This window comes from Eutrema salsugineum, unplaced genomic scaffold, assembly GCF_000478725.1.
Source record: "Eutrema salsugineum unplaced genomic scaffold, Eutsalg1_0 scaffold_14, whole genome shotgun sequence".
Classification (NCBI taxonomy): Eukaryota; Viridiplantae; Streptophyta; class Magnoliopsida; order Brassicales; family Brassicaceae; genus Eutrema; species Eutrema salsugineum.
Window position 1 is genome coordinate 3,647,036 of NW_006256877.1, and position 68,038 is coordinate 3,715,073.

A 68,038-nucleotide genomic window follows, 5' to 3' on the forward strand; every position below is an offset into this window, starting at 1 on the left:
AACTATTACAATCACATTTGGCCAATCCGCAAAGTGGTCTGAGAATCATCTGTGACCGGCTCGTTATGATCGATTTGGGAAAAAATAACTCCTCTTACTCGGGCTCCTTTTGCAAGACTATCCGCCCGGACATTTACACTCCTCGGAATATGGGATAAAGTGAACTCTGAGTAGCTCTCGCGAAGGGTACGAAAGGAATCCAGTTCTGTCATAAAAGACGGTCAATCCGCTGGGAATTCAAACATGCTCACAAGGTCCGAACAATCGGTCTGGAAATGCACAGAGAACATCTGTTTATCTCTCAAGGATGACATAGCCCATAAGAGACAATCCATCTTGGCCTGAAGAGCCGAGAGGCTTCTACGACATCCCTGTAGTCCAAAAATTTCATTCTCTCTACCATCCTCAAAACTCCAGCCAAGGCCACTAATCTGTATGTGGTTTGTCTAGGATGCATCAATCCGGCATATAGGGATATGTGGTTCCTCAGGTGGCGATATCAGGGGTGGAGGGGAAGACAACGCCTCAACCTGAGCGACATCGTCCTCATCAGGTTGGTTTGCTATTCTCCAGCATTCTGCTTCCACCTTTGCGTGGGTCAAGGTATCTTGCGGGGAAATTTCTTTTCCGTTGAATATTTTCTCGTTCCTTGCCTTCCAAATAAACCATAGGATCCAAGGATATACATCCTTTTGGGGACCTGTCATGCCTATATCTTTTGTTTTCCAAAAGAGAAAGCTTATATTTTGATAAATAGAGGTACTCGGGAAGAGACCCGGAAGGGACGAGAAGTCCGATAACGCGCAGACTTGTAAGGCCGGGGGACATAAAAACATTAGGTAGTTTATGGATTCCTCAGGATCCCCACATCGGGGGCAGCGTTTGTCGGAACCCATATGATGGTAGGTGAGATTCTGGCATGTAGCGATACACCCTGATAAATATTGCCACATAAAGTGTTTCATCTTTCCAGGTGTATGAACTTTCCAAACATGTCGTTGTAGGGCCGTGATGCTCGGTTCTCTTCTCGTTCTATCTTCGTTTTTCTAATTAGGTCATATCCAGTCTTAACTGAGTAAAGTCCAGATTTAGAATGATTCCATGCATATCCATCTAAGGTACGAATACGGCTAGGTCTCAACCCGAGGATAAGGGAGACCTCCTCAGGATGGAAAATTATCTAAGCAAGGGAACGTCCCATTGCTTGGTGTCTTGGCGGATGAAGGAGTATACCAGAATTCCCGGGTCCCGGAATCTGATATGCGGGGCAGCTCTAGGCGGCCGAGCTCTGAGATCTGGAATCCACGGTTCGCTCCAAACTCTCGTATTTAGGCCCGATCCAATCGTGTTCCTCAATCCCATCTTTAGAAACGGTTTTGCGGCCATTATACTCCACCACTCATAGGATGGGGAGTAGACTTTCCAGTCCTCAAGAGGATCAGATCGTCTGAAGTATCTGCCCCTTAAGACGAGGGCCAAGAGGGATGAAGGATATTGGATAAGGCGCTATAGCTGCTTAGCTAGAAGGGCTAAGTTAAAGTCTTGTAAGTCTCAAAATCCAAGGCTTCCCATATCTTGGAGAAAGCAAATCTTGTCTCAGGCAATCCAATGTATCATGTTACTGTCCTGCTTTGAGCTCCACCAGAAGTTGGCAATGGCACTCCGCAATTTTTTCGTCACTCCTTGGGGCAATAGGAAACATGACATGACGTACGTAAGAACGACTTGTGCAACGGATTTTATTTGAATTTCTTTTCCACCTTTGGAAAGAAGTCTTGCAGACCAATTATTGACCCGGTTACTTAAACGATCGTGAACATAAGAATACTTTCTTCTTTGATCCACAGATTTGCTCTGGGAGACCCAAATACATTCCCATACCCCCTCTGATGATATTCCTATGGAATTTTTGATACCTTGCTTTAAATGCGGGGCTACTCTATTCCCGAACATGATGGATGATTTGCCCAAATTAAGTTGTTGTCCCGAAGCCGATCCATGTGTATTAATAATCCTGAAAATCTTGGCTCCCTGCTGGATTTCCGCTCTACAGAAGAAAAGACTATCGTCAGCAAAAAAAAGATGTGAAACCGGTGGACTCGGTTGGGCTACCTTCAGCCCAGAAATGCGATTTTTCTCCTCTGCTCCATTGAGTAGTGAGATAAGAGCTTCAGTACACAGGATAAAGAAGAAGGGAGAAAGAGGATTTCCTTGCTGCAGTCCTCTCGATGGGATGATCTTTCCTTTCGGTTCTCCATTAATAAGGACTTGGTATGAGACCGAGGAGATACAGAACATCAGGAGTCTGATCCATCTCTCAGAGAATCCTAGCTTGATCATTAGGGCTTCAAGGAAGCTCCATTCTACCCATCGTATGCTTTACTCATGTCTGTCTTGATGGCCATGAAATTTTCTCTACAAACGGTGTTGGTACGGAGGGCATGAAAATTTTCTTGTGCCAGCAGAATGTTGTCTGTAATAAGACGTCTAGCCATGAAGGCCGATGGAGTTTCCGAAAATAGATTTGGCAAAGTCTTCTTTAGTCTTTTACACAGAAGCTTAGAGATAATTTTATAGCAAACGTTACACAGACTAATCGGGCGAAATTTCGTCATTGCTCTGGGCTATTCTTTTTTGGGGATAAGACATATGTTAGTCTGATTAAGTCTAGGATCAAAAGATCCCGAAGCAAAAAACCTTTGACCAATTTAACTATATCATGGCGGAAATCTTGCCAGAATTTTTGATAAAATTTACTTGTCATCCCATCAGGTCTGGGGGCTTTGTCCGGGTTAATATCAAATAGGGCTTCCCCAATCTCTGCTTCTGAAGGGTCCATTAGCAGGAGCTGATTAGAGGTATTTGTAACTTTCTCGGTAATAAACCGGAGTGCATTTCCTGGATCTGTAGGCTGTGACGAAGTGAATAGGTTTTGAAAATATTTGGAGGCCACCCGTTCAATACCTCTCATATTTTCCACTAAGTTCCCATTATTATCCTTTAAGGAAATGATACGGTTCCGGCTTCTCCTTTGTTTGGTAAGAGCATGAAAATTTTTTTTTTTTCGTGTTCTTATCGCCATCCTTGTGCCATCGCTTCCGACTCTTTTGTTGCCAGTAGAAGAAAAACGCTGAGCAGAGTTTCCTCTTGATCTCTTCTATTTCTTCTGTCGTGGTGTTCTCATCATCTTGTGCGAAATCTAGTTGATTCTTTAAGTCTTCGATTATCTTCTCCGAATTAGTGGAGAGAGATTTCTTCCAAATGGAGATACTCTTACGACAGTTTGCAATTTTTTATGGAAATCTCGACGAGAGATTCCATCTGAAATCTATATAAAAAACATAAACAATTAAGCCGAGTTAAATAACAATTACTTACATTTAGTTATACTTAATAAGAAAATCAAATAGAAACCCAAACTTTCCATAAATTATAAATATGAAATGTACAATATTTGTACTTTTTGTTGGGACATAGCCAACAAATTACGATAAATTTGAGTATTCAAAAAATAATTTTGTGAATAAAAAAGGAGGGGGAGGGGCTGTGTGAAGAGCATTCTAACTTTTGGGAATGTATGTCTATTAAACTATGAGTTGAAGGATATACTTTTCCTATGTAAAATAGTATGAAATCTACTATATTTTTACTTTTTACTCTTTGGAACAAAGACAGTAAAATACGATAATTTCAACATCTCTCTCTAAATAATTGTTCATTTAATTTCATTTTTTTGGAAGATTTGTGGATCTCGCTTTGTGGAAATGCAAATCCTTCTTCATGAATTTGACCTTCTGACATGATTGAGTGCTAAGAATTCAGGAATTGAGAGAAACTAGCTCGCTAAAACAATTGGAAGTAGCTATCGACAGTTTTCTTATGCTGAGATCTGAGGTGAGTAGTTATTAATCTGAAAGATAGGATTGAACAGTTTTAAAATGTTTTCTATGGTTAAATGCAAATTCATTTTGAGTTTCTGACATTAGTTTGTGATTGTACAATCCAGGAAATGAGAAAAACTGGTTGGACTAAACTATGTGGATAAATTCTTTCAAAGTTGATGCTTAGAGACTTGGACAGAAAATCTTTGGTCTGAGATATATGGTAATAACAATATACTTTATGCTGAGTTTGATTGTTGATGGCTACTCTTGCAATAAGTATCTTCACTTGTGAATTGTGATTGAAACAATATGCCAACTATGTTGTAGATAAAAGTGATGAAATCTTTAAGAATTTTTGGCTCTCTGCTTTGTAGCCTAAAATAAGTTTTTAAAAAAACAAAATCCAGTGTTGTTTTCTATAAACGAAAACAACTAAAATAGAAACAGAAACTACAAAATACAAAAAACATAAACTATAATCTATAATATGTTTTTTTTTATTTAAGAAAATTGTTTATCAGGTTAGTAGAAAATGATTTTAATTTTGTGTTACATATTTTTACGGGTAATTTCATTTTGTTTTCTATATTTTATTTTTATTTTATTTTTACGGGTTATAAAAAAATAATTATAAATCTGCATATATATGCGGATATAAATGCTTACTATTAATCTACCATTTTCTTATTCACATGTATTTGAGCTGAATACAAGTCCATCTTTTTTGGTAATGCTTTTGCCTTTAATCACTTTTTACTTGAAAACTTAGTGATAGCATTCGTTTTACTGACAGTGAGAATTGGACATAAGAGATTTCAAGAACATAGAAGAAGAAGGAAATGCCAAAATTGAAAATCCTGATCCTAGTTGATCGTCTTAGAACCCTACCTTCTGCTCCAAATTTGTCTACTTTCTGAGCCAGGCAGGTCGACAAGAATTAGTTTTCACTTTATTAACATGCTGAAATCTTTACATAAGCTCCAGAGCTCCACCATTAAGCATCACAATTTTATGACTAACTGTGAAAAAGAGCTTTACCTCTTATCTTTAACTGAACCCTGCTGGATTATGAACAAGCAAGCGCAGTGGCTTCTACTGCTAGACATTTTATCTCTGGCGTTCATTGTTAAACTGAAAACAATCTTCAAGATGACTCTCAATCAGTTATAGCTTTTTGGTCAGCTTGTTGTAGCATATTCATAATCTCATAATCTAAAATGGCAAGAGTTGTACAGGTTGCTACTAAAATATTGATGTTCTCGAAAAGAAAGGACGTTACATTCCAATCTTTAGATTACATACGAGGAGAAGGAGGAGGGTGTGCCAGTTTGTGTCAACATTACTACTACAAACAACTACAAATATTACAAGGCCAAACTCTGCTTCATCACTTCCATTTTGGTGAGAAGCCTTCCCATCTCTTCCTCCATTCTCATCCTCATTTCATAGAACTCTCTCTCCCCTCTCTCCATTGCCTCCAGCTCCTCGTGCATCCTCCTCCTTCTCTCCTTTGTCTCGTCCACACTCAGCTTCCCAATTCTCCTCTTGTACTCCTCTTCTATCTTCTCATTCTTCGCTACTGCTATACGTTTCAGCCCATCTGCCTCTCTTCTTGCATCATCTGCCCGCCCTTGGAACATCTCTGCCTCTGCTTGTTTCATTCTCACGATGCTTTCTAGTTCTTCGAAACGAGGTTCTTTTGGAGATGATCCTCTTATCATTCCCGTCTCAAATCCACATATTTCTCTTTGTCTCTCTCTGTGGAACACACCAACTACACTTGCTGACCTTTTGAGCTGATGGTCTGGTTTATCTGAGCACACCGACCTCAGCCACGCTGTGTCTTGACTAGGGCTTCCCCTATCATGTCTGGGTTTTGGCTGTTCGTATCTGAACGGTGCACAAGTTTCACCAGGAGTTGAGGAGGAATCACAGTCTACCATCACCAAGCAAAGTATTGAACTAGTAATGATCAGCAATGACCATTTTTTACAATAGCTATATAAAAAGAAAAAAAAAAAAACAGGTATGGTTCACAATTCAAACAATTATGCGCACCTGAAATGAAACCCAATATCCGATTGCAAGCTTCAGGATGGCCTATCGATTTACTCTTCAACCTTGCCAGGATCGCATCAGCAGTTTGTCTCAGCTGTTTCCCTTTAAAGTCTTTGCTAGATGAAAATATCTTACTGACATATTCCAGTTCCTTACAGAAACGCTCGAATTTCCATTCTCTGGCAAAATTCAGAAACACTTCTTTGACAAAGCCAAACATCTCCGAGGGATGGTCACAAGCGACACAGTGAAATTGCATTTCAGTCATTCTTGGAGCACCAGAAGCATTGATCCCATTCCGGACGTAAGATTCTCGTATCGCACAATCCGTGTGGCACCAGTGAAGACACACATCACACCCAACCCAGCTACATGTGTTTGATGCCATATCAAAATTTGAGCACACAAGACACATGCAGGCACTACAAAATCCATCATTCCTTGAACAAACCCTGCAATCGCATTCATCCACAGGCACAAGAACCCTACAAGAAAGATTTTTGCATCTCATGTTCATGTATATCTCAGCTAGATGGGTAGAAGAGATGTTGCTGTTGTCCAGCTGAAGGAAATCAGAACATCCAGTTTTTAGTGCGACCAAGATCTCCAACTGAGCACGATGAGATTTTGTAAGCAATTCCAGTGTTATATCAGTCCTGTGCTGCAGAGAATCTTGAAAAGCACTAAGTTTTACATTTTTATCCATGTTCAGCATTATCTGACGTATGTTTTCCTTCAGGCTAGTGATGTATCCAGAGGGCATCTCATGAAATCTCTTGGTCATCACATCCATAGAATCAGAGAGAATGTATTTTATGACCGTCTCAACAGAATCATCCCCACTAGCTTCCTGACCACTTATCCAAGAGATGCTACCACCGAAAAAATCCTTCGCTTTCTTCTTCTCAACATGAAACTTTGAATCATTTTCAAGAGAGCTCGTTCTTGGACATGCTGATTTAACATCAATACTTTTCTGGAAACTCAATTGTTTTTCAAGCCTAATTGCTGCTTTAGAGCCCCCATCGGTCAATTTAAGCTGCTCTTCATCACCCTGACCCATACTTAAAACACCTTTCATTGCTTGAGGGTGAACTGAACCATTTCCATTTTCCATCAGCCTTTGATAGACTGTATTCTCGTTGTACCTTGAATTGTTATGAGACAGAGCCTGCCAATCTATACCCTGAAATATAGGCCGACTATGAACTGACTGCTCATTATCTCCAATATTTTGATTCAATGAACAGCTTGGATTATGATTAATCGAACGGGAACCTGAAAAGGACATAGACATGGTGAAGCTGTCAGAATTGGTACAAAACGTGCCAGTCAAAGAGCGAACACTTCCAGAACGAGCTGGTGAACCCAGAGGCTGACTAGTATCCTGGCCACCAATTGGCAACAATACATCTGGTAGGCTAAGTGATAGATCCAGTGGCTCCAACAACAACTTCTCATCCTTTGGCTTATTGACACCCGGCTGCTCAGTTTTATTTGTTTTACTAACCAGAGAACTAGAAAACAGTTCAAACCCTCTAATACTTGATTCTCCGAAGTTATCATCTTCATCTTTATCCCTGTCAGTAAGATCCTCAGATTTTCCTTCAGACAAGACAACATTTTCATGTAACTTAGCAGATGGGACATCCAAATGTTTGCCCTTATCCTCGCATTTGTGGATGGAACTATCTGATATAATGCTAATGTATTTAGCAGGCAATTTATTTCCTAGAGCATTTTCCTCAAAAAATACAGGGGCTTCAACTTCTGCTTTGTTGGCATCACCATCAGTACCCTTAACTCGCTTAAGCTCTTCTGACTGAAACCGTTCAGGAACAGCTGGAAAAAGACTTTCTCCCAACTTCACTTCATGGTTCACCTTGTATTCCTCTCCCTTGTCGCCTTTATCATCGACCATATCTGTAATCGCATTGACAACAGAAGTGTTCCTGTCATCTCTAAGCTCGTGTTCATTAGCCACAATTGTATCATTCACGTTGTTTTGAGAAGTAGGCATGCTCTCAATCACATGCTCAGACACTTTTTCTCCCTTTTCAACTCTTTTTCTATCCATCATATTCTCAGCCGTTTTCGTTTCCCTATCACCACCAACATGTCTGACTTCCTTGTTAACTTCAATTTCAGCTTTTTTTAATTTATCATTAAACTCACCGTTTCTTTTAGTGTCTTGGAAACTACTATCAATTTTTTCGTTCTTCTTGTCTTCACAGTCATGTGTTGTATGAGCAGCCTCAGATGCGGCCTCTAGTTGGGGCTCAGGCTCAAGCTCTCCTTCCTCCATCTCGCTGCTACTGCTTCTACTGCTCTTACCCTGCACTTCGTCCTCGCTATTCTTCACAACATTTCCAACACTCTTCGACTGCTCACTCCCGGAATCTTTGGACCAAGTGGGAGAAGCCAAAGATTTGGATCTGGACTTGGAATTTCTCGAATCCATTTTCAATTTCGATTGCTCGTTACCAGAGCCTCTGGACCAAGTAGGGGACTTGACACTCCTTTCCCTCTCTCCATCCCTTAATCTCAAAGAAAGCCCTCCCCTTTCTCTGTCTCGATCATCCCTGCCAAATTCATTCCCTGAACCACCAAACCTCCTCCATGAAGAAACGCTAGCTTCCCTTTTAGGCCTCTCCCTCTCGGAACGGAATCCTTTTGGAAAATCCCTCCTTGAGAAACAAGCACTCTCAGATCGATGGAGCCTTTCCTCCCTGTACCGGACATCAGGCTCTTTCCTTCGATTATTATTAAAGTCACGACTGGATTGCCTACGGGAAAAACCCCTGGAGAAACTAGCATCGTCACCGGATAAAAAAGGCTGGCGGTCACGGTCATATCTGGTAGGGGATATGGGTCCTCTGCGATTGGAGGACTTGTGGAAGAAACCTCGATGGGAGGAAGAGGCGGGACGGTTGGAGTTTAGAGGTTCTCCATCAATATTCTTATCATTGTAGGAATCAAGGTCATCGCTGCTGGATCTTGGTCGTTTCATCTTTTAAAATTGCGATTTAGAATACGCTGCGATATGAAATCGTAAGAATCCAGCGAAGAGAGCAAGCTACTTTTTTTTTTTTGAAAATTGGGAAATAAAGAGGTAATCGGATAAAACGTACAAGAGGAGAAAGGAATAAGAGAGTACCTGGAGATACCCAAAGTAAAATAACGAGTTTGGTAATCAGAAACCACGAAAATTCGAAACTAAACCATCGAATTATCAAAAATCTTATTTAGGTAGTGGGGCCATGGCGGATGTAAAAATTTCAGGCATTGACCAGATTTTCTTTATTTTCTGCTATTTCCTTTTTAACATCTTTTTTGCTATATAGTGCTATTTATTATTTCAATTTTTTTTTTGTAGTGCTGTGATTTACTTAATAGTACTAATAGTACCTGTGTTCAAAAAATCGCCAGTTAGACGATTAATCAGCCGATTAGGCGACTAGGCACGGATCGAGGGCAAGCCGCCGCAATTTTAGGCTAGGTGGTCGGCGTTCAGCTTAGTCGATTATCCACCTTATACCGATACTTTTAAAATTTCGGTGAGACTTATTTAAATCGGAAACTTATTAATACTATTGGAGCCCAATAACTGGCCCAACTGAAGTGGACCGCGCTCTTAATATGGATTGACTAGAATAAGAATCCTTGGGAGATGAGGACTCTTATTTATAGTGCAGCTTCCCCTTCTCAATTATCCAAGTTTGTCGATGTGGGACAACACAAAAGACCTACTTCTAAAAAAAATGAAATCTATTAAAGCACGACGCTGGTAAAGCATCATTGCAATGGTTGCAGGTCCAAGGAACCAGATAGTATACAGAATCTCTCTTATCATGAAGAAATATAGTTCTCCTACTCTTGCCTCTACTATCAGCAATCTCACACCACCTTTCACATTCACCCTAGCCGTTATCTTCAGGTTCCACCTCTATCTCTTTCGATTCTGTTTTGCGAGATTGGTCGGGAGCCTGGACAATGAAAATACGCGATGGTTCCAAATTAACTAATCATACATAATCTCATTCCTTTTGCTTTTGTGGAATGAATAATAACTAATTATAACGAATATAGGTTTTGCGTATATTTGTTATCGGCAGTGTCATTGGATCAATGATATTGTGCTTTGGATTCTACACTGTGATTTGGGGAAAAGCAAGAGAGGATGTAACCAAAAGTGTAGCTGGTTCCGAGCAGTCACCTTTGCTACTTACACACATCATAGAAGATGAAGCCTTTTCACTAAGATAAGATTGATGCAAGTTAAATCCTTGTATTATTAATTTATAAATATGACTCCTTTAGAAGATGGTCTTTGTTTATGTGTATCTGTTTGAGGTTAATTAAGAATGATATATATTTGACTCTATAATAAATATTTGTTTTTCATTTTTCTATCACCTGGGCAATGCGTTCACTTTCCTTGCTTAGGTTTAAAGTATTGGTCAAGTTGGAATATTTATATAAAATAAATAATATATTAGCAAGTTGGAGTATTTATCTAAATAAAACAATGTATTAGCAAACGTGGTGGGATTAACCACTATGATTACCTATGAACTCACTTTGACTTCTGAGAGATTTTGAAAAGTCTAGACATCAGGTCCTATGGCAAGAGGAGCAGAAGAAGAGACAGAGGCATGGAGATTCTTTTGCAGAGATGCTGTGCCATTTGCTGTGATGGTCGCAGTGGAGTGTGTCGCGGTTGGATCTAACACACTTTTCAAGGCTGCGACCTTGAGAGGATTGAGCTTCTATGTCTTTGTCTTCTACTCTTATGCTGTTGCTACACTTGTCCTTCTTCCACTTTCCCTCATCTTTGGAAGGTACTTGATTTCCTTCAACTAGTCTTGCCTTGTATATACTTTTCAAAGGATATGAAGTTATTTTACATTGTGCAGGTCAAAAAGATTACCGTCAGCCAAATCTCCTGTCTTCTTCAAGATTTTCTTACTTACGCTTGTCGGGTAATTATATACTCTTAGAGTTATGGTCTTATAAGCATTTCTGTTTCTTAAACTTGGATGAAACAGGTTGATGTCGTCAATATCTGGCTGTAAAGGAATAGAATTTAGTTCTCCTACTCTTTCCTCTGCTATTGGCACCCTCACGCCAGCTTTTACCTTCATGCTCGCCGTTATCTTCAGGTTACAACTCTTTCTCTTTTTGACTCTGTTTCGGTAAAGTAATCTAGACAGCTGAATTAACTCTGTAAAATCTCTCAAGCTTTTTGCCTTTGTGGACTGACCAAGATAAGTTTTTAACATCCTAACATTTACTTCTTCTGGTCAGTGAGTAAGTAGTTTACACACGAAAACAGTTCGGTACTAATCAAAAACTAAAACACATGGAAAAGATCACAGCCACTTGTACAAGCACAACCTTGTGGTTGAATGGTTTTGAGGTTTGTTTGTTATTATCATCTAATCATTTAACTCTAATCAGTTCTTACTTCCTTGGGTGACTTGTGAAGGATGGAACAAGTAGTGTTAAGGAGCTTTACGAGTCAGGCCAAAATCATTGGCACCATAGTATCTATATCTGGTGCTCTGGTTGTTGTGTTATATAAAGGCCCAAAAGTTCTTGCTGCTGCATCTTTTACATCTTCATCATCTACCATTTCGCTTGACCATCATTTGACTTCGTTTGATTCAAGTTGGATAATCGGAGGGCTTTTGCTTGCTTCACAGTATTTTCTTATATCAGTCTGGTATATTCTTCAGGTATGAGAAAAGACTTTGGATTTGTCGTTGACACATATAACTCTTGCTAAATTTTGCAGCTCTATATGATTTCAGACTCAGGTCATGGAGGTATACCCTGAAGAAATAACAGTAGTATTCTTGTACAACTTATGCGCAACACTAATCTACTTACCAGTATGTCTATTTGCCGAAAAAGACTGGACATATTTTCTGCTTAAACCGGATGTCTCCCTTGCTGCAGTCTTGTACTCGGTGAGAATCAAATCTTATATGTTGCTCTTCAAGCATCAAGAAGTGACTATCTTTTAAGCTCAGAAATCAACATTCTTTTTCAGGGAGGCTTACTTTCATCATTTGGCATAGTTATACACACATGGGGTCTGCATCTGAAGGGTCCAGTCTATATATCCTTGTTCAAGCCATTGTCTATTGTCATTGCAGTTATCATGGGTGCTATGTTCCTCGGCGATACATTTTACCTTGGGAGGTATTATATCTTTTACAGTCTTCTTTAATAGTACATTCAGATGATTTTATCTATACTGTCTCTTCACTGAGATCCAATCATAACACCAAAATTAGTTTCATGTATCTATCCATGCAATCTAACTCATCACAAGTCACTCTTAGCCTCCTCATATAGTTTCTTCATGTATATAAATCATGGTAACTTGGTAAGCCTTTGGAGACAATATTAACCGATATAAATCTCGCATATATGTGTTGTGAGCAGTGTCATCGGATCAGTGATCTTGAGCTTAGGATTCTACACTGTGATTTGGGGCAAAGCAAGAGAGGCTTCATCCAAAACTGTGGCTGGTTCTGAGCAGTCACCTTTGTTGCTTACACACAACATAGAAGATGAAGCTGATCATTGATACGTGACTGATGCAAGTGGACTACTTCTATATTTTTCATTTGTAAATATGGTGCCATTAAGAGATGGCCCCCATTGATGTTTATGTATACTATTTTTCTGTTTCTGTGTCTTGTATTATTTCAAGAGTTAAATAAGAATGTTTTTATTGAGCAATTGGCAAAGTGACTAATATTTCGAAATTACCTTCCCTATGCTTGCTTCTAAGCTCATTTTGTCTTGAGAGAATTTCTCAGAGTCTAGACATCAGATCTATGTCAAGACAAGTTAAGGAAGAGACAAGCAAAGGACGAGACAAGCGTGGATGCTTTGCAGATTCGCTGCAATGGCTACTAGTCCTTCTTCCACTTTCCCTCATCTTTAGAAGGTACTTAGAAGCTTATCTACTCTTTTCCCACTATGAATTCACAAAGTCTTATGAATATGTAAGAAATATTGTCATTGTATTTGTGGCCTTGCTTATGAATGCTCAAATGGAAGTTGGGAAATTCTTCAGCTAGAGGATTAAGTGCTATGTCTTCTTTGAAGAGAAGAGGAAAAAGCTCCTTGTAGTGGGACCCTTCATCATAAATATTTTAGTTGTATGGTGTTAAGTATTAGTCAAGTTGGTAATATTTATCTAAATAAAATAATTTATCATTTAGAAAACGTGGTGGGGATTAATAACTATGATTTGCTTATGAAGTGACATTGACTTCTGAGATTTTGTGAAAGTCTAAACATCAGATCTATGACAAGAGGAGCAGGTGAAAAGACAGTGGCATGGAGATACTTTTACAGAGATGTTGTGCCGTTCATAGCAATGGTCGCGGTGGAGTGTGTCACTGTTGGATCTAACACACTGTTCAAGGCTGCGACCTTAAGAGGACTGAGCTTTTATGTCTTTGTCTTCTACACTTATGTTTTTGCTACACTTGTTCTTCTTCCACTTTCCCTCATTTTTGGAAGGTACTTGATCTCCTAAACTACTCTTTATTACCAGTATAAACTTTTCAAGAATGTGATCATATTTTACATGTGCAGGTCAAGAAGATTACCTTCAGCCAAATCTCCTGTCTTCTTCAAGATTTTCTTGCTTGCGCTTCTCGGGTAAATTATATACCTCTACAGTTATGGCCTTATGAGCATTTCCGTTTTTTTTTTTCTTAACTTGGAGGGAACAGGTTCATGTCACTGATAGCTGGCTCCAAAGGAATAGAATATAGTTCTCCTACTCTTGCCTCTGCTATCAGCAACCTCACGCCAGCTTTCACATTCACGCTCGCCATTGTCTTCAGGTTCTCATTCGATTCTGTTTTCGGAAAGTAATCTAGCAAGATTCCACACTATGCTGGGGTGATTCCCACACTTGTAAACCGTATCTAATCTCAAGTCTTTTGCTCTTTTGGAATGAACAAGATTTGATTTTGTGGTCCACACTCTTTATTTTTTTCTGGTCAGTGAGTATATATCGGTAACTGTTCGGTTCCAATCAAAACCAAAGCACACGGAAAAGGTCACAGCCACTAGTACAAGCACAACCTTGTGGTTGAATAAACGAATGTTGCACCTTCATTTCCTCTTAGAGAAATTGAATGGATTTGAGGTTTTTATGTTACTATCATTTATTCATTTAACTATAACTGATTCTGCCTCATTTGGTGACTTGTAAAGGATGGAGAAAGTAGTGTTAAGGAGCTCTGCGACTCAGGCTAAAATCATTGGCACCATAGTATCTATATCAGGTGCTCTGGTTATTGTTCTTTATAAAGGCCCAAAAGTTCTACCTGCTGCCTCTTCATCATCTACCATATCGCTTTACCAGCATTTGACTTTCTCTGAGTCAAGTTGGATAATTGGAGGCATATTAGTTGCTGCACAGTATTTGCTTGTTTCAATCTGGTTGGTTCTTCAGGTACATAACAGTTCATGAAAAAAAAAAAGACTTTTGGATTTGTAGGTGACACATAAAACTCTTGCTAAATTCGGTAGCTCATAAACAATTTCAGACTCGGATCATGGAAGTATACCCTGAAGAAATAAATGTGATATTCTTATATAACTTATTTGCAATGCTAATCTCAGCACCTGTATGTCTATTTGCGGAAAAAGACTTGACTTCTTTTCTGCTTAAACCGGATATCTCCCTCGCTGCAGTCATGTACTCGGTGAGACTCAAAACCTTATGTGTTGCCTCAAGCACTGACTATAAGTTAAGCTCAATATTGAACGTTCTGTTTCAGGGTGGGTTAGTTTCAGCATTGGGCTCAGTTATACACACATGGGGTCTCCATCTCAAGGGTCCAGTGTATATATCCTTGTTCAAGCCCTTGTCTATTGTTATTGCGGTCATCATGGGTGCTATGTTCCTGGGCGATCCACTTCACTTGGGGAGGTAACATATCTTCACAAGCCACACTTGCTTCCATATTTCCTTCAAATGCCTCTGTGTAATTGCTAATATATCTGTCTTAAGTGTAATATGCCTCTGGATGTGTGTTTTGGGCAGTGTCATCGGATCATTGATATTGAGTTTTGGATTCTACACTGTGATTTGGGGCAAAGCAAGAGAGGATTCAAACAAAACTGTGGCTGGTTCTGATCAGTCACCTTTGTTGCTTACACACATGGGAGAAGGTGAAGCCTCATCATTAATACGTGACTGATGCAAGTGGAATACTTCTATTTATATGGAGCAATTAGGAGATTATGACGCTCTCTATTAATGTTAAATGTATAGATATGTTTTACATACAATCCTGTTCTATTTCATTCTGTAGTAATTCAAGGTTAAATAAGAATGATTTTTTTTCCCTCGGATTCACACAATGATTTTGAAACTAAGTTTGAATCATTATGATTTTGAAAGTCTTACTCACTGGAGAAGATTGTTGTAATGAATTGATTGATTAAAAAAGTTCATAGTGGTGGGTCCCTAGAATATTGGGATATGATATTTGTGGTGTAAGTATTAAGTCACGTTGGGGAATTTTCCCTTTTGTCGTCACTAAGACCATGGCTTGCTTCTAAACTCACTGTTACCTTCAAAGAAATAATGAGAATCAAATCTAGATACCATGAGAGAAACAATGGCGTGGAGGTACTTTAACAGAGATGTTGTGCCATTTGCTGCAATGATCGCTGTGGAGTGTGTCACGGTTGGTTCGACCACACTGTTCAAGGCTGCGACATTGAGAGGATTGAGTTTCTATGTCTTTGTCCTCTACGTTTACGTTGTTGCTACACTTGTCCTTCTTCCACTTTCCCTCATCTTCGGAAGGTAATTTGATCTCCTTCAACTACTCTATGTTTATAGACGTTTCAAGAATGTGAGCACATTTGTACATGTGCAGGTCAAGAAGATTACCTTCACCAAAATCTCATGTCTTTTTCAAGATTTTCTTGCTTGCGCTTCTCGGGTAATTATCATATACTCCTAGAGTTACTTCAAGATTTTTCTTTTTCGGTTTTTTAACTTGGAGGAAACAGGTTCATGTCGATGCTAGCTGGTTGCAAAGGAGTAGAATATAGTTCTCCTACTCTAGCCACTGCTATTGGTACCCTCACGCCAGCTTTCACTTTCACGCTCGCCGTTATCTTCAGGTTCCACCTCCTTCTCTTTCGATTCTGTTTAGGGAAAGTAACCGAGACTGCTTAATTAAACAATGGGGTGGCGATTCGACATTTCTTTAACAGTACAAAATCTCAAGCCTTTTGATTCTGTGGAATGACCAAGATATGTTTTGAGATCACAGTCTCTACTTCTTTTGGTCTGTGAGTAAGTAGTTTGGTACCAATCAAAACCATAACAAACGGAAAAGGTCACAGCCACATAGTACAAGCACAATCTTGCCATTTCTTTCTAATAGATATTGAATGGACTTGAGGTGTGTTTGTTACTATCATCCAATCATTTAACTCTGAACTGATTCTGTTTCATTTGGTGACTTGTTAAGGATTGAACAAGTAGTGTTAAGGAGCTCTGCGACTCAAGCTAAACTCATTGGTACAATAGTATCTATATCTGGTGCTCTGGTTATTGTTCTTTATAAAGGCCCAAAAGTTCTAGCTGCTGCATCTATCACACCTTCATCATCTACCATCTCGCTTTACCAGCATTTGACTTTATCTGATTCAAGTTGGATACTCGGAGGGCTTTTGGTTGCTTCACAGTATCTTCTTATTTCAGTTTGGTATATTCTTCAGGTATGAAAAAAAAGACTATGGATTTGTTGGTGATACATAAAAGCCTTGCTGAATGTGGCAGCTCTATACTGATTTCAGACTCAGGTGATGGCGGTATACCCTGAAGAAATAACAGTAGTCTTCTTGTACAGCTTATGCGCAACACTAATCTCAGCACCAGTATGTCTACTTGCAGAAAAAGACTTGACTTCATTTCTGCTTAAACCAAGTGTCTCCCTCGCTTCAGTGATGTACACAGTGAGAATCAAAGCTTATATGTTGAAGTAATGACTATACTTAAAGCTCAAAAAAAATTATACTCTGTTTCAGGGAGGCTTAGTGTCAACATTGGGCTCAGTTATACACACATGGGGTCTGCATCTGAAGGGTCCAGTCTATATATCTTTGTTCAAGCCCTTGTCTATTGTCATTGCCGTTGCAATGGAGGCTATATTCCTCGGCGATGCACTTCACCTTGGAAGGTAACATATCTTTCACCTTCTTCCTTTATAGCCCACCCACAGATTTGATCTTATATAAACATACCATACAGCTCTAAGTAACTGAAAGAGTTACGAGATCCATGGAATCACACTTAGCTTCCATATATAGTTACTTTAATATGTTTTTGAATGTACAGTAATATAGATTTCCCCATATATGTGTTGTGGGCAGTGTCATCGGATCAGTGATTTTGAGCTTAGGATTCTACACTGTGATTTGGGGCAAAGCAAGAGAGGATTCAACCAGAAATGTGGCTGGTTCTGAGCAGTCACCTTTGTTGCTTACCCACACCATTGAAGATGAAGCCTCATCATAAAGATATGACTGATGCAAAGTGGAACCCTCTAATATAATGGGTTAATAAATATGGAGCCATTAAGATATGGTCCTCATTAATGTTTACGTGCTACCTATATATTGTTCTATCTCTTATCTTGTTATATTAGAAGGGCTAAATAAGAACGAAATTGTCTTAACTACTGATATTGCCATATTACCTTCATTTTTCTTGCTTCTGAGCTCATTTTGTCTAGCGAGAATTTCTTAAAGTATGGACATCAGAAGCTATGACAAGAGAAGAGACAGTGTGCCATGGTAGGATCTAACACACTGGTCAAGAGTGCTACCTTAAAAGCATTGAACAAGTCCTTTGTTAGTTTCTGCAGGCTCCGTTGAACAAGTTTATCTTCTGCTGCTGGAGGAATCCAAGGTCAGTGATGATTGGTGTTACTGAAGCGGTAGGGCTAACTTTTGGATTGATGAAGATTGCAGATTTTTTGGGTTAAATCACTGATGAAGAGGAAATCCAATAATCCATCAATATTCCCTTCTGAATATGGATCCTTGTGATTGCTGGTGGGTTGTTATCATTGATGCTGATGAAATTTGGTATAAGTCTTGATCATTGGAAGGGAATGCTCAAATGGAAGTTGGAAATTTCTTTGGTTGAGTGGTTAAGTTTGAAGGTATTAAAGCTATAGGGGGCAAAGTTCTTTGTCGTGGGTCCCTAGCATATTTGGATATGATCCTTGTGGTGTGAAGTATTTGAATGATTACTTTCCAATATTGTTGTCACTGAAAATGTATTGGTTCGTACTTAAATAATGTAGCAGAAACGTAATTGGAGTTAATCACAAAGACCATGAATCCGTGATGAACTCATTTTAACTTCAGAGACTTTCTGAAGAATCTGAATCTATCATGAGAGAAACAGTGGCTTGGAGGTACTTTAGCCAAGATGTTGTACCGTTTTCTGCAATGATTGCAGTAGAGTGTACCACGGTTGGATCATCTACACTGTTCAAAGCTGCTACCTTGAGAGGATTAAGTTTTTATGTCTTTGTCTTTTACTCTTATGCTGTTGCTACACTTGTCCTATTTACACTTTCCCTCATCTCTGGAAGGTACTTCATCGTCTCAACTACTCTTTGTTCAGTATATGCTTTTCTAGAATATCAAATTTACTTTTACATGTGCAGGTCAAGAAGTTTACCTTCAGCCAAGTCTCCTCTCTTCTTCAAGATTTTCTTGCTTACGCTTCTCGGGTAATTATATATTCTTGCTTGGAGATTTTTGATTATTCTTCGGTTTTTTCTTTTCTTGTTTGGTAACTTGGTAAAAACAGGCTCACGTCGAAGATAGCTGGTTGTAAAGGTATAGAATATAGTTCACCAACACTGTCTTCAGCTATCAGCAACCTCACACCAGCTTTCACCTTCGTTCTTGCCGTCTTCTTCAGGTTCTTCTCTTTTCTTTCTGTCACTATAAGGTTTTGTTTGTTACTAGATCAATCTTATTCATCTAAGTTTTTTTGCTTCATTTGGTGACTTGTAAAGGATGGAACAAGTAATGTTAAGAAGCTCTGCAACTCAGGCTAAAATCATTGGCACCATAGTATCCATATCCGGTGCTCTGGTTGTTGTTCTTTATAAAGGCCCAAAACTTCTTGTTTCTGCTGCATCTTTTACTTCATTTGAGTCAAGTTGGATCATTGGAGGCCTTTTTCTCGCTTCACAATATTTGCTTCTTTCAGTCTGGTATATTCTTCAGGTAGTGTGCATAAAACTTAAACAGATTCGAGAAAGAGATTTTGGTTTTGTTGGTAACGCATAAACATGATTTCAGACTCAGATCATGGAGATTCACCCTGAAGAAATAAGCGTAGTCCTCTTCTACAACTTCTGTGCAACGCTAATCTCAGCGTTAGTATGTCTATTTGCAGAAAAGGACTTGAATTCATGGAAGCTTAAACCAGGAGTTTCCCTTGCTGCAGTCATATACTCGGTGAGAAACCAAACCCTTATAAGTCTGTTCAAGTACTGACTCTTATCTTAGCTTAAGCTCAGAAGACAACACTCTGTTTCAGGGATTTTTTGATACATCATTAGGATCAGTTATCCACACATGGGGTCTGCATTTGAAGGGTCCGGTCTACGTATCCTTGTTCAAGCCGTTGTCTATTGCAATTGCAGTCGCCATGGCTGCTATATTCCTCGGCGATGAACTTCACCTTGGGAGGTACCATATCTTTCATCTTCTTAGTTTCAACTATAGTGTCTCTTTCTTGAAACTTTAAGGGATAAAAGCTTAGTTTTAGGTCATTGCAATATTTAATTTCATCTTTAATGCTTCACTCAAGAACTAATGAATTTCTTTGAAATATGTAGCAGTAATAAGCTATGTAGATTTTAGATTGTTGAGTAATAATATTTAGAGATTAGTATATATAAACTTGCATCTATGTGTTGTGGGCAGTGTGATTGGATCAGTTATATTGAGCTTTGGCTTTTATACTGTGATTTGGGGCAAAGCAAGAGAAGATGCAACTAAAATAGTAAGTGATTCTGAGCAGTCACTTTTGTTGCCTTCACAGAACAGAGAAGATGAAACCTTACCATGAAAAAGTGTTGGATACAAGTGAAATCATTATTTTGTATATATAGTCTTCATATTAGTCAACATCCTGTAAATATATATATCTACAATACAAGATTTTCTGTTTCTTCTTGTATTATTTAGAAGGTAAACCAGAATTTGGTTCTATCTCAGTTTGTTGGATTCATTCATTGATTGTGTACCCATCAGTGGTCCCATTGATTGTGTACCCATTTAACAATGGTCCATATTTATCTTGTGATATGTATGTCTATTTACGTCACATGTTATAAGTTTTGTAATTTATTGTTTATCTACAAAACGTATACATATACTCAATACAAAAACACAAACAAAAAAAAATATTATTTTCATGAAGTTTTTTTGTTTAATTTTATGAACTCAACTCTGAAACAACCCATAAACCTTTCAGTTTCAAACTAATAAACAGAAGAAAAACATACAAAAAGAAGTTGTTCGCTTCAAATTCTGTGATGCCAAACATTTTCTCCGGTAAAACTCAAGTTATACTACACAATGAGAATCAAACTTTTTTCCGCTGATTAATCCTCTATCTTGGAAGTTGGAATTGATATGATAAAAAAGAAATGTTACCTTTACAACACCAATATTGATTATTGAGAAACCAATTACATTTGACAAATCATAATTTTTTACTCTAGATTTGAAATATTTTACTTTATTTTTAGTTTCTTCTTATAAGTTTTCGAAAAACAACATTAAACACAATGCCCATGAAACCTAGTCATGTGTTATTGGTAGATATTCACAAAAAAAAAGTGAAAATTCCTCAGACTAACCTCTAAGGTTAATGAAATGACAAACCTAACCTAACATATTGAAGGGCTTACTAGACTAACCTTATAAAGTTGGTTTAAATCCATTTTATCCAGATGTTGAATATTATTACGAAAATGCCATTATGATTTTTTTTTTTAAATTTTTTTTTTTCGAAAAAACTTTAATTTCGAAAAAAACTTTTTAAAAAATGGAAATTTTTTTTGACAAAAAAAAACATTTTTTAAAACGAAAACAGCAAAAAAAAAAAACCAAAAACTAAAAAAAAAACCCTAATTCATCTTCTTCTCTCTCTCTTTCTTCTGCGCCGTTTTTTTTCTCCCATGGAGCTGCTCTTCTTCATAACTTGGCAGCCTCCCTTTTTTCGCAGCTTTCTCTTCACAGCTTTCCTTTTGTTTCACAGATCTACACAGATCTTGCCTCAATCGCCGTTCAGAAACTTGTTCAGGTTTGTTTTTTTTCTCATATATCCTCATTTTTCTTATTTTTTCTTCTTTCTTCTTCGTCTTCCTCTTTCCCTTCGTCTTCTACTTTCTGTTTGGCGGAGGAGGAGTTTTACTGTTGGTGTTAGAGATCTCGGAAATATTGGCACGACTCTTAAGCGGCATTCTCGCCGCATCGCACACAACCGCACTGGACAGATGTTGTTTTGAAGAAATGGTGGTGTCCCGGAGGTTGACGGCGGCGTAAGTTTTTTTCTGTAAAACCCGCAACCCTAATTTTTTTTGTTTCAGGTAAGTTTGGTAGATATATTTGGAAAACGATAAGTAGTTTGGTAGATTTATTGTATTTTTTTGTTGTAAAGTTCATAATATGTGATGGTATATTTTTTTTGAAAAACGATATGTAGTTTGGTAGATTATTAGTTATTTGATGGTAGATATTTAGAAAACGAAATATGGTTTGGTAGATTTATTAGTTATTTGATGGTAAAATTATTTTAGAGTAAAAACGATGTCATTTGGTAGATTTATTAGTTATCTAATGATAGACTTATTTGTAAAACGATGTGGTTTGGTAGATTTATTAGTCATTTAATGATAACTTATTTGAAAAATGATTTGTGTTTGGTAGATTTATTAGTTATTTATGGTAGATTTATCAGTCGTATATATTTGAATTTTATATACGAATGACAGTATTTGTTTATTTTTCTCTGACAGATTATGGGGTTTGCCATGGTGAACAAATCTTTGATGGGATATCCAGCATCGATCCGACATGTTTTACTATGAATTGTAGATTTGCATTTGGTAGATTTGTTTTGAAATAATGGTAGATTTATTATTAAATTGATGGTATATCTGTATTTTGAATTTGTAAAAATGATAATTAGATTTTAAATGATAATATTGTTGTTTTCAAATTATATTTGTCGTAAAACATTGACCCAGACATTTTCACATTTTTACCATATTTGCTAGTAATGTTATTATTCAATTTAATTTATTTCTTTACTTTCACTATGATGTATAGCATAACTGAATAAAATTTTAATCAAAACACATGACTAAAATCATTTGACATTGTGATGTTGTAAGAGTTTATGTAAATAGAGTTAAATGTAACAAATATTCAAAAATAAAAATAAAAAAATCATAAGTTAAGAGATGGTTATTACAGATATGACATATATGTTCAAAGTTAATATGAAAAGCAAAGTTATCTTAGAGAAAATATATATCATAGAAAAAATATTCATGTTAAAAATTGTTGACCATTGATTATGGCATCTATATCGTAAATACCAATAATCATCTGTGATCGAATCACAGTTAACCGACATAATCTTGGCAAACTCATGCAAAGAAAACGTTAATGGTAACAAAACCAACTCAAATATAACCATGGAACAAGTCTACCATATGTACGAAACTTGTTTAACATACGACACTTCAAAACAAGTCTACCACACCTCTGGTTTTTTCGTAGATAGGACAATACTTTTAGGACAAAAAAGTAATTTCAATCCATAAAGTCAAATCTCTGCCAAACATTAACAACTAAGTCTACCTCAAGCATGAAAAATAACTCTACCATATATACAAGTCTACCATAAGCACCTCATATGTCTACCAGATCGAGGTTATCTTTGTAAATACCAAACTTAATTAATCTACCACATGGTTATTATAAGAAGTCTACCATACGTACGATAACTCTACCAGATTACATAAACTCTACCAAACAAACAAACATATCTACCAATATTTTGTAAGTCTACCTCATGTAACAAATAATCTACCACTCACCGGAATAAATTTTACTTAAATTTAAATCTACCACAAAACAAACATATCTACCACAAAACAAATAAATCTACCAACATTCTGTAAGTCTACTTCATGTAACAAATAATCTACCACTCACTGGAATGAATTTTACTTGAATTTAAATCTACCACAAAAGCGAAAAATCTACCAACAAGATATAACTCTACCATAAAACAGATATATCTACCATCACGTATTGACACATAAATCTACTACCAAAGGACATAAGTCTACCAACTCAGAAAATAAATCTACTTCATCGTCAATAAATCTACCGAGAAAGTTGCGAGAAAGTCAACGCTTTCTTTAACAAGTCTACCAACACCTTTGACAAGTCTACCATTCATAACAACAAATCTACCGAAACATAATAAATCTACTTCTCATCGTCAAAACTCTACCAAGATAATTCTACCAACATTTGTAAACTCTACCAACTCTCAAATAAATCTACCATCGACCTAATAACTCTACCGACAAAATTTTTGCGTTGACCAAAATTTGATAAGTCTACCGTCAAAACCTGGTAGACTTATCAAATTTTCAGCGCTATAATCTGCCTACGTGGCATTAAAAAAGTAATGGCATTTTTGTAATTAAATTTTTTTTAACAAAGGCAAAAAGGGTGTTTTGAGTATGCTAGGTTAGTTTTGTAAAAAAAATAAAAATGCATCAAACAAATAATATAGATACTTTCTAAGGTTAGTATAATAATCCTAAAAAAAAAATATACAGTACATGATGTTTATGTGATGGAGATGCTTCACCGGTCTTTTCCCATCACGACCCCAACAATTAAAAAGACAAAAATTATACACATATATATATATATTTAGAGAGAGAGAGCAAACAAAAATAAAAGAAGCCAAGAACTGAAAATGGCTCCGGGAAGAATATGCAGCAGAGACAGCTTGATCTTGACGGCGATGGTGTTAACCGAGTTTTCCAACGTCGGAGTAAACACTCTGGTCAAATCAGTGACTTCCAAAGGACTTAGCCCATTTGTGGTTCTCGTCTACTCTTACACTTTTGGATCTCTTCTTCTTCTTCCTCTTGCCTTCTTCTCCTTCAGGTTTTCTTCATTCTTACTTACCACTCTGTGTTCCAAAATTTTGGTAAGAACTTGCTCTTAGATATAGCTTCATCTCTACAGATCAAGATCTCTTCCTCCGTTGACTTCTTCAATACTTTGCAAAATGGGACTTCTTGGTCTAGTTACGTAAGTACTTTTTTTTTTCTTGATAACAATATAACTAATAACATATGAATCCATATATCTTCCTAAGTTTCAAAAAAACATTATTCATAGATTCTTGAATTACATATATATTTAGATTTTTATTAAAGTTTTCAGTGATTTTGAGTTGCATATACACTCTTTTATTATGATTTATCGAAAATGATCAAACACTCCCCAAATAATTATTATAAGTAAATTTTTGAAAAAGTTTTTTTTTTGGGAGTGTTTGATCATTTTAATATATCATAATAATAAAATGCATCATACTAATTAATGCAACATCTAATTAGATTAAATTTCTTTCATTTTGAAATGAAGTTTTATAAGTACCGTTTAACAGAATTAGAAAAAAAAAAACTCATTTACTTCACTTCCATGACCCTAAATCAGTCAGATTCTTTTTTTCTGAACATTTTCAAATTCATTTTCTTTGTTCATGACAGTAATTACTTTTATTTTTGTATTTTTCCAAAAAAAAAAAAAAACAGGAGTGCATTCCAAATTGCAGGGTACAATGGAATAAAATACAGCTCGCCTACTTTATCGTCGGCAATGAGCAATGTCAATCCTGCGTTTACCTTCATCCTCGCCGTTATTTTCCGGTAATGAATGTGTTTCCCAAATAGTTGATTAGTTGAAATCATATATTTAGCTTCTTAAAACTTTTATTTGCTTTCACTTTATAAGATTGCTTGCGTTTTAAGGGATCCAACCGTATACTTGGAGTTATTAATGTGTTAGTTGGAAAAAGGAGAAGAAACAAATTTCTGTTGATGAAAAGAAACTAGATCCTCTATTATTTTTGAGTCTCACATATGTCCACATAACTTACGGGTCCACGGGAATTGTTTTGGTTTCTTAGATTAATTTTAATATTATAACAACTTAACAAATGTGTAGCCACGGGAATTATAACAAACTAAGTTGACACTAAAAAACAATTGTACACATTTTTTTAAGTATCAACTTAGTTTGTTATTAACAAACTAAGTTGATGAATTTTTTAAGTCCAGAACGGAGCCGGATTTCCAAATTTTTCAAGGTATCTGAATCCAGATTCGGATCCGTCAGATAATTAATTTTACTATCGAATCTGGATCCGAAAACTTTGGATATCCGGTTTGAACCAAATATTTACGGATATCTGACCGGATATCCGATTTCATTGATTTTTAAAATTATAATGAAATAACATAGATAATTAAAATGTATCATTATAACAAAAATTACAAATAGCAAAAAATTATAAAAACATTCAAATAGCACAAAATTAAAAAATTTACATAGCAAAAGAGAAAATAATTATAGAGAAGTTAATTTATTTTCATGTCTATGTGTTATCCATTTTCATGTTTTTTTCTTACAATCTGAAAAAGAAAATTATCATATAATATGAATTTCAATCATATGTAAAGAAGTTATATAAAAAATAATTTTCAAACATAATTAAAACAAAAAATGAATGCATGTCCAAAGATTTCTAAACGATTCTTACCTCATCCAAACTTCACACTCAAAAATAATTATTATCAAAAAATAAATAAATATTTAACAAACGGATAACGGATATCCGATTTCAAAATTTTCTATTATCCGGATCCGTATCTAAAATAACCGAATACTTAATTTAACTATATATTTGGATCCGGATCCGAATCCAATCTACACGGATATTCAGTTTTTGCAGATCGGATAGGACTGGATACCGAATTGGAAACCGGATACCAGATAATATTTCCAAGACTACTGAAAAGTGAAAACGTGTGGAAAGCAAATGCTTTTTTTAAATCCAGACTCAACGTCAACGCATAGCCCTCTAAGTTTCGCCACATTAACCACTAATTAATCTTAAACTTTTAATATAGTCCTATTTATTCATCAACTTAGTTTGTAATAAGATATTAAAGCTGACTTTTAGTTTTGAATGTTGTTGGTATGAGGCGTAACGAATTACACGGTGAAGTCACTAGACCACTTGTAGTTTGATAATCTTCACAGTTTTTTTTTTTTTTTTGGATAACTAAGAAGTTCTGGGTTAAGGTTTGTACAATATCTTTTTAGGCTTGGGCCACTTTTTAATAATTTATTCGTTCCAGCTGCCACTCGATCATGTGACCTCTTGAATTACTCCATAGTACCTTTAACCTTCACAGTTTCAATATTAACATTAAAACAAGAAAATAAAATGAATATATATAAGAATACTTTTAACGTTTATTAACTTACACCTTTTGGTGTAGAATGGAGAAAATATCTATAAGAAAAGAGAGTAGTGTAGCCAAAGTGTTGGGAACAATAGTGTCTATAATTGGTGCACTTGTGGTTACTCTCTACCACGGTCCAATGCTTATGTCTTCACATTCCGATTGGGTGATTGGAGGTGGCCTTCTTGCTCTCCAATACATCCTTGTCTCCATATCTTACCTTGTTATGGTACATACTTTATATGACTTCAGAATACAAATAGAATCCATAAAATATATTATATGTTAACGTGAAACTCGGGTATTTATAGGCACACACAATGAGTCGATATCCATCTGCGGTCGTTGTAACGCTCGTGCACAATGTTTTCATCCTTGTTGTGTGTGCATTCGTTAGTCTTTTGGTAGAGAAAGATGACTCGAAGGCATGGATCATTAGATTTGACATAACCTTGACTAGCGTTGTAGCAACGGTAAGTTTTACATAAATATGTGTAATAATCTCTATTTGGTTTTACATGTTTGTTGATTTACTCGTTTTTTCTTTGCCTTTATGATATATACACAGGGGGTTTTGAATTCGGGATACTATATTATACATACGTGGGCCGTGAGTCACAAGGGACCGGTGTATTTGTCAATGTTCAAACCGTTATCTATATTGATCGCAGCCGCATCAACCACCATTTTCCTCAGCGAGTCGATCTACCTTGGACTGTATAACAAACAACTTTTTTTGCTTCTATTTGTCTTCTCGTTATGTTTTTAATCTCATTATGCTAATCTCCTCTCTCAAATTTCATGTTATGTTTTGGATACACAGTTTGATAGGAGGAATATTGATATCAGTAGGATTTTACATGGTCTTGTGGGGGAAAGCCAAGGAAGACAAAGTGGACATATTAGTAACCGCCATAGAGTCGTCTCCTTCACATAAAGCCCCTCTCTTGGGTAACTAAAAGCTAATAACTATATGTATTCTTTATACAAACAGAGATTATTATTTTTAACTAAAACAACAAAGCATACTCCTACTATCTCCATTTTTCTATCTTCTTCTTTCCTTAGATATTGCATTCGATTAGTCCTGTAAAATAAGAATATGTATACAAAAAAATATTGACCATTTGGTTTGGTGATCACTGATTTGGTTCTAAATTTATAGTTCTTTGAATTAGCCGTTTATTCGTAAGTCGATTAATTTGTGCTGTTTTGTCAGAGTGACTCTTGTCGTATGTGTACGTGGGTTTGGAAAACTCATACTAAAAAGACTTGATTAGATTGCTAAATTGCAAAGAAAGATTATAACATATTAACTATCTTTTCTTGACGATAGAGAGTACATTTGTATGCATATCTCTTCTTTTTCACATGTTAAATATTCACATAGTCCACCAAAGCATATGGAGCAAAAGTATATTCAACAGTAGTATATAATAGCAAATAACACAATAGTCAAAAGTTTCTTGGCACACAATATAGTGAATAATTTGACTTTGGCAACTGTCTTATATAGCAGAAATCGTTTTGTGTATTTAATTTCTTTGTGGCTTAGACCTTTTCCTTTACCTCTAGATTATATATCCTTGAGTAGGAGAAGATTGCTCCATTTGTATGTGACTTACTTTGACCATTTTACTGCTGTTTCATTGAGAATACTCTATGGTAAATGGTTTACAAATTTGATCAGTTCCCTCTGTTTCCCTTATCGCCCAAAGCAATATAGGACGCTGGATTTAACAAAATGATACTCTTCCTATCTTTCTCAAAGGCGGACCTTTCTTTCTTTCGATCTCGTTGGAGTTGTTTATAAGGCAGAAAGTTAACACACCATGATTAATAAAATGTAGGGACGACTTCTACTTGATGGTATCTCACCAGCTTTCACAGATCACTTTGTAATATATATCTCAGAAACTTGTCCATTTTTCTTCTAAATTCCTCATTTTGAAGCTTGGCCGATTGTTTATTAGGTATTACTCCTCTAATTTTTCTTATTTAACTTCTTGGTTTTCCATGTAAAGATGTCCTAGCCAAGGCCAAAACAGGCACTGGGAAAACCGTTGCATTATTGTGTGGTGGTGTACCTTACATATACCTGCTTTCTTTCATGAAAGACATGTGTCTGATTTCCTTGGCAAACTTTCCGGTGTTTCCTTGAGCTGTAGCAAGATAATCATTAACTAACTACTTTAGTTATACTGTAGCATGTTGAATCCAAAACTAAAGAATTAAGAAAATTTCCACTAGATTTCCACTAGATTATACAGAATTAAGAAAATTTCCACTAGATTATACTCTCTTCGGTTATAGATAAGCACAGAACTCATAACAGTTGCCAAAACACTCATATTTCTATACAAGTAAATATTACTCAAGAACCATAACCAAACCAAAGAAACATAGAGGCAGGAGAACTTACGATCAGTTTCCAGACCCAAACACTTCAAGGAATTTTATAGACAATAGGGTTATAATCAGCAAATTGCACTATCATCGATCAAATACAAAAATAGATATGAAAAAATATGGAGAAAACATTTAACTCTGCAGCAAATTTGCATTGTTTATCTACCCAAAAAAAAAACACATTACCAGATAGAGGCAAACACATAGTCTAAGAAAGATGCAACTACAACAAAGTTATATGTACTGAGAAAAAGCATTGTTAAATAGCAGCTTTTTGAACTACTATGATCCAAAGTACACCAAATGACTTGTCCCATCTCGTCTACCTTCTTCCACATGTTTCTCTTTGACAGTGTGACTCAGAATGAACGATCAGCGGGCAATTCACCTTCTTTGCCTTGTTTCATAAAAGGTATTTAACCACCAGAAATCTTTAACAAAATTGTCACCGAGCATAGTCATATATATATATATATATATATATATATATATATCATTGAGGAGTTTAACTGCCTCAGGATTCTACTACTACCAAAGATGGACTGAAGAAAGACAACAAGTATTTACAACTATTGATAACCGTACTCGATTTCAATATTTTAGCTATTAATAGTTTCCAGTAAATATTCATGACAATAAATTATGTCGAATGTGACCATTCTAATGTCAAACGAACCAATAAATCTCTTCTAATTCATCATATTAGTCGATCAATCTTAATGATCACTTTGATGTTCATAAGATTATTTATATAGCACCTTAGTGTTTCATAATTCTCAAAATGTGCGTGATATGTGCACAATTTTTTTGTCACCCTTTTGTGTGGATCGAATTCATAAGTTACTATGCAACATTTACCAACTTGTTTCGATTTTAAAAATGTTTTATTTAACAACAGGTTTCATTTAAATTTACAGTTACTTTTAATTTTTCAATAAATTAGTGTCTTCGTTGTTTAAAATGTTGAAACAAAAAACTACCGTAAAAACTTAACTTGCGCAATACATTCAATGTGGTTTAAATTTGATTCTAAAAACATGTGCACAATTATTTTCAGCTGTGTTGTTTCAACTGCGACCATGTTTCTGTAACATATCAAATCTCCTTTGTTGAGTTTGGAAATTGATCATTTGGAGACTTTTGGTATAGAAAAACTTGCAGGCAACTGATCTCAACTGCATATTTTTATTTATTTTGGAGTAACTCCAAAATGGAGTTGGGTTTTACTCCAATGTAAACTCCATTTTTTCCTTCAAAATAGAATTATGACCAAAAAATATAAAAATTCTATTGTTTGCTCCATATTTAGAGTAACTCTATTTTTTACTCCATTTTGGAGTGAGAATTGGAGTAGCTAGGGTTGGAGATAATCTTGCTGCAAACTCTATTTTGCAGTAAAATTTGGAGTAGGATTGGAGATGGTCTAAGACGCAATAGAAGTAATAATATGTATATATATATATATTTAAAAAATGTGATTAAAAAAATCATAAAGTAAGATTAACTGTAACTGTAACTTTAAACCACACCATACATACCATTTCAATTACGCTAATTTCAGATTTCTTAAATCTTAGTTTTTATTTCTGTCCCAAACATTCAAAGTATCCAAGATTCAAAATTGATTACGATTGCTATACAAGACCCTTTACTCTCTCTAGGGTTTCCGCGCAGGGTAAAATCAATGGCTGGTCGTAGTTCAAACGAGAAGACAATCGAACTCCCCTCTGATTTGATCATGGACATTTTTGCGAGGGTTCCGGTTAAGGACATGGTCCGGTTCAGATATGTCTGCAAAAGATGGGATTACTGCTTGGAGCCAAGAACTTCATCAACAAGCAAATGACTTACGGCCCAATAAAGCTTCTTGGGTTGCAAGACAATGGGGAGTTTCCTCCTCGTAGCATCCTTTACGAACAAGGAAGCAACGGTAAACCCAAAATGACAATCGAAGAAGCTGATCTAACTTGCGGTGACAAATCTTTGGTCGACTTAGACGTGATCGGTCATTGCGATGGACTGTTCTGTCTCCAGCTCCAATACAGAACTTTATCTTTTTGGAATCCGTTGCTGAGACAAGTAAGAAAGGTATCATCAAAATCTACTAAGCCAATAATTTCTCATGACTTGATAGTTTTCGGTTATGATCATTCGATTGATGATTACAAGATTGTGATCTTCTCGGCAATATATGTATATATATATATATATATATCTGAAACCATAATGGCTCCAAAAATACTGGTCTCGAGGCAAAATCTTCAAGTCTTTTCCTAGAAATATCAAAGGATTGATCCGAGGTTTAGTTGCAGTACGAGGATGTCTAGGGTTTGTGGATATGTGCATTTTCCAATTCATGACAAAGATAGTTGTGAATATGACAAAGTATGGTTTTGATTGCTTTATAGGGTCCCAGAGAAACGACGTGGAAAGTGTAAAACCTAAAATACTAAACACTACGAAATAACAATTGAAATACGAGTTTTAAAACTAAACGTTAAAGAAAATATAAACGAATGGAGGCGAGAGTATGATCTCTTTCCTTAACTCTTTGAATTGCCCGTAGTGCGACGGGTTTCTGGAATTCAAGAGTCGCAGGATACAACCAAACTTATCCACTAAGAAAGACGGATCTAAACAAACTATAATTCTACTATACTCTCGGTAGAAGACTTACAAAAAATAAAGGAGAGAGAGAGAGAGACTGTTGAGAGAATTTCTGAGAGAAAAAATGAGAGGTGTTTTTTTTTTATAAAAAATGAGAGAAAAGTCGTGTATATATAGCGGAGGAAGAGACTTGAGCAGTCTAAAAAAATCACAAGAAATCCGCTAGCCAACACGAATCTCGGCCATAAATTTAGCGTAGTCAAAGGCGAGAAATCAGCAATCTGTGATTAATCACAATCTGATACGTTTTTGAAGGGATAATGAATATCCAATATTCTCTTTGACTGAATCAAAAACATATGCAGAAAGTCAACATAAAACGTTGACCAAAACGCCCATAAAAATATGGCCCAAAAAGAATACTCGCCTTAGGCCCGAAGGCCCATTCGACCAATACGACCCGCGCCCGTGCCCGGCCCGGCCCGGCCCGGCTTGGCTTGGCTTGGCGGCGGCGGTGCGCGCTTGGGGCTTATTCTTTTCTCTCTCACATGTTTTGAACATGTATAAAGCATATCTTAATATATACTACAGATTCTCCCACTAATCCACCGATGTGGGACAAAACCACTTACAACACACTTCATTTCATCTTCACCCTTAATGGGTTCAATAATTTCGACCCAACAGTCCCCCACATGAAGAGAAATGACTCTAAACACATGAAGACTCAATTGACTCGATAAAACTTAACTCGACTAGACTAGACACAACTCTGACTAGGCTAGACAGACTTCCGAGAGTATGCGAAAATGCAACTGTATCTGATAGGTGGCATTTTTCAGCTTTGAACCAATCATTTTTAATATCTGTCGGGCTTACTTGGCCAGGAGGTGTACATGATGTCTTGAACCACCCAGACTTTGATGTAAACCGAGACAACAGTTATCGCGCAGCAACATTTTCTCGTAGGACTTGAGTTCTCTATTGTGTTCATTTTGGCCTTGAACATTCCTGGTTTCATGAGTGAACTTGGAGAATATAGCCTTCCTTTCATTCTCCTAGAAACGGTCCCATTTCACACTCATTAGGTGATCTGCCATTAGTTTCGTTTTTTAAGAAATAACCTGTAATACTTCACGAATATCTCAAAACTATGGAATCATTAAAAGCTACAGCTTAGCCTTAACACTCACAGGTAGCACTGTTTATCATCTTAGGAACTGGGAACGAACATAGTTTCACAGTGCTCACTTCTGAATCTGCTTGATTTCATTTTCCCTTTGAACCTAGATCTTGGGATCTCCAGTCACATAGGTGGGGTTACCATCATGCGTCACTTTTATCTATAGGCTTTAAACCCATTCCTCTTGATGATTTAACAACTTGATCTCGTGCCAGACTTTTCGTAAAAGGGTCTGCTAAGTTTTCAGCTGATTTGATGTAATCTATCGTTAGTACACCGGTCGAGATCAAATGTCTAATGGTTTTGTGTCGTCTTCTAATATGACGAGATTTACCATTATAAAGCTTATTCAGTGCCCGAGATATAGCCGACTGGCTATCACAATGTACACGTAATGCGGGCACTGGCTTTTCCCACATAGGGATATCTTCCAAAAAATTCCGAAGCCACTCTGCTTCCTCTGCGGCTTTGTCTAGCGCTATAAACTCAGATTCCATGGTTGATCTGGCCAACAGAGTCTGTTTGGAAGATTTCTAGGATATTGCTGCACCTCCAAGTGTAAAGACATATCCACTCGTCAATTTCGAATTCTTAGAATCTGAAATCTAGTTGACATCACTATAGCCTTCTAGGACTGCTGGTTCTTTACCGTAGTGCAACCCATAACTTTTGGTGTATCGAAGATAATTCAATATTCTAGTTATGGCCTTCCAGTGATTATGGCCTGGATTACTTGTGTAGCGACTAAGTACATTTACTGAGTGCGCTAAATCGGGTCTAGTGCAGTTTGTTAAGTACATAAGACTTCCGATTACTCTTGCATATTCCACTTGTGACACTGATTCACCCGAATTTTTCGTCAAGTGAATATGAGGGTCAGCTGGAGTTTTTGCAACTCCATTTGAGTAGTTCTTAAACCGCTCAAGAATTTTTTCAGCATAATGTTATTGGGACAAGATTATTCCATCCGAGTGTCTTATAATTCTACTTCCTAGAATCACATCGGCTAATCCCATGTCTTTCATATCGAACTTGCTACTGAGCAATTTTTTAGTTCGATTGATCATGTCTTTATTGCTCCCAATAATGAGCATGTCATCAACGTATAAGCAAAGCAAAACATACCCGTGAGGAGTATTTTTGATGTATATACATTTATCACATTCGTTAATGCTGAAACCATTTGACATCATTATATTGTCAAATTTTTCATGCCATTGTTTTGGAGCTTGTTTAAGTCCATACAATGATTTAACAAGTCTACAGACTTTGTTTTCTTGTCCTGGGACAACAAACCCTTCAGGTTGTTTCATGTAAATTTCCTCTTCTAATCACCATTTAGAAATGCGGTTTTAACATCCATTTGATGAATTTCTAGATCTCTCAGTGCTGGAATTCCGATCAGCATTCTGATTGGAGTTATTCTCGTTACCGGAGAATATGTGTCAAATAAATCTAGACCTTCTTTTTGTCTAAATCCTTGCACTACAAGCCTAGCCTTGTATTTGTCTATTGATCCATCAGTTTTCAACTTTGTTTTGAAAATCCATCTACACCCTAGAGCTTTAAACCCTTGTGGTAGATCGGTTATCTCGTAAGTGTGATTCTGTCTAATTGAGTCCATCTCACTATTGACAGCTTCCTTCCAAAGAGGACCATCTGGTGTTGACATTGCTTCTGTAAAGGTTCTTGGTTCATTTTCAGCTAAGAAAACTACTAAGAACTCAGAACCAAATGTTTTTTCCTTACGAGTTCTTTTACTCCGTCTAGGTTCTTCTTCTTTTTCCTCGTCATTAATAGCAGTGCCCGAAGTGCTTGCTTCATTTCCAGAAGTAGAGGCATCTCGTTGATCACGAGATCGTTTATTGCTTTCTCTATCCTTGCATGGAAACACATTCTCAAAGAATGAAGCATTTCTTGACTCCATTATTGTATTCACATGAATATCTGGTATATCTGATTTATGTACCAGAAATCGATAGGCACTACTATTATGAGCATATCCGATGAAAATGCAATCTACCGTTTTAGGTCCAATTGTGACCTTTTTCGGAGGTGGAGCTGCAACTTTTGCCAGACACCCCCACACTTTTAAGTATTTATACAAAGGTACTCTTCCCTTCCAAAGTTCATACGGGGTTTTTCCCGTAACTTTATGTGGTATTTTGTTGAGGATATAATTTGTGGTAAGCAAAGCTTCCCCCCACATGTTCTAGGGTAACCCAGATTCCTGCAAGATTGCATTCATCATTTCTTTTAGAGTTCTATTTTTTCGTTCTGCAACTCCGTTAGACTCTGGTGAATAAGGAGCGGTAGTTTGATGAATAATGTCATGTTCCCTACAGAACGCATTAAAAGGTTCATCATATTCTCCTCCTCTATCACTTCGAACTATTTTAATAGTTTTATTAAGTTGGTTTTCCACTTCCAACTTATATTCTTTGAATTTCTCCAAAGCTTCATTTTTACTGCTTAGTAGATATACGTAGCAATATCTTGTGCAATTATCTATGAAGGTTACAAAATACTTCTTTCCACCTCTACTTTGCACATATTTGAAGTCACATAAATCAGTGTGAATTAAACTTAGAGGTTCAGTTGTTCTTTCCACATTAGGTGATGGTGTTTTAGTGAGTTTAGCTTGAACACAAATCTCACATTTCTCTTTACTTATTTTGTGTTTAGGAATCATATTCATGTTCATCAATCTACTCATAGTTTTGAAGTTAACATGTCCTAAGCGTTCATGCCATAAAGTAAAAGACTCAGACAAATAAGCAACTGGTTTCTTATTCTCATTAATCTTCGAGGTGGAAGCCTCGGTTACAACATCGCTGCGAATAACAGCTTCAACACACATCTTAAAGAGACCATCAGTAACAAACCCTTTCCCCAGATACATCCCATTCTTGGATAGCACCAGCTTATCTGCATCTAACTTAATGGTAAATCCATGCTTACTCATGAGAGATCTAGAGATCAAATTCTTGCGCATGTCAGGCACATGGACCACATTTGTCAGGGTGAGCTCACGTCCAGAGGTAAGCTTCAGAACAACTTTCCCATAACCTTCAATCTTTGATGTTGCAGAGTTTCCCATAAAGAGTTTTTCGTCACTCTTATTCTTGGTGTAGGCAGAAAACATTGACCTGTCCAAGCAAATGTGCCTGGTTGCACCAGTATCGAACCACCAGGTCTTGGGATGACTCTCAGCAACATTTGCCTCAGTGATCATTGCACACATGTCTGGATAGGCCATATTTGTTTCATTCTTCTTTGGAGCCTTTTTGCTGCGACACTCAAAGGATTTGTGGCCTGTTTTGCCACAATTGTGACATATTCCAGCGAACTTTTGTGAACTTTCACCACCACCATATTTCTTCTTTTTAAACTTCTGTGAGTTCTGTGGTGGTACTTTGCCCTTTCCTTTGTCTTGGCGTCCTTTGTTCTGACGTCCTTTGTGTCGGTGTTCCACCACATTCGCATTGGGTTCACGAATTTCCACACCTACTCCGAGATTCTTTCGGTTTGTTGACTCCATACGGAGCTTCATGGTTAGATCTTCAAGACTCATCCACTTTTTCTTCAGCTTCAGATAATTTTTGAAGATCGTCCAGTTAGGTGGAAGCTTCTCAATGATGCATGCAACCTGAAAGGTCTCACACAACCTCATCCCCTCAGCATGGATTTCATGGAGTAGAGTTTGTACTTCTTCCACTTGATCCATTATTGGTCTGGAATCCACCATTTTGTAATCTAGAAATTTCGCCACAGCATATTTCTGAGATCCAGCATCTTCCGTGCGGTACTTCTTGTCTAGAGAATCCCATAGTTCTTTAGACGTCTCAACATTGCTATACACATTGAAAAGTGCATCAGCAAGCCGACTCTGAATGTATCCTTTGCACAAGAAGTCCCTGTGTTCCCATGCTAACTTGCTCGCAAGTGCATAAGCATCATCATTATCTGATGAGAGAATAGATTTCTCTTCACGGGTGTATTTTTCCAGCTTTAGTGTGGCCAGATAGAAGAACATCTTCTTCCGCCACATCTTAAAGTTGCTGCCATCGAATTTGTCGGGAAGGACATCTACTGGAGTTACAGCTGGAATCTGAACCGATTGATACTGTCCAGTGACCGCAGTTTGGACAGTAGCAGAGATCGCAGGTGGGATAGCCACAGTCACTGATGGGAAAGTCCCAAACTGGATCTGTTCAGTCCCAAAAAGGATCTGTTCAGTCCCAACAGTGGTAGTCTGATCAACTGGGGAGACATTGAGAGTTTCGTTTTCCATTCCTGAAAAGAAACACAATCCGCAGATTATAAATGATTTTAAGAAGTATACAAAATTTAAAATATAATATGTATACTAATCACACTTTTCAGAGTAGAAACGAATTTAAGAAATTCAATTTTAAATATTAAAATATTATAAATATCATATAATATTTTTATTTATAAAAAAATCCAACTGAAATCGCTATCATGTAAGATCGATAAGCACCACAACCATGCGTTTTTTTATTTCAAACCTCCAATGAGAGTTCGATCACAGGTGGGTTACGATTAGAGATGGAGAGCAATAAAAAAAACGTTTAAAGAAAAATACTCGTATCCAATCCGTTCAATGTTTATAGAACAAGAACGGATTCAAAGAGTTAAGAGTGTAGAACCTAAAATATTGAACACTACGAAATAGCAATTGAAATACGAGTTTTAAAAATAAACGTTAAAGAAAATATAAACGAATGGAGGCGAGAGTATGATCTCTTTCCTTAACTCTTTGAATTGCCCGTAGTGCGACGGGTTTCTGGAATTCAAGAGTCGCAGGATACAACCAAACTTATCCGTTTTCAACAGCACTAAGAAACACAGATCTAAACGAACTATAATTCTACTATACTCTCGGTGGAAGACTTACAAAAAATAAAGGAGAGAGAGACACTTGAGAGAATTTCTGAGAGAAAAAATGAGAGGTGTTTTTTTTATAAAAAATGAGAGAAAAGTCGTGTATATATAGCGGAGGAAGAGACTTGAGCAGTCTCAAAAAATCCCAAGAAATCCGCTAGCTAACACGAACTTCGGCCATAAATTTAACGTAGTCAAAGGCGAGAAATCAACAATCTGTGATTAATCACAATCTGATACGTTTTTGAAGGAATAATGAATATCCAATATTCTCTTTGACTGAATCAAAAACATATGCAAAAAATCAACATAAAACGTTGACCAAAACGCCCATAAAAATATGGCCCAAAAAGAATACTCGCCTTAGGCCCATTCGACCAACACGACCCGTGACCGGCCTGGCTTGGCTTGGCGGCGGCAGCGGCGTGCATGGGGCTTATTCTTTTCTCTCTCACATGTTTTGAACATGTATAAAGCATATCTTAATATATACTACAGATTTTCCCACTAATCCACCGATGTGAGATAAAACCACTTACAACATACTTCATTTCATCTTCATCCTTAATAGATTCAATAATTTCGGCCCAACAGAAAGAACACAGAAGATGCAAACTAACTAATTATGAAAAAGATATCGATGTCAAAAGGCAAAAAAAAAAAAAACGTCATCCCTTTCACGGAAATATGTTATATTTTAAGATGTGAGAAACCAAATGAAAAATAATTAGGTCGCAAAAGCATAAGGCCAAAAAATAAAGTTATAAAGTCGGTCGGCCACAGAGATAAAGTGGAGCGGCGGTTAGAAGAAAATAGCAAATGTGTTCAATTGACTCGGGTCTTCTTCTGCATATTCGATTACCACAGTCTGTCTCACTAATAAAATGATAAATAAAAATAAAAAAGAATGAGAGAATAAGAGAAAATTTTCTCAAAAGAGACAATAAATTTTTGAGAGATTCATGAGAAACTCATGATAATTCATGATAAAAGTTGAGAAATTTATGAGAAACTCATATAACATTTATCTGCTCATAATTTGTTTAATTTAGTTTTATCATTTAAAATTTAATTATACAATTAAACTAAACTAAAATATTAATATAATTTTATACATTGTTGATGTTCTAATATTACCAGGTATAAATATTTTTGAAAAGCAAAAATAAATGAAATTAATTATCTACGATGTCATTTTTTAAGTTTAATTTCACTGATCAGTGACACCCCTATTTTTAATTTCGCTTCACGACACCCTTCTAATTTTTGGATAATTTTATCCTCACTTTTTATTCCTAACATCATTACTTTTTTTAATGCAAGTTGCTTTTACATTTTTACTAAATTAATAAATATATTATCTTTCTCTCTTTTCAATTTCAGTCGTTTCACCTATTTAGTTTATTCTTTTCTCAAAAAATAAATATATATTGCTTACGAACATGAATAGTTTAACATATATATTGACTTCATTGACTCTAACTTATAAACTTATTTTGTTTACGTCATTACGTGTACATGTACAAGGATAACCATACATATGATATAACCATACATATGATATGCTGGAAAAAAAAAAAACCATACATATGATATAACCAAACATTTTGCATGCGCGAATGTTAAGAACATGTACATTAGACAAACTCATAGAAAGGTTGTTAATATTATTATAATAATTTTTTTGAGTAATGAAAAGTCAATAATTTTTTGAGTTACTTTCGTTGGGGAAGGAAATGTGTCAGGAGAGAGAATTTTTTTTGACTCCACCAATAAACATCTGCCACGCGCTAAAAAATGTATGGATCAGTCCTTAAAATCTTTGTAGAAGGATCGATCCAAAAACTTTTGGGCTTTTATTAAATTTTTAAATCCATAAAAAATTTAAAAGATCTATGTAAGGATTCTCAAACGACATAGTTTAATTCTTAAAGAGGTTCTTAGTTTTTTTTTGTTTAATATGTTTTGTTTAGAAAATAAATTCTATTTACAATAAAATAGTTATTAATTTTTTTTAAGAACTTTTAATGAAGTTCTACCATTGAAACAAAGAAAACAAATGTTTTTTAACAAGGGTTTTTAATATCTATTTTATAATTAAATATTAACCAGAGGTTCTTGCATTGAACATGTTCTAATTTAATATACATAAATAAAATGCTTAACTGATGTTATGTTAAACGCGTGGACCCTTGAGCCAGCCAATTGGATCCATGAGCCATTTGACTTTTCTCGTTTATCATCCAATCCAGGTTTTAAGAACAAATTAAAGGTGTTTTTAGCAAAATCGCTGAGTTAGAAAAGAGAGAGAATGGTCGGTCACAAAAGGTTATTTTATAGCCAAAAAAAAAAAAGGTGTTTGAATCTTTATACATGGTCAGAAAGGGATGTAGCGCAGCGTGGTTACGCGTTTGTTTTGTGTACAAAAGTCACGAGTTATGGGTGAGAAGTCAATTTCTGAGAAAGTGCTATACTGAACAATTTACCGCAATAAATAATGTTTTGCTATACGCCTCTACCAATTTTTTTAGTAGTATTTCGAAGACAAGACTGGAAGAATTAGTAGTATAAAGAGAGAACGGTGGTCATAACTCCCACAAGTCAGAACCACATATCTCAATTCTCATCCCATTTTCAACTTTCTAAACCCTAAACCAAAAACAATGTCTCGAGCTATGATTCTCCTCTTTATCTTGTTTATCCTCAGCTCTCCAGGATCCATCCCCGTTGCGTCTAAATTAATCCAAAACTACCCAAGTCCGACCAATGAAAATCCTACGCAGCCACGACAGGATGATAAACCGATAGTCCCAACGATGCCCGCTGCTCAGTCTCGAACCAACCCGCCTCTACCGACTCAGAGCAACAACACGGCTCGCTTAAATCACATCCACCCAACAATTCCGTCGAGGAGGGTCACTCAGGGAGCTACGAGCCAGCCCGAACCAGCAGTTCAACTACTAGTGACCGAGCCAGCTCCGTCTCCACCGGAACTTCTTTCTGCTCGCACAAACCAGGCAGGACACCACAACAACAACATGTTCTCGCCGGCAAATCATCAAAGAGACACGGCGCGTCCTTCCTCTTCGGCTCGGGCTCACCCAACCACCTCGTATACCCCATTTCTGACGGTCCCTCAAAATTTTCAGCCACCAGTTCCATCTCATCCGGTCAACAACCCATGGTGGTATCAGCTAAGCCCGTTCCTTGCAAGCCAAGGCAATGAGATTGCACCAAATGAATATCTCAGGATGGACCAACTCAGCTTATGCGTGATAAATTACTTCTTGACGGGAGGACTGAGCAACACTGCGTCGTGGGCTCAACGGCCAAGCCTTAGCACCAGCATACATATTCAGTGTTTTCTCAACCAGACGGCCTTTTCACTCTTTGCCCTGGCTCACCTCGTTTTCCCCCGCACGAGGCCACGCTTGGCCTTTATCATCGATCGCCTCTCCTTTTTACTCATCGTCGTCTCCGGTTACTTGTCTAACATGCCTATGTTCCCTCCTTACGTCGCCATCATTATGCTTCTTCTTGTTTCTTTCGTCTATGTGTTTTCTCGTTTCAGGGGATAAGTTTGGTTTTGTGTGATACCAACTCTCAGTAGTGGTTTTGTAATATTTTATAGTATAAGACTTAGTCTTTGTATCTTTTTCGTAGTTGGTGAAATTTCCTTTTTTATTTCTAAGAGCGTTGGTGAAATTTTTTTACTGAAAAAATGTTTGAAGGTTGATCCTTAGATTAATGCAAAAAGAGAAAGTAGAAATCAATGAGAAGAAGAAGATGAACAGAGAATTAACAGTTCGTGATTGAAAAAGGAAAGAGGAAGAAAATGACAAGAAGAGAGAATCATGTCTAGAGAAAGAAGATGAGTCATCGACAAGAAGAAGAAGAAAAGTCGACGAAGGGAAAAGAAGAAGTCTAAGAAGAATTATGTTGTGACTAGAGTCACAACTCACAACAAAACTAAATTAAGAAGTAATGAGCCATTAGTTATTTAGTTTGGTTATGAAAATAAGTAAAAAAGTGGAGTGGTTAAGAGTTGTTGAGAGTTGTTAGAGCAACCTCAATAGGAGAGACCTTATAAGTTTCTAGACCTATATTATAATAGTTTTTGAGCTAAAAGTGAGATTAGAAACAGGTTTTAGAGACTTTTTATTTTGGGTTGTGCAATGGGAGAGATTCATATGAGTTTTTTTAAAAAAAAAAAATTGTAACAAAATAAAAAAAAATATTTTGTTATAAATTAAAATTTATTGATTAAAACTTTTCCAAATATGCATTTAAATTAAACAAACTAAACATACAATTTAATATAAATACTCAATTGATTAAAGCTTATGTAATACATTTAAACTAAAACAAGCAAAACATACAATTTAACAAGAAGAGAGTGTGTGTCGTTTCTTTACTTCCTTTGTCTTCTTTGAGATATTTCTAATCCGTGATAAAGCGAGTATTCTTGTGATTTAGCAGGTAAAATATACACAGAGAAATGCATTTCATTAATTTTATTTACAGATTTTCAACTTGTTTATTAAAAAAGACAAAGAGGCGATGAAGTTGGAAATGAGAGGCAATTTTATTACCAGCTAGAGGACCGTTTTGGACAAGATTTGCAGTGATCTGATCTTCGTTGATAGAGACAAGACTGAAGTTGGAAACAGAAGCAACAATCTTAGACTTGTCTAACTTGCAGGTCCTGCCATCAGTGCCGGTGTATGGATAGTCTTCCTCGCATGAGCCCTCCAGTTTTGAGCGTGTACTCAAAGGCGGTGTTCAGTAGCCCACCGTTGCAATCAGAGTCACATGAACCTGCTTGTTCTGGATCACACTACAAAACAAACAGACGTGAATCTTCCAAACAAAGATTGGTGAGCAAAACAACAACACAAATGACCCTGTTGCGAGGAAGTGAGCGCCTTCAAGCACACCTGTAGTGCTGAAACTCCAGCAGGATCCACAAGATCCCTAAATCAATAATTAATGACACACAATCTATTACATTTTGATCAAAGTTTTCATTGAATTCTTCAGGGTAAGAGCATGTGGCATGATCTCCTCATACACCATGTTTTTCTCATCAGTTGTTGCTGTCTCGAGCTTCTGCTGAATAAACCCATGTGCCAAGAATCCATTACACCTCCTGCATAGTTTCTTGTTGCAGAAGGATATTGCATATTAACTTCACCTCGTCTCAGAGGGCTACAACAGTAGTGAGATCAAATGAGCTCATTATTTAACTCTACCATCTCTCAGCGAGAGATCAAATGAGCTCGTCTCAGAGGGCTACACAATCCAAAATTCCTTCCCTATAATCCAAAATCAGGGCTTTAAACAAAGTAAAATATTCACAAATGATTCACAGATTCTATTACCAATCGATATCGTCTTCCAATACCACCGGTAAATTGTACTACAATCCAACCCAAATCAAACAAATCATACAGGCGTTCATCTCTAAACCAAATAGAACCAGAAGATCGAGGAGAGAGATTGGGTTAGGGTTTACAAGGATTACCTGCGACCGCCGTCACGAGGATCCACAAGCTCCGATGCAGATTACTCAGAAGCCGCCGAAAAAAACACAAATCATGTTCTCGTCGATTTCGTGGGAGAAGAGAGCAATTGAGCAAAGTCGCAAATTGAAAACTATCGAAAAAAATGAAAGAAGATGAAGGAAAAAAACAATTTTCTCCCAATTTCTTCAACGAATGAGATATTGCCACGTTTGAGAAGAAACGTTTCCAAAAATCTTCAAAAGTCGCCAAAATAGAAACGTTTCTCTCAAATTAGAAACGCAGCCTCAATATTTAATTATTAGGTTTCTATTAAAAACCAACTAAAACGGCGTTAAAGATGCTCTTAGTGTTTAAATTAAGGTGTTTAACTTTGCTTGTAAAAGTAGTCTAGTATCTAGAGTCAAGGACTAGTGGTAGTAGCTAGTTAATCTACTATAAATATGTATGTGAGTGATGTAGTGATTATTAGGTTCTAAACTACTAGTTCTCAAAATCGGTTTAAGTAGCTAAACCGAATCCATGCCCCAGAAAGAATATGAATTATTTTTTCCGTCTCTAATTCTCTATCATCAATTCATCACTAAGCAATAAAATTTCGAATTTTCAAAATTTTAATTCGCTCAAATAAGTCAACTAACCAAAAATAAATGCATCCTCTCTACAAAATTAAATGGGTCAAACACTCAAAAGACTAATTAAGCAATAAATTTCGTACCATGTATACCGTTTCAATTAAGCTAACCTCAGATTTCTAAAATCTTAATTTCCGTTTCTGTCCCAAAAATTCAAAGTATCTATGATTCGAAATTGATTTAGAATTTATTATGATTGCAATATAAGACCCTTTAGTCTCTCTCTAGTGTTTCCTCGTAGAGTAAATCAATGGCTGGTCGTAGTTCAAACAAGAAGACAATCGAACTCCCTTCTGATTTGGTCATTGAAATTCTCGCGAGGGTTCCAGTTAAGGACCTGGTCCGGTTCAGATGCGTCTGCAAAAGATGGAGACTACTGTTTGGAGCCAAGAACTTCATCAACAAGCAAATGACTTGGGCCCCAAGAAAGCTTCTTGGGTTGCAAGACAATGGAGAGTTTCCTCCTCGTAGCATCCTTTACGAGAAAGGAAACAACGGTAAACCCAAAATGACACTCAAAGAAGCCGATCTAACTTCCGGAGACAAATGTTTGGTCGGCTTAGACGTGATCGGTCATTGCGATGGACTGTTCTGTCTCAGGCTCCAAGACAGAACTTTAGCTGTTTGGAATCCGTTGCTGAGGCAAGTAAGAAAGGTATCATCAAAATCTACAAAGCCAATAACTTCTCATGATTTGATAGGTTTCGGTTATGATCATTCGATTGATGATTACAAGATTGTGATCTTCTCGGCAATGTCTGAAACCATAATGGCTCCAAAATATTGGTCTCGAGGCGAAATCTTCACGGTGAAGTCATCTTCCCGCTGGAGTCTCGATCAATTTCCAGAATCAATCCGTCGTTGTTTTGACATAAGAGGAACTCTTGCAGGCAATAAAATCTTCTGGCAAGTGAATAACGATCCCGACAACGCAGCGGAATACGAAACTATCCTTAGTTTTGATCTATTGTCTGAGAAGTTCGAGTACAAGTCTTTTCCTAGAAATCTTAAAGGATTGATCCGAGGTTTAGTTGCAGTACGAGGAAGTCTAGGGTTTGTGGAAATGTGCATGTTCCAATTCTGGACAAAGATAGTTGTTTGGACCGCAAGCAATGACAAATCTTGGAGCAGGTTGTGCATAGTTAAGGATTTTTTCGATGGCTTTATAGGGTCTCTGAGAAACGACGCCGCTTTACTTGGAACATATAAGGCTAGAAAAGAATGGAAAGTGAAGTATTTGGGACATGAAGCTACGAGCATTTGCGCTTATAACTTCGAGAATCCTAAGAATCCGAAGTTTATTGAGGTCGAGACTAAGTTCAAGTCGTGTTCTATTACTTTATATGATTACGTTGAGACTTTGCTTCCAGTTAAATAACCCCTTCTTTAGATATTGTACTTTCAAGTTTAAATTTTACTTTCTTAGTCCGATTTGATTCTATTTTTGCTTCTTTTCATTGTGTTCAATACATTTCTTAATTATTCAAAGCCAGTCTTTTGATATTCTGTTTACTCGTCCGAAATTTGGACTAATCATACAGCTTTCAGTAATATTAACGTGAATTCTGTACCAACCAAAAAAAGAAGAAGAAAAACACTTTGAATTTTTTAAAAAAGTAGAAGTTACAAAACAGAAATCTGAGACACATACTTCATTTTAAGACTTTTTGAGTTTTTTCTATGCTTCGTGATTCGTCTTGCAAATTTTCCCTATACATAAGGGTAACAGTATAAGAATCAAAGAAGATTAAAGATATGGTTCGAGCTTTCGAGACTCTTTTTTGTCTTCCATGACTCTGTATTTGCTTATGTGTCCCTTCCATGAAGCAAAATCTCTCATTCTCTCTCTCCTCTCTCTCACTCTCCCTTTCTCTCTCTCTCTCTCTGACCTTCCATGTTTGTTTGTGGCTGCGACTGTTCAGTTTCTTTTCAAGTCTTGAGATCATCAGACATAGCAGAAGGTATGCAATGTGTGGTCAGAATATCTAAAGTTGCCTCCTTTGCTGTCTTAGTTTGCAGAACAACAAGCTGTGAAATCGCCAGAGAGTTTTAGCTTACAAGTTTGTCATGATTTATGTATAGAGTGAAGTGAGATCATCAAAAAATATAATACCTGATCATAATCAAGATTAAACTCCATGTATTCATCATCACAATTCTCCACCATCTCAGCCAAACTTTTCAAGTTTTTCACAGGTTTGCCATTGAAAGCAAGAACCTACACAGAGATTAAACACTTAAAGAGTGATTGGATGCATCAATAAAGTGACAAATGATAATGTAGCTTTACAAACCTGGGTATTGACAATATCTTCATAACCAATGTTAATGTCAGAAACTAGAACCTGCAAGTAATATATTGATGTTGAGTCTTTGGACATTAAACAGGAAGAGTAATTCATAATCGCGTAAAGAATTTGGCAAAAGAAATCAACCTGTGAAACTACAACAAGCTGCTCGTCCACGGATTGAGCCATTGCATGAAGATGTTTATCCAAAAGCTTGACAGGTGCATCAAATTCGTATTCTTTTCCATACTGCACAACAAAATATTGGAAAAAGGTTATATAGACTGTATATGAATGCGTGTGGGAGAGAGAGAAAGCAAAAGAGAGAGAGAGAGAGAGAGAGAGAAAGAACCTCAGATCGAAGATATGGAACAGAGACAGTTGTAAAAACAAAGCCAGCAACGATATAGTAAGAGGGAGGTTTGCCACTTATGTGTGCAGGGATTAGCTTCTTGTGGATTGCAAGTTTTATGTTGAACTCGAGTATTTCTTTGTTACGCAGAACCTTCACAAGAGCAGAATCTCCAGTGTACTTTTGAGATATAAGATAACTAAAGCCAATTCGTTCGCCGTGCCTAAATGGAACTGAAAAAAAAACAATGAAGAACTAGAATGTTATAGCCATGGATGTCTACATTCATCAACAAGATAAAAGCTCGCTCATTGGTTCCATAAATGTGAATAAGTAACTAACTGTAAGAAGCATATTACCAGTTCCATCATTAGCAATGTTAACTCCATCAAAGCTGAGGATAATATCGGATGGCTTCAAAACTTGTGATTCAGGGGCCGTTGGCTCAATTCTTCTGATCCGCACACCCTTTTGATGAGATTCCATTCCCATTTTCTTACGCAAGTCTGGATTTTCCATCTTCTGCCATTCAATCCCAATAACAGGAAAACCTATAAAAAAGAGAGTACAAGTTTGAGAAACACAGCACGCGTAGAGATAACAAAACAACAGTGTCATCATCGGTGAGACTCAAGTACGTACCTGTGTACTTATCATGCTTCTCATAATCTTGAATGAAATGTTTAATCACCGGCGTGGGTATGACATAACCAATATTCTCGGCGTCTTCGTGTTTCAAAGACTGAAAAGCAATACCGACACATTTTCCCTTGTCGTTAAATGCAGGACCACCAGAGTTCCCAGAATTAATAGCTGCATCAATCTGAAAAGAAAAATCAGAAACCACTATAAGTGTTTGTACTTTGTAGTCAGAAAATAATGGTAAACACCGTCAAAATGTGATTTTAGAACCTGCAAGCCCAAAAGCTCGGTCGAGCCGTGTACATAAGACAGTATCTCCATACGCGAAACAACACCGCTTGTTACAGAGATTGTATCTCCACCAATTGGATAACCAACAACAGTCACATCATTATGCAAAGCTGGTAAATCTCCAAACTCCACAGGAGATACTCCTTCCCAAAACTCATCATCAGTAACAGTCAACAATGCTGCAATCCAAATAACAATAAAACCCTTACTTTCACATTGATAAACTGTTACTCATTGCAACTCAAACTACAAGAAACGATGCAAGAAACTAGAAGCTAGATTCATACCAATGTCACATTCAGTTCCAATGGCCAAGACTGTAGCTAGATACTTTGTGTCAGAGCCACGTTTCTTGAGCTTGACTTGCGTGTGGTGCTCAACGGAATGTGCATTTGTCAAAACCCTTCTTCCTCCGATAATGAAGCCACTGCTACCGGAGCTATACTGTCGTTTCCTTTGCCACGGCAGCGAGAAATTAGGCTCGGTGTGAACGCAAAAGACTTTCACCACAGCATCCATCGAAGGCGCAACTTTCACCACCGTTTCCCAGCTCGGAGGAGCAGGGATCGATTCCGCTATCGTTGTCGTTGAAACAATAATCCCATTGCTGCAATCGCCGTTCTTCTGGTCAGGGTGATGAGGAAGAGACGACCTCTGGCTGCGGCGTTCGGTGGTTTCAGATTGGTTGTTCAATCGGCGCTTCTTGCCTCTCCCGCGGTTGCGTCGCGACGGAGATGGGTTGGTTTCGGAAGCCGAAACAGGCTCAGGGGATTGAGGCGACGCCGATTCGTTCATCTGTATTACCGAACTTTCTTTAACTTCGCCGCCGGCGTTTTCCGCCGATGAAGCATCTTGTCTTTTGTGTTTGCGTCCTCTCTTCTGCGAATCTTTCATTTTTTTTCTCGACCCAGAAGAGAAAATGTTAGATTTTACTCTGAGTCTTTATCCTCCACGCGAAATTGCAATTGAAAATTGAAAATTGAAAATTGCAAGTCGACGCGGCTAGGGTTTATAATCGGAGAGTGAGGTAATGGCTAGGATGTAAGAAACGGCGATCGATCGTCCCGTCGTGTCCGAATATAAGAATATGGGCCTAAAATAAAAGCCCATTAATCGAATATAAACGAGCTTGGGCTTTTATATATCTAACTTTACTTTCCGTTTTGAGTAAACCAAACCTGAAATTTGATTACTTCACTTTCCCTTTCGAATGTGAACCATTTTCCTTCCTTCTTCAGTCTTCTTCTCCACCACAATCACTCCAAATCTCACTTGAATCATCACCAATTTCCCCAGATCTCTGTTTCAGAATCGTGATCCGTCCTCAATTTCTTCTCCGATCTTTGATTTCAAATGTCTGAAGGTTACGCGATCGAGCTTTACTTCGATCCGGCGCTTGAGAACCAGGTCCTGAAAGCTTGGAACGTCTTCGCTCGCCGCCAAATCAGCACGAAATTGATCAACGACGAGTCTCGTCCGCACATAACCTTGTTCTCTACCGTCTTCTTCGACTCAACGAGGCTCGAATCCGTCATCAGAAACTTCGTATCGAAGCAGGAACCGCTCTCGATCTCGTTCTCAGCTATCGGAAGCTTCTCGAGCGACAGCAACGTGCTTTTCCTCTCGCCGACGCCGTCCTTATCGCTTCTTCAGTTACAGTCTCAGTTATGCGACACGATGAAGAAAGAAGGCGTTGAGATTCCTGAAGATTATCGCGCCGATTCGTGGGTTCCGTTTTGTCCGGTGGCTCTTGAAGTCCCCAAGTCGCGTATGGCTGAAGCTTTCTCGGTGTTGAGAGATTTGAAGCTTCCGGTTAATGGATACGGCATGGAGATTGGTCTGGTCGAGTTTTCTCCGGTTCGTGAAGTCTTCTCATTTGGTCTTGGTAACAGCACTTTGGAGTCTTGATCATTGAAAATGTTCGATCTTTTGTGTTGGTTTGATGAGTTCTTGTAATTTCCCTCCGTAGAGTATCAATGTTTACTGTTGAACACTAAATTTCCAAGAAATAGATGAAGAATTTATGTTCATCAGTGACCTATCCCAGTCTCCTGTTAAGCATATAGATTCTTTAATTTCAACAATTGAATCTTTTTGGACAAAGTAAAGAAAGCAGTCCAATTTTTTCTTCACTGTAAAGCTTTTAGTTTGATCGGAATGATGTTACGATTGCTTGAGTTAAGTGGTAGAACACAAAAGAAGCATTGTGTACATGCAGTCATGGTTGGTGAAGAAGAAAGCTATTACCTTTTATGCTTCAATTCTCTGTAATTTTTAGTCTTTGCTTTATGTTGAAGAATTACTATTTATCAGTCTCACTTTTCCCAAGTTCTCTTGTTATATTCTCAGCAGTGGATTCTTTGTGGACAAAGCAAAGAAAGCAGTCCATGTGAGGGAAAATTTCTTCACTGTCAAGCTTTTCCCGATATGTGTTTTGATATAGTTAACTGATAGAGCACACTAGAAGCAGTGTGTTGTAGTTAACTAGTTATTATTGGTGAAGAACTTAGCTATTACCTTTCTGTCTCAATTAAGTCTGTTCCAGAGGGTTCTCTTATGGTATGATCTGTTTTCGGTTATGTCGATTGCTTCTATTTCATTCACTTTGAGTTTATGCTCTTTCTTAAATTATTTATCGATGTCACCTTTCTCAGTCCATATGAGTGAAAGTTTCTTCAGTTTCAAGGTTTTCTAGATATGTGTTTGGAGCAATGTGGAGTTACAGTTCTATCTGAATGATGTTATGATTGCTTGAGTTAATTAATAGAAGCAACGTGTTGTAGTCATGGCTGGTGAAGCTTCCTGTCTTAATTCTCTGTAATGTTTATAGTCTCTGGACAAATTCTGTTCAACATAATACTCTTTTGGATCACAAATGATCTTTAAAAACTTTTTGGTTTTGTCAATTTCTTACTTTTACATCCGCTTGAGATTATCCCCTTTGATAAATTGCTTTGAGATTCTTTAGAAGTTCTTACGATTTGTGTTTTCATGTCTTCCCATGAACACACAAAAAAATGGTAGAAACTATTATTCCTCTGCTCTGTTCTTTTTGCAGGCTGTGATCAATGAATACATGAACCAATGCCAGGTATGTGCAGTTATTATATGTCTTGTAAATATGTGTCTAATCTCTTTGTAACACATCATAACTAAAGCTTGCAATGAGCATTAAATCAAAGGCATTATCGATAAAAAGTTCTTATCCTCAAGATTACATGAGTTGTCTAAGTAGCTCCATGAGAAACTCGCTCCAGGTATCGATTGGTCCGGGCAAGCACCAATGAGTACAGTCGTTAAAACCCTTCATCCATGGGTTTCCCCAGTACGAGTTCGGGTGCCCGTCTGGTCTCATTAGCATGACCTTAGTCACATCCAAAGCCGCAAACTTCTTCTTTGAGCTGCCACGTTTTATCTCTTCGAGCTGTTCCATCTGCGATGTCCTGAACTCCATAACGCTACTCTTCAGGTCAATTTCATCTAACCTAAACGGGTTCATCCTTGCGCACGATCCTCCAGTGTTCCAAGTCCCATTCTCAAACTGAGAAGCCGAAAACGTCCTGAGAACCGTCACTAAGCTTTCTTTGCAGTGATGACATGCATTGATGTGCTTAAAGGCAGCTGAGAAAATGAGTTTAAACGCTTCTTTCATGTGAATCTGAGTCATATTTGGTAAGTTACAGTAGATGCAACCAATAGTCTCGTCTCCTTTATGTATGTATATTGGTCTGAATAACCAATGTCCAGCTGAAACAATGGCAATGTCTGTATTTGGCAGATCTCTCGCCCATTTCTCGTCGATCTTGTCAATGTCGAGATCATAAATTCCTGTTCCGGTCTTGTTAGCGTATGTCCTCTCATATCCGGCCACTAGAAACTTAGTCCATGAGGTAGATAGAGTGAAGTCATGACCAGGAAAATACCATATCCTATTTCTGTCTTCTGCATCCTTGTAGATATCTTTCGGAGTTTCTTCCTGCACAAGCAAAGCAACATAAAGAGATTTTTTTTAGGTCACGAGCTTAAAGGGTCTGTGTCACAAGTTCTTCTGTAATACAAGATTTGTACCATTGACAAGAGGCAAAGAAGAGACTCCATGTGATTTCTGGCTACAGAATCACCAATAAAATTCATCTTCTTGCCTCTAACAAGATCGAGAAAAGCTTTGGGATTGAATCTCGGAAGATCACAGCTTTCGGGTCTCCATCTCCAGAACAAGAAATCTATGTTTGGTCTCCCATGTTTTAAGCAGTTCTTCGAGTCAGGTATTGTAAGACAACTCGAGTTCGTGTACAGAGACCCTCTTTGGTCTGGAACCCACTCTCCTTTAGACAAGTCACAGTCTTTCAAATCTAAACCAACAACAATGAAACATAGACAATTAAATTAAGTTTGTCACAATTTGTAGATATGTATGTATTATATATATATATATATATATATATATTTATCATATAGGTGTTAAATAGCAACAGTTTAATTTTGTCTCACCAAGTAAGTTTTTGAAGATTTTGTTCTACTATTAACTAAAATATATAGCTTTTGTCTTACCCTTACATTTTCTTAGTAGAAAGTCTACCTATTGAATTTTGCTACCTCATAAAACCAATAACTAAATACTAAAACCAATAACTGAAAACTAAAATGCCAATAACCAAAAATTAAGGCGTTTTTCATTTCTGTATTTGGATGATGCATCTAGCTGCAAATGTCTAAATGTTGTTCGTTTTTTCAAAAAAAATTTGTGTTCAGATGTAGCATCTGGATGCAAATTGATTAGCATCTCAAAAATCTGGATATTATAGATGCTGAGAAATAGAGAGTTCAGATACAGCGTTTGCATCTGGTTCATGTAAAAAATGAAAAATCTTGATTTCCTACCAAAACTTTAATTTTTGGTTTTTCGCCAAAAACAAAAACTCTCCGTTTCCCACCAACGACGAAACATCTTGGTTTCTCGTCAAAAACGCAAAATCTCGATTTCTCGCCAAAAACGAAAACTCTCGGTTTCTTGCCAAAAACGCAAAATCTCGATTTTTTGCCAAAAACAAAAAATCTCGATTTTCCGTCAAAAACAAAAAATGTTTGTTTCTCGCCAAAAACACAAAATCTCGATTTCTCGCAAAAAAAAAAGAAAAATCTCGGTTTCTCGATGAAAACACAAAAATCTCGATTTTTCGCCAAAAGAACAAAATTTCGATTTTCCGCCAAAAACGAAAAATCTACGTTTTTCACCAAAAAACTAGGTTTTTCGCCAATAAACAAAATCTCGATTTTCCGCTAAAAGCGAAAACTCTCGGTTTCTCGCCAAAAACGCAAAATCTCGGTTTCGACGAACGAAAAATCTCGATTTTCCGCCAAAACAAAAAACTCTCGTTTTCCCGCGAAAACGCAAATCTCGATTTCCCGCCAAAAACACAAAATCTCGATTTCCATCAAAAATGAAAAATCTAGGTTTCTCGTCAAAAATACAAAATCTCGATTTCCCGCCAAAAACGAAACTCTCGGTTTCTCACCAAAAACGCAAAATCTTGATTTTCCGCCAAAAACAAAAAACTCTCGTTTTTCCGTCGAAAACGCAAAATCTTGATTTCTCGCCAAAAACGCAAAATCTCGATTTCTCGCTAAAAAAGAAATAATCTCGGTTTCTCGCCGAAACGCAAAATTTCGATTTCTCGCCAAAAACGTAAAATCTCGATTTTCCATTAAAAAAACGAAAACTCTTGGTTTCTCGCCTAAAACGTAAAATCTCGATTTCCTGCCAAAAACACAATATCTTTATTTTCCGTCAAAAACTCAAAATTCCAGTAAAAAAATTTTCCGTCAAGTATAAAAAATCATGTTTTTCCACAAAAAATGCAAAAAAAAAATTCATGTATTTTTAAAACTTAATTTGGTAAAAATATTTTTTTGTTAAAAAATAATAATTTTTTTTAGTCATTTTATATATTTTGCATCCAACTATTTTTCTAAATTCACAAACGAACAATTTAGTATCTAGATGTAGCATCTTGATGCAAAACCTAGTTTCAAAAACAAATAATTGTATCTAGATGCTGATCTAAATGCAAAATCTAGATGCAGCATCTAGATAAAAAAAACGAACAGGGCTTAACTAAAGTCTAAAACTAAGAACTCTGCAAACACCTTTCATCCATTCAATATATTCAACAATTTGGGGTTTTCATTTCAACAAGATATACTTTAGAAAATCAAACAAGGACATCATCTCTTTAGCCCACTCAAAACAAATGCTCTTGGGTCTGATCTTTTTTTTTTTTTGTTTGTTAAAACTTCAAACTTTTTTTTAAAAAAAACTTCAAACTTACCGATCTGAGGTTCGACGACGTGGACAACATTTTGATCTTTGATGGGGTTGTAAGGATTCCGAGGAAAGAAGAAGTGAGTGATAAAGAATAGAGTTATACAAAACAAGAAATATGGTGTCAATCTTTTTACGGTGATCACTTTCTTAAAATTTTCCCGGAAAATCGACCAAGAACTCATCGTTGCATGTCGATAATTGTCCACAAAAAAATAATATATCACTATATAGATGAACACCTATTTATTATATACACGCACAAAAGGAATTTTTTGCTTTCTTCTATGTTGTTTGATATATCAATTCAGTCTAAAATATGAAACAGAAAGACAAAAAAATCTAGAGATGAATGAAGAAAAATTAATGAAAACCCATATTCTCTTCCAAGGAGAGAACAATTCTTTTGAAAGGAAATAGCTATAAAGTAATTGACTAAGTATGTTTTGATGAAATGTACATGTTTAATTAATGCTTAGTACTGAAATATTTTTTAGCAAAAATGAACAAATTATTGTTTCTTGTATCTATTATATAAAGACTCAGTTGAGTCTCACAAATTTGACACATCAGCATTCATTTATTTGACACATCATATAAAAAAAATTATGAGAGAATTAAATAATTAAATTATACTTATTTCATTTTAATTGAATACAAAAACCAAAAAGAAATGCATATTAATTTATGGTTCATAATGAACTGCAAATTAATTTCTATTTTGGAAGTTGGAAAGATCGAATCTCAAACAATCTCTAATGCTTTCGAATATTGACTCAAAATTCCACAAATCTCCTATTTGATTTATGGGTTTTTGAAAGCTCTATTATATTCCTTGTATTGAATTCTTCTTAGTATAAAGTCATATCCACCGATGACAACACTACCACCATGACAAAGGGTTGATATTTGAAGTCTCGGGTAGAAATCAACAAAAACAAGAAAGAACACAACACTGTTTGAGCACAAAGAAGAAGTACGACAACATGGAGAAGACACTTGGTGAGACGAGGCAGAAAGTAGAGGATAAGATGGTTTTGAATGGAGGATTCGAAGTAGAGAGTAAGCTCTTATAATTGTTTCCGTTGGGAATTTGCCACTGAGTGTTAAGAAAAAGCTCATCTCAAAGGAATTTAACTAATCTCAAATAATTAGGTTCAAATAATGTTCATTGATTTTTTATTTCCTTTAATCTTGATTGATTAATCAAAAAAGACAAGGAAATGAGCTGTATTGTTTAAGCAAATCAATGACAAAACTTCAAGTTCAGCTTTTGAAGTTATAAATTCTAATGAAATCTATTTATATTATCAAAAATAAAAAATATGTTTATTTTGTAGAAAAAATGTAATTTTATAAGATATATTAAAATAAATAAAAACACCTGCGTGTACACGCAGGTATTCATCTAGTTTGATATAAACAATAAGTAGCTGCTTCATAACTAAAAGTTGAATGCACTTTAAATTTTGATATAAATTGATTTTCCATTATCTTAATTAAGAAATATAGAAAACAATCTTTGAAGAAAAGGTTAATTATATATACAATTTTAATATTTATTAATTCTTCTTTGATAATTTCCCACTCTCTGCATTTTCGTATTTTACTACTTTTAATTTCTGTTTTAATTTTCAAAAGATTTTGTGCGTCAAAATTTTAAAATAAAAATTAGTATACGTATTTCGGTATTTGAGTTGTCTTCTAACCAGCGAAAGAGTGTCGCGAACTCAGAAGAGCTTTTTAATTGCAATGGTCTCTTGGGTTTTATCCTTCCGTCCACAAAGTTGGCTACTTTTAGAAATTCCTCTCTCCGATTCTCGAAATTGTAAATCGAAGCTCTCGGATTGTCACACCACGAGTGTCCGACGAGGCTTATCTGTTTCCGTCAAGAGACAATCGCCGGCCAAGACTCGCTGTTTCACTGAGACAAATCGTCGAACATCTACCGTGCAATCCAAACGTGAACTCTGGGAAGACCCAGACGATGGTAGCGACAGTGAAGACGAAGACGAAGAAGATGGTGTCGGGAACGATTTAGATTTCGAGAGTGATTGGGATGAAGAAGATTCGAGAGCCCAGAAGCTTATTACTACAGACAATTACAACGAAGAGCTTGCAAGAGGTTCTTCTTCTTCTATCAATTCACTCTTTTCTCTCCAAATCGAAAATTAGTATTTTCCCATCTGAATTGTTCACTTCCCTTGTCGTTCTTTCAAAAAAGCTACAGACTTTAAGAAAAAATTTCCAAATTGCGAGTTATAATCACTCTGTGTTTCTGTATCGTCTTAGGATAATCGATTGAAGTAGTTTCAAAGCTGTAATTTTGTGTTTGTATGCAGAGGTTGAGCAACTTCTTGAACCCGAAGAAAGAGCAATTCTGCAGCAAAATGATAAACCAAACCTCAGAATGATATCAACAGTAAGTTTTCAAGTGATTTTTTCTTTGATATCTCTTGTTTGCATAATGCATTCGACAGTCATTCTCATATCAATCTATTATCGTTTCATTCGAGTGTTGTGGTTTCGATTCAAATGCTTTATTGTGTAAAATATGGATTTTGCAGAAGAAGTGGAAGCCACTTCAGACTCTTGCTATGTCAATGCAGATTCAATTAATGGATAATCTTATCGCAAATGGACTAGACATTGATGATGTTGATAAGGTTTGTTATTGTTGTAATGTTGTCGCCAAATCTGGTTTCTAGTCTTTACCATAACACTAATTGAATCTACATAAAAGCAGGAAAGTCAAACCGCTCTTCATAAAGCTGTCATTGGCAAAAAAGAAGCAGTGATTAGTCATCTTTTGAGGAAAGGAGCAAATCCAAACGTTCAAGATCGGGTGAGAACTTATACTTAAAACCCCATTTGAAAAGGAATAAAAGGTTTAAACTTTCGTAACCTAATTGTTTGAACATACAGGACGGTGCATCGCCGCTTCATTATGCAGTTCAAGTTGGAGCCTTGCAGACTGTAAAACTACTGATCAAGTACAACGTAGACGTCAATGTTACAGATAATGTCAGTAGCAACAAAAAAAACATATCCAAACCATTGAAAAATTTCAGATTTTAGATTCGATTTGAGATCTGATGAAGCTTTCTTTCTATACAGGAAGGATGGACTCCTTTACATATCGCTGTACAAAGCCGGAATAGAGACATTACAAAGATCTTGTTGACTAATGGTGCTGATAAAACAAGAAAAACAAAGGTAGGGTAAATGGTGAAAATATATCCAAAAAATGCTGAGACTGTATGATTATATGAAATGAATAGACTTTTGTATCAACTTGGTTTATAGGATGGGAAATTGGCTTTGGATATGGCTCTGTGCTTTGGAAGAGATTTCAAGTCATATGATCTAGTCAAGCTGTTGAAGATCATGCCCACTGACGATTTATAGAATGAGTTGGTGAGATTCTGAATGATCAGGTTGAGAATACTAAACCGGAGTTGCCATTACATGGTTTTCTTGTAATCTAATCCGGTTAAAGTGGTAAAGGTAAAAGAAATCCGGTTGAGGTTGTAAGTTTTGTAAAACTAAACTAGATTTGTGTTGTAGATCAATAACCATTGAAGAAATTGGTGATACTCAAATACATTTTCTTCGAAGCTTTCAAATTATCAATTAGATTTGGACATTCACTAATATCTCAAGTAAGTGACTACGTTTAAATTTAAACTAATGACTATTCAAATTATAATTGATCACAGAACCTTATAATGGATCTGTAAAAATTCCATAATGAATAAGTTAGGAGTGCTTCTCTTCTCTGTCTGTCTTTTCCAGTGAACAAGAAGACAAGAGTGCTTCTCTTCTCTGTCTTTTTTTTTTTCGTCCTCTTCTCTGTCTTTTCCAGTGAAAAAGAAGACAAAAATCTCAGTTGTATGAGAGTAGAGAAGCAATCAACCAGTTAGACAGACACTTACAGTAAACCGTACAATAACGTTAAACCAGAATGTTTCAAAGTTGCCTAAAATTATTATAATCTGTAACATCTTTCTAATTTCCTAAAAGCTAATACTCCTTTTGAAGTGTTTTAGAGATTTGTTCATCATCATTTCTTGGCTGAACAAACTTTTGGAAACATTGATGCTTGACAAGTGAAAAAAACTAAACCAACTCTGAATTGGCCGAGAGTAATTCTGGACAAGGAACTTTAGAGCTGGCCCTTTGAGTAGGGACCGATCCTGAAATTCGGTATCCAACAGATCAAAGAAAACCATATGTGTCATTAGATATGTAAGTGGAATGTCTTAGAAGAGGGCTAGCTACTTATGCTCCATCCATGTGGGCTTTCATTCAAAGTAATACTCAATGGGACCATGTCGCAAGAGCTTGATGCTGACCTCAAGGTGGCTTGACAAGCAAACAAAACTATATATGGCTCTGGAATCGGCAACTTACAAAATTTTCAGTGAAAAGTAATTTATATATATTATTTTACATTTCATTACATTTAAGATGTGAAATTTCTAACAATTAAAATCTCATTCAACCATAAAATTTTTAGAATTGATGATTGGGAAAATAGACCACAAGGTCCACAATGATGCAAAAACAAAATATGATTTCAATCTAAATAAATAAAATGGAAAAAACTTGTTATTTCGTATCGTGTTTTTGGTTTAAGAAATTTTGTTACTTATCAGACTATGAGAACAAGATGATATCGACACCAAATAACAAAGGCGAAAGATTGATGTAAAATTATTAATTTGACACAAATTTCTAATGGTTGTTGAAATCAAGCTCAGTTTTAATTTTGAACCGAATATTTTTGTCATATGATTGTTGAATGTTAATTATTATTACAATTAATGGGGAATCATTTCCACCTCAAAGGAAATAAAAGTCCTCCCTTTACAACTTTTTTTCATTGTTCCTTTTCTAAATATAAAACAAACAAAGCAAAAGATAATACGAAAAATAAGGATGGGATCAACAACAAAAAAAAAGTGCCACCCAACCAAATTGCCAGAAAATACAAGAATTCTCCACTCAACCATAAAATTCGCAAAAGAAAAAAAAAAAATCTCATCTCCCAACCAATTACAACCCCCAACCCTATAATTTAGAACTTTAAAAAAAAAGAAGAAAAAGTAAAAAGTTCCAAATCCACAATTAAAATTAAAAATCAAAATAAAATAAAAAGCAAAGAAATTACGAGCTAAAAAAGACACGTCAAAACTCGGACGAGTTAACACCGTCTCCACCACCGAGTCGATACTGGCTTCGACTTACACTACCGGAGTTTAACAACTCTTCCCAATCAACTTCCTCATTCTCCGGCGAAGAATCATCTTCCAATTTAGCTCTCATCACTTCCAAAACTCTTCTCGCCTTCTGCTTCGCTCTCTCTCTCCCACTCCTCTCCACTTTCGTCAGCTCCTCCACCGCGTTCGCCGCCATAGCCAAACCTTTAAACCTCAATCCTCCGTCGTGACTCAGTCCATACAAAACCGCAACACAGCTCTCCCGAGTCGACTCGCTAACCTCTCTATCTCCTCTCAAAATCCCAACCATACATTCAACACCTCCCGAGTCAAGCAAAGCGGGTCGACTCACCGGACACGACGCCATGTTACAGAGAATCAGCAAAACCCGATTCGTCGTCGTGTTCCCTAATTTCGCCATGTTTAGAAGAATCTGAACAGCTCCGAGCTTAACGAGCTTCCCTCGATTGCTCTGCACTAGAGAGAGATGATACAGAGCAAGAGCCGAGTCATGCCGAGTCAACTCAGTCCCAACTCGGATCAGGTGAAGCAACGGCTCTAAAGCTCCGAGAACTCCGATCGCCGTCTTGTTCTCGTCTTCGAGAGATAAACTGAAAATCGCTCCGGCGGAATGTTCCTGCGCTTCCGACGAGCCGCATTTGAGAACGTCGATCAACGGAGGAACGATTCCTGACCGTACGATCTTCACTTTGTTAGATTTCTCCAGCGAGAGGTTCACTAGAACCGCCGTGACGTTAACCTGAACCGTCGCGTATCTCGAAACGATGAGTGACTTTAGTGCTGAGATTAGCCTCGCCGTACAGAGACTGATTCTAGAAGCTTCGTCGATTCTCGTGACGCGTCGAATCGAGATCAAAGCTTCTTCGATCTCCGAAATTCGATTGCTTTTTAGCTTTACGAGAAGAGCCTCTTCTTCTGGGCTAGGGTTTGGTTCTAAAGACTCGATTTCTGCAGAGGAAGGTGAAGAGAAGCAGCTAGGCCGAGTCGCTAGCTGAAGTGTACGGCTCGAGGAGGCTATTGACTCGTCGGAGCTCGAATTGAAGTAGTTAGGTCTCCGGTCAAGCTCCGTCGCGGCGTGGTCTAGTCTCACCGAAGGTTTGTCTTTGATCGCTTGGATTAGCTCCTTCTCTGAAACCGAAACTTTCCGGTGGCTCGATCTGTGTGTTTTCTCTATTAACGAGAAAACGAGCTTTTCCGCGGCGGCGTAGTCGAGCGGCTTCGGCGGCGGAAAACACCGTCGCTCACACCAGCTTAGAATTGCGGATTTCAGCGCGAGATTCGGTATGACGGTGGAGAAATCCGGCGGCGAATTCGGGAATAGAGGGTTTGGAGTAAAGCCTAGGGTTTTGGAAGCGATGACGCAAGCTCGCTCGTAGGAGTGACCGGAAGAGACGATGATTGGGTCGGCCATTAAAGAACCAGAGATCGGACAGAGAAATTCCGCCGGAATCTCTGTTTTCGCCGGTGAATTGTTGGATTTTGAAGAAGAAGAGGAGGAAGAGGAAGAAGATCGAGACAGTGAGATTCTCCATTTCGATTTACCGGCAAGAGATTCTCGTTCTCGTCGGGAAATGCTGTCACTTTTGTCGTGTTTTGAGTGGAGAACCATGAGCTTGATGACTGGTCGTTGAATCTCCATTAAAGATTGGATTTTTTAGAGTGTAGAGAGTAGAATTGTTGTTGAAGACGAAGAAGAAGAAGACCCATGAGAACCTTAAAAGATGAGATTTTTGTGGGAGAGAGATTGACAAAACAGGAAAGAGAGATTTTGGGAGGGAGATTTTGCTGCTTGCTTGTTGTTCTAGTTAAACTGTGGACTTGGTCATGTTCTATCATTATTATGGTCATGGTTTTTTAAACAATATTTATGATGTTAAAAATCAAAGATTTAATTTTTAGTAGGTAAAAGTGAAGATACGTCCTTTGTGAGAGTTATTGATTGGAGAATTTGTCTTTGCTTTGGGCTTTTGTGATTCACATGTGTTTTTTTTCAGCTGTTTTGTATAGAGCATTGATGATGTTTTTTTTTTCTCAATATTTCTGTAAACTCAATTATTTGTTATCTATAGGTTTTTGGTGAATTTCCTCATTTTTACAACCTTTCGAAATGATAATTTTGTTACCTATAAATTTTAGACATAAAATCTTATTTCAAATCTTTAATAATATCTGCAACTAGATGAAGATTAAAAAAAAACTAACATTTTTTCATGTAGATATAAGTACATAATATTGTAACATATAAACACAAACTTAATGTTAAAAATATAATAAGGGAATTGAATCATATTACTATATGGTACACGGCATTAGTGACAAATTATTAAAACTACTGATTCCGCGTCAAACTGAGATAAATAATAAAATTAAGAGGTTAATGATATGTCATTGTGTGTAAGATGAGCATGCTTAAAAGAAAGGGTTAATTAATCTTTCATGTTGAAGCAATTATGTGTGTTGCTTTATGAAAAAAACACTGTTTATAACCAAGAACAGTACTGTCGTTTTCAGCTTTATGAATTTTCCAAAAGTTTATACTTTTTGCTTTTTTTATTTCTGCTTTCTGCCCTTCGTTTCTGGGAATTTAACTTGTTTTCTTCTTCCACGACCATGACAGATATATTTTCTCCAATTAAGTATTTTGTTAATTAGGTGTTAGAATTGTAGTATTTGATTGGTGGCATTTTATCAAAAAATAAAATATACTGGCAGCATTTGTTGGATGCGGTTTTGAATGACAAATTAATGGGACTAAAATTAAATATGTGCTAATAAATTATTATTATCAATTTATTCACTTGAATAACTAAATAATAGAGGGCCTCTGAGGCTTTAAGCTCGCAGTCTCAGATATATTAGATAACTTTATGACAATGTTTTTTGTAACAAAGCTTTATGATAATGTTGTAAGAAAAATTAAAGAAGAAGATAGCTTTGTGACATTCTAATTCGAATCCAATATTAGGTCGCAGTATGAACTGATTCAAAACAAATATTGGGTCGCAGTATTCATTTACAAGCTAGGGCTCAAAGCTTACCAAACTACTTACCACTTTTATAATCGGACTTTTCTCTTTTGTTTTTATTGCATGGGAATAAATTATGAAATGATTACATAAAAGGAAGAGGGAGTATAACAAGTTACCATTAATAATTGTATTCTTCGTTGCTAAGTATTCACTATTCAGATAGGTCTATATATGTATAGGTAGCGTACGTATCTTGTATGTATGTGTGTGTTTGTGTAAATAAATGCTAATGAATTATGAGATAGACACAATCTTTAGACTTTTGAAGAGTGGCCATAGGCTGTTTTTCTCAATTTTTGCTTACCCTTTTTTGCCTTTTTCCAAAGTTGTTAGATTTTTTGTGCAATTTTATTTAAAAACAAAAAAAAAACAAATAAGGCAGGTGTTCACACGCTAATGCTAAGAAAATTTATTCTGTAAAGTCTAATAAAGGAAAATGTGAAGCTACCATTTGAGGTATGTAGTTTATATGTAAATTATATATAAACATGAAAAGATATTTTATTTTTTTAATTATCAAAATAGTGTAACATCCTAAACTATAACTAACCATAAGCCCTAAAGGAAAACAATATATTTCCCCTGAAAACTTTCATATAATAATAAATCTCTCTGAAGTTTGACCTTCGTTTTAATTCTCTTTTTTATCAAAGTTTTAATTCTATTTCCCCATAAAATTAAAATTTTAAATTTGTTTATTCATATATATCAATTTTATCGGTTTATAACTTAAACTAATCTAACCGAATTAATAATCTAAATCAAATATAATTTAAACCCAATGCAGAAAAAAAAAACAAAAGATAAGTGGTCCCACTCTCTTCCTCGCGAGTCTTTTTTTTTTTTTTTGACGTGACTCTTCTTCTTCCTTGTTTGCTGAAATACAAAATCAAAACAAGACAACTGAAAATCTTTTCAACTAAAACTAAAATTAGTTCTTATTGATATTAAGAGCAAACCCATAATTTTTTTTGTAAACCATAACCTTTGAAACAAGACAATTGAAGAAATCTTCTAATCAAATTAAACTCAGAAAAAAATTAAACTTAGAAATTAGTTTTTATTGAAATTAAAAACGTACATTTCTGCTTTGATTCGTTCAAGACTAATCATCTTTTCGGTCCTTCTTCCACGTGAGTGATCCCAACATCATAGAATTTGATTTCGTTTCTAGGGTTTTAGTTCTGCGATCTGGGTTTTGATTCATGATTCTCAGATCCAAGAAGAGAACAGTTCAATGGAATTGGAGGAGTTCAAGGTTAGCAGAGAGTTTTCATGGTCAGAAAAACGCCTAGTTTGATTGAAAATTCCCCAGTCTTCGGTGTGTTTGAGGTTTCCGAGTCGGGTAATTTCCCGAGACGTGAAGAATATGATTTGAAAGACATTGAGGCATTAGTTTGGTTTAAATTAGGTTAATTTGGTTTCTTTTGGTATTAGTTTGGTTAACAATTAATTGGTATACAATAAACCGATTAAATCAGAGTTTGTGGAAAAATTGATTTGGAAGTTTGATTTCAGGGGAAAATAGGTTTCCAACTTCTATCTATCTGATGGAGAAATAGAATTAGACTTTGATAAAAGGGGGAATCAGAACGAGGGTCAAACTTCAGGAAGATCTATTATTATATGAAAGTTTTCAGGGGGAAATAGATCGTTTTCCCAAGCCCTAAAGAATAAACTTTACCCATGAATCCTAAACTCTAAAACTTAGATACTTCATTCTGAAATATAAAAAATGATATATTCATTACTTTTTAATAATTTAAATTTAAAACTCTTCTTTTGAGTTTTTCCAACTATCCTTTTTTATTCTCTAAAAATTTGAACAATTCATACCAACTTTTCTTATTAATAATATGACAACGTTATTTTTTGACGAGACTGATGATTGATGAGATACTATGATGTATCCTAGAATCCGTTGGAAGAGGTTAACGGCGCAACGGCTAGTGCTGAGCTGGCAAGAGGATAAGATCAATCTAACGGCTATGCAAAGACTCGGAAGGAAGGAGAGGGTTTGACCACGAGGAAGAGAGTCAAAGCTATATAAGAGTGTAGTGAGCCGTTAGGAGAGTTTATGCAAATTGTATTCTAGTTTCTGTAAAGAGAGCGTCATGAGCTCTAGAGGATCGTTATGAGATCCTGGATTCGAGAATACATTTGTAATTGATCTGTAATTCTTCTCTCATATCAATAAAGAGTACATTCAGTAGCTGAGGGAGATCTAAACTCTATCATTGGTGCGGTGACAAAAGACGAATCTAACGCGATGTCAAATCGAGAGGCGACACCGACGAATCTCCAGTTCGCCGACGAAGAATCGGAGCCAGCGACGGAGCTAAGGGAACGAGTTGAAGTATTACATGGAGGATTGAAGAGATTGTGTGAATCCAAGGTGGAAACAGAGACGAGAATGTCAGCGATGGACGAGAAACTAAACGCGATGCTGACGATGATAGAGAAGCTGATTCTAAACGCGAATAAGGACGGATCGCGAGCTTCCGGTAGACCAGAATCATTGAATGAGCAATTCCAGGTACGATCTTCTCAATTGGAACATAACCGGAATGATCTACCGCTAGGTTATCGAGCTGGGAATTTGAATGTAGCGAATAGAGAAAGCATGCTCAAAAAAATTGAAATGCCAAGCTTCGACGGTACCAAACCGTATGAGTGGATAACAGATGTGGAACATTTCTTCTTTGTGGGACGTTATGTTGAATCAGAGAAACTGGATCTGGTAGCTTTGAGCTTATCAGGAAAAGTGAGGAAATGGTTTAGATGGGAGGTACATCGGAATGGATTCAGAAATTGGTCAGAGTTTAAAGAAAAGTTGCTGCTACGTTTTGCTGAATCAGTGGACGACGAGCCAGAGAACAGATTGTTGTCAATACGTCAAACAGGATCTGTGAGTGCTTACGTATCGGAGTTTGAGGAGCTGTCATCATTGGTATCGGGTTTAGAAGACAGATATTTGATCAAGATTTTCTACAAAGGATTAAGTCAGGAAATGCAGGAAGTGATACGTATGAAGGAGCCAGTGGGGTTAAGGGCACATATTGCTGCAGTTCTGAAAATGGAATCAAGCACTTTCTGTAAAGTGGTGGGTGATGCAACTCGTACAGAATACAAAGGACAGATTCGCAACACCGGGCAACTAAGAACTTCATCTTGATACAACAGCAACAGATATCAAGCCCAACGCGAAAGTACAGGAGGAAACTGGAATGGAGTGGGGGCTGGAAACAGTCAGAATAAGCCACAACCGAGCGGAGGTGAACAGAAACTGAATAAAGAAGCCCAAACAACAAACAGACAGGAATTGAGACCAAGACAAATGTACTCAGACCTGCAACTAGATGCGATGAGAAAGGAAGGATTATGTTTTAAATGTGGAGCTAAATGGTCCAAAACACATGGAAGAGAATGTCCAATGAAAGAACTAAAGATATTAACAGTCATTAATGGGTATGATATGGAAGTTCTTGGGGAAGAGGAGGACGAATACGAAGGAGAGCAGGCACTAGTGGTGCAGGATTTGATGGTTTTAACACTAAGCTCATTTTTGGGACTTCATTCTCCTAAGACTACTAAACTCTATGGTAGGATTGGGAAAGACGAGGTGGTAGTCTTGCTCGATAGTGGAGCATCACACAATTTCATTTCACCAGAAATTGTGAACAAGCTACAACTGAAACTTTGTGCGGATAGTAGCTTGGACGTGTTGTTAGGCAACGGGATTACAGTCAAGGGCACAGGCATATGCCGAGACTTAAACTTCCAGTTGTCATCTGTTAACTTCACGTCAGACTTCATCTCGTTAGAACTAGGAATGGTGGATATAATACTGGGTGTTCAATGGTTAGAGACATTAGGAAAATGCAAAATAGATTGGAAGAAGCAAGAAATGTCATTCTGGCATGAAAGAGAACTAGTGACATTATACGGTGATCCAAGTCTACATTTTCCTACTCTATCACTGAAAACCTTGTTAGCGAAGTCTATTATTGAAGAGGAAGGTGTAGAACTCTTTAGTAAAGACTTAGCAACATCTACAGAGATTCCTAGAGTGCCGTTGGGAGTAACAGCTGTATTGGAACAGTTCACAGAAGTTTTCAAGGTTCCTACAGGGTTACCCCCATTCAGAGGCAGAGATCATGCAATAAACTTGAAGCCTGGGGTCTCAGCTATCTCAGTGAGACCATACCGATATCCACATGCAAGTAAAATTGTTATGGAACAAATGGTTCAGGATATGTTGGCTTCAGGGATTATCAGACCCAGTAATAGTCCATTTTCGAGTCCAGTGCTTCTGGTTCGAAAAAAAGACTCTTCTTGGAGGTTCTGTATCGATTATAGAGCTTTGAATAGAGCAACAGTTCCTGATCGCTTTCCAATACCGGTAATAGATCAGTTACTGATGAGTTACATGGTGCCAAAATCTTTTCAAAGCTGGACCTTCGATCAGGGTATCATCAAATAAGGATGAAGGAATCAGACATTGAAAAAACAGCCTTCAGAACTTTAGAGGGCCATTACGAATTCCTAGTCATGCCATTCGGCTTGACTAACGCACCTGCAACATTTCAAGCTCTTATGAACTCAATATTCAGAGAATTCTTGCGTGACTTCGTGTTGGTTTTCTTTGATGATGTGCTGATTTACAGTAAAAGCATGAGTGACCACGCAAGACACCTTACAGCTGTGTTGAAGGTTTTTGAAGAACAACAGCTTTTTGCAAATAAAAAAAGTGCTTATTTGGCCAGAATCAAGTGGAATACCTTGGCCACATCATTTCGGAACAAGGAGTGGCAACAGATGCAGTAAAAACGGAAGCCATGAGAAAGTGGCCTACACCAAGAACCGTGAAACAGCTTCGAGGATTCTTAGGTCTCACAGGATACTATCGAATATTTGTTAGAAATTATGGCAGCATTGCAAGACCTTTAACAGAATTATTAAAGAAAGATCAATTCTTATGGTCTGAAGAAGCACAGAAAGCGTTTGACAAATTGAAGGAGGCGATGATAACAGCACCAGTGTTGGCTCTTCCGGATTTTGACAAAGTATTCATCGTAGAATCAGATGCATCAGGCTATGGGCTAGGAGCAGTTTTAATGCAGGATCGCCAACCTATTGCTTTCTTCAGTCATGGACTAACGGCTCGGGAACAACTAAAACCGGCATATGAGAGAGAGCTGATGGCCATTGTGATGGCAATTCAAAAGTGGAAACATTACCTTTTGGGTCGAAAATTTGTGGTACACACAGACCAGAGAAGCTTGAAATCCTTATTGGAACAGAAATAAGTCAACATGGAGTATCAACGTTGGTGGACAAGATTGCTAGGCTATGAGTTCGACATACTCTACAAACCCGGATGTGAGAATAAGGCAGCCGATGGGTTATCAAGGATACCTGAACCACTTTCAGCGACAACAAACTCTATGCTATTGGCCTTAACAGTTCCATCTGCAGTACAGTTACAAGATCTGTATGAAGAGATAGCAAAGGATTCAGCAATACAGAAGTTAATACAACAGCTAAAGGAGGGAAAACAGATGAGTTCTCATTACAAAGTGATAGAAGAGAAACTATGGTACAAGAAGAGACTAGTGATTTCGAAAGTTTCCAAATTCATTCCCTTGATTCTTCGAGAATGCCATGACAGTCAGATGGGAGGCCATTCAGGGGTTCTGAAAACAAAGAAACGAGTGCAACTGTTATTTCACTGGGAAGGATTACAACGTTCAGTACAGCAGTATGTAGCAGAGTGTGAAGTTTGTCAAAAGCATAAATATTCAACATTAGCACCTGCAGGATTGCTGCAACCGTTGCCCATACCAGTGGCTATTCGGGAAGACCTGTCAATGGATTTTATAGAGGGATTACCAACTTCTCAAGGCTTTAATGTGATAATGGTTGTGGTGGATCGGTTAAGTAAATACAGCCACTTTCTCAGCCTCAAACATCCATTTAATGCCAGTGAT

At 36.8% G+C, this 68,038-nt stretch overlaps 12 protein-coding genes across 16 annotated transcripts; 8 read left to right on the forward strand and 4 right to left on the reverse strand.

Moving 5' to 3' along the window:
* Positions 1–5,076: 5,076 nt before the first annotated feature.
* Positions 5,077–9,575, reverse strand: LOC18022390 (protein OBERON 4). Of its 2 annotated transcripts, XM_024158788.1 has the most exons (3): positions 9,351–9,575; positions 5,943–8,978; positions 5,249–5,820 (listed from the first exon to the last, which is right to left on the reverse strand). In XM_024158788.1, the coding sequence occupies exons 2-3, from the start codon at positions 8,950–8,952 to the stop codon at positions 5,249–5,251; spliced, it is 3,582 nt and encodes a 1,193-aa protein (XP_024014556.1). In that variant the 5' UTR covers positions 8,953–8,978; positions 9,351–9,575. The 2 variants fall into 2 exon arrangements, with proteins under 2 accessions (XP_006405525.1, XP_024014556.1); XM_006405462.2 differs by lacking the exon at positions 9,351–9,575 and having other exon boundaries at positions 5,077–5,820; positions 5,943–8,952.
* Positions 9,576–9,734: 159 nt separating this feature from the next.
* LOC18022391 (WAT1-related protein At5g40230) lies at positions 9,735–12,688 on the forward strand. 2 transcript variants are annotated; one of them, XM_024158789.1, is made up of 8 exons: positions 9,735–9,879; positions 10,032–10,783; positions 10,859–10,924; positions 10,991–11,104; positions 11,431–11,680; positions 11,756–11,914; positions 11,998–12,149; positions 12,396–12,688. In XM_024158789.1, exons 2-8 carry the CDS (start codon positions 10,566–10,568, stop codon positions 12,538–12,540), a joined length of 1,104 nt encoding a protein of 367 aa, XP_024014557.1. In that variant the 5' UTR covers positions 9,735–9,879; positions 10,032–10,565; the 3' UTR covers positions 12,541–12,688. The 2 variants fall into 2 exon arrangements, with proteins under 2 accessions (XP_024014557.1, XP_006405526.1); XM_006405463.2 differs by having other exon boundaries at positions 10,058–10,783.
* Positions 12,689–12,801: 113 nt separating this feature from the next.
* On the forward strand, positions 12,802–15,330 carry LOC18022393 (WAT1-related protein At5g40230). The gene is made up of 8 exons (XM_024158880.1): positions 12,802–12,906; positions 13,254–13,487; positions 13,563–13,628; positions 13,703–13,816; positions 14,193–14,433; positions 14,528–14,686; positions 14,762–14,913; positions 15,028–15,330. The coding sequence occupies exons 2-8, from the start codon at positions 13,270–13,272 to the stop codon at positions 15,182–15,184; spliced, it is 1,107 nt and encodes a 368-aa protein (XP_024014648.1). The 5' UTR covers positions 12,802–12,906; positions 13,254–13,269; the 3' UTR covers positions 15,185–15,330.
* A 200-nt stretch (positions 15,331–15,530) lies between these two features.
* Positions 15,531–18,350, forward strand: LOC18022394 (WAT1-related protein At5g40230). 3 transcript variants are annotated; one of them, XR_002900517.1, is made up of 8 exons: positions 15,531–15,798; positions 15,872–15,937; positions 16,008–16,121; positions 16,475–16,724; positions 16,803–16,961; positions 17,034–17,185; positions 17,379–17,801; positions 17,873–18,350. XR_002900517.1 is itself a non-coding variant. In XM_006405466.2 (7 exons), exons 1-7 carry the CDS (start codon positions 15,596–15,598, stop codon positions 17,521–17,523), a joined length of 1,089 nt encoding a protein of 362 aa, XP_006405529.2. In that variant the 5' UTR covers positions 15,531–15,595; the 3' UTR covers positions 17,524–18,350. The 3 variants fall into 3 exon arrangements, 2 of the variants coding, with proteins under 2 accessions (XP_006405529.2, XP_024014553.1); XM_006405466.2 differs by having other exon boundaries at positions 17,379–18,350; XM_024158785.1 differs by having other exon boundaries at positions 16,803–16,883; positions 17,379–18,350.
* On the forward strand, positions 18,013–20,364 carry LOC18022395 (WAT1-related protein At4g15540). The gene is made up of 7 exons (XM_024158786.1): positions 18,013–18,610; positions 18,686–18,751; positions 18,832–18,945; positions 19,043–19,256; positions 19,332–19,490; positions 19,573–19,724; positions 19,962–20,364. Exons 1-7 carry the CDS (start codon positions 18,408–18,410, stop codon positions 20,104–20,106), a joined length of 1,053 nt encoding a protein of 350 aa, XP_024014554.1. The 5' UTR covers positions 18,013–18,407; the 3' UTR covers positions 20,107–20,364.
* Positions 20,365–24,023: 3,659 nt separating this feature from the next.
* On the forward strand, positions 24,024–27,754 carry LOC18022396 (WAT1-related protein At5g40210). Its single transcript, XM_006405470.2, has 7 exons — positions 24,024–24,245; positions 24,327–24,392; positions 24,902–25,015; positions 26,654–26,846; positions 26,929–27,090; positions 27,186–27,334; positions 27,441–27,754. Exons 1-7 carry the CDS (start codon positions 24,052–24,054, stop codon positions 27,574–27,576), a joined length of 1,014 nt encoding a protein of 337 aa, XP_006405533.1. The 5' UTR covers positions 24,024–24,051; the 3' UTR covers positions 27,577–27,754.
* A 16,377-nt stretch (positions 27,755–44,131) lies between these two features.
* LOC18022399 (putative F-box protein At3g16210) lies at positions 44,132–45,259 on the forward strand. The gene has a single exon (XM_006405473.2). The coding sequence runs from the start codon at positions 44,132–44,134 to the stop codon at positions 45,257–45,259; it is 1,128 nt and encodes a 375-aa protein (XP_006405536.2).
* Positions 45,260–45,461: 202 nt separating this feature from the next.
* Positions 45,462–48,462, reverse strand: LOC18022400 (protease Do-like 9). The gene is made up of 9 exons (XM_006405474.2): positions 47,742–48,462; positions 47,434–47,633; positions 47,164–47,344; positions 46,881–47,072; positions 46,522–46,754; positions 46,317–46,418; positions 46,176–46,226; positions 45,995–46,099; positions 45,462–45,909 (listed from the first exon to the last, which is right to left on the reverse strand). The coding sequence occupies exons 1-9, from the start codon at positions 48,346–48,348 to the stop codon at positions 45,811–45,813; spliced, it is 1,770 nt and encodes a 589-aa protein (XP_006405537.1). The 5' UTR covers positions 48,349–48,462; the 3' UTR covers positions 45,462–45,810.
* Positions 48,463–48,629: 167 nt separating this feature from the next.
* LOC18022401 lies at positions 48,630–49,484 on the forward strand. Its single transcript, XM_006405475.2, has one exon. The coding sequence runs from the start codon at positions 48,808–48,810 to the stop codon at positions 49,360–49,362; it is 555 nt and encodes a 184-aa protein (XP_006405538.1). The 5' UTR covers positions 48,630–48,807; the 3' UTR covers positions 49,363–49,484.
* A 1,184-nt stretch (positions 49,485–50,668) lies between these two features.
* Positions 50,669–54,154, reverse strand: LOC18022402 (protein ALTERED XYLOGLUCAN 4-like). The gene is made up of 4 exons (XM_024158615.1): positions 54,151–54,154; positions 53,784–54,002; positions 51,523–51,806; positions 50,669–51,430 (listed from the first exon to the last, which is right to left on the reverse strand). The coding sequence occupies exons 1-4, from the start codon at positions 54,152–54,154 to the stop codon at positions 50,669–50,671; spliced, it is 1,269 nt and encodes a 422-aa protein (XP_024014383.1).
* A 1,339-nt stretch (positions 54,155–55,493) lies between these two features.
* LOC18022403 (ankyrin repeat domain-containing protein EMB506, chloroplastic) lies at positions 55,494–57,378 on the forward strand. Its single transcript, XM_024158862.1, has 7 exons — positions 55,494–55,901; positions 56,119–56,198; positions 56,344–56,442; positions 56,523–56,621; positions 56,702–56,800; positions 56,894–56,992; positions 57,083–57,378. The coding sequence occupies exons 1-7, from the start codon at positions 55,529–55,531 to the stop codon at positions 57,182–57,184; spliced, it is 951 nt and encodes a 316-aa protein (XP_024014630.1). The 5' UTR covers positions 55,494–55,528; the 3' UTR covers positions 57,185–57,378.
* A 1,225-nt stretch (positions 57,379–58,603) lies between these two features.
* On the reverse strand, positions 58,604–60,823 carry LOC18022404 (U-box domain-containing protein 40). The gene has a single exon (XM_006405478.2). The coding sequence runs from the start codon at positions 60,656–60,658 to the stop codon at positions 58,967–58,969; it is 1,692 nt and encodes a 563-aa protein (XP_006405541.1). The 5' UTR covers positions 60,659–60,823; the 3' UTR covers positions 58,604–58,966.
* Between the last annotated feature and the right edge of the window lie 7,215 nt (positions 60,824–68,038).

Coding starts and splice junctions, on each gene's coding strand:
- LOC18022390 (XM_006405462.2), bottom strand. CDS start 8,952: ATGAAACGACCAAGATCCAGCAGCGATGACCTTGATTCCTACAATGAT. Junction 5,821..5,942: donor GATATTGGGTTTCATTTCAG/GTGCGCATAATT, acceptor TGGTGATGGTAG/ACTGTGATTCCTCCTCAACT.
- LOC18022391 (XM_024158789.1), top strand. CDS start 10,566: ATGGCAAGAGGAGCAGAAGAAGAGACAGAGGCATGGAGATTCTTTTGC. Junction 10,784..10,858: donor CTTTCCCTCATCTTTGGAAG/GTACTTGATTTC, acceptor TACATTGTGCAG/GTCAAAAAGATTACCGTCAG. Junction 11,915..11,997: donor TTGCTGCAGTCTTGTACTCG/GTGAGAATCAAA, acceptor ATTCTTTTTCAG/GGAGGCTTACTTTCATCATT.
- LOC18022393 (XM_024158880.1), top strand. CDS start 13,270: ATGACAAGAGGAGCAGGTGAAAAGACAGTGGCATGGAGATACTTTTAC. Junction 13,488..13,562: donor CTTTCCCTCATTTTTGGAAG/GTACTTGATCTC, acceptor TTACATGTGCAG/GTCAAGAAGATTACCTTCAG. Junction 13,817..14,192: donor ACGCTCGCCATTGTCTTCAG/GTTCTCATTCGA, acceptor TGACTTGTAAAG/GATGGAGAAAGTAGTGTTAA.
- LOC18022394 (XM_006405466.2), top strand. CDS start 15,596: ATGAGAGAAACAATGGCGTGGAGGTACTTTAACAGAGATGTTGTGCCA. Junction 16,122..16,474: donor ACGCTCGCCGTTATCTTCAG/GTTCCACCTCCT, acceptor TGACTTGTTAAG/GATTGAACAAGTAGTGTTAA. Junction 16,962..17,033: donor TCGCTTCAGTGATGTACACA/GTGAGAATCAAA, acceptor ACTCTGTTTCAG/GGAGGCTTAGTGTCAACATT.
- LOC18022395 (XM_024158786.1), top strand. CDS start 18,408: ATGAGAGAAACAGTGGCTTGGAGGTACTTTAGCCAAGATGTTGTACCG. Junction 18,611..18,685: donor CTTTCCCTCATCTCTGGAAG/GTACTTCATCGT, acceptor TTACATGTGCAG/GTCAAGAAGTTTACCTTCAG. Junction 18,752..18,831: donor TTCTTGCTTACGCTTCTCGG/GTAATTATATAT, acceptor TGGTAAAAACAG/GCTCACGTCGAAGATAGCTG.
- LOC18022396 (XM_006405470.2), top strand. CDS start 24,052: ATGGCTCCGGGAAGAATATGCAGCAGAGACAGCTTGATCTTGACGGCG. Junction 24,393..24,901: donor GGACTTCTTGGTCTAGTTAC/GTAAGTACTTTT, acceptor AAAAAAAAACAG/GAGTGCATTCCAAATTGCAG. Junction 27,091..27,185: donor TGACTAGCGTTGTAGCAACG/GTAAGTTTTACA, acceptor ATATATACACAG/GGGGTTTTGAATTCGGGATA.
- LOC18022399 (XM_006405473.2), top strand. CDS start 44,132: ATGGCTGGTCGTAGTTCAAACAAGAAGACAATCGAACTCCCTTCTGAT.
- LOC18022400 (XM_006405474.2), bottom strand. CDS start 48,348: ATGAAAGATTCGCAGAAGAGAGGACGCAAACACAAAAGACAAGATGCT. Junction 47,634..47,741: donor TGGAACTGAATGTGACATTG/GTATGAATCTAG, acceptor TTTGGATTGCAG/CATTGTTGACTGTTACTGAT. Junction 46,100..46,175: donor AAGATATTGTCAATACCCAG/GTTTGTAAAGCT, acceptor ATCTCTGTGTAG/GTTCTTGCTTTCAATGGCAA.
- LOC18022401 (XM_006405475.2), top strand. CDS start 48,808: ATGTCTGAAGGTTACGCGATCGAGCTTTACTTCGATCCGGCGCTTGAG.
- LOC18022402 (XM_024158615.1), bottom strand. Junction 51,807..53,783: donor CGTCGTCGAACCTCAGATCG/GTAAGTTTGAAG, acceptor TTGTTGGTTTAG/ATTTGAAAGACTGTGACTTG. Junction 51,431..51,522: donor TTCTTTGCCTCTTGTCAATG/GTACAAATCTTG, acceptor TTGCTTGTGCAG/GAAGAAACTCCGAAAGATAT.
- LOC18022403 (XM_024158862.1), top strand. CDS start 55,529: ATGGTCTCTTGGGTTTTATCCTTCCGTCCACAAAGTTGGCTACTTTTA. Junction 56,199..56,343: donor ACCTCAGAATGATATCAACA/GTAAGTTTTCAA, acceptor TGGATTTTGCAG/AAGAAGTGGAAGCCACTTCA. Junction 56,801..56,893: donor ACGTCAATGTTACAGATAAT/GTCAGTAGCAAC, acceptor CTTTCTATACAG/GAAGGATGGACTCCTTTACA.
- LOC18022404 (XM_006405478.2), bottom strand. CDS start 60,658: ATGGAGATTCAACGACCAGTCATCAAGCTCATGGTTCTCCACTCAAAA.